This window comes from Gossypium hirsutum, chromosome A07 (assembly GCF_007990345.1).
Source record: "Gossypium hirsutum isolate 1008001.06 chromosome A07, Gossypium_hirsutum_v2.1, whole genome shotgun sequence".
Taxonomy (NCBI): Eukaryota; Viridiplantae; Streptophyta; class Magnoliopsida; order Malvales; family Malvaceae; genus Gossypium; species Gossypium hirsutum.
Genome location: NC_053430.1, coordinates 64,665,058 through 64,737,146, shown reverse-complemented (window position 1 = coordinate 64,737,146; position 72,089 = coordinate 64,665,058). Strand labels below are relative to the sequence as shown.

The 72,089-nt window shown below is 34.9% G+C and overlaps 3 protein-coding genes across 4 annotated transcripts; 1 reads left to right on the top strand and 2 right to left on the bottom strand.

Moving 5' to 3' along the window:
* The first annotated feature begins 22,063 nt into the window (after nucleotides 1–22,063).
* Nucleotides 22,064–23,778, top strand: LOC107952809 (scarecrow-like protein 21). Its single transcript, XM_041116983.1, has one exon. It carries the CDS (start codon nucleotides 22,064–22,066, stop codon nucleotides 23,657–23,659), a length of 1,596 nt encoding a protein of 531 aa, XP_040972917.1. The 3' UTR covers nucleotides 23,660–23,778.
* Nucleotides 23,779–23,860: 82 nt separating this feature from the next.
* On the bottom strand, nucleotides 23,861–26,997 carry LOC107952810 (WRKY transcription factor 1). The gene is made up of 5 exons (XM_016887994.2): nucleotides 26,652–26,997; nucleotides 25,307–25,871; nucleotides 25,052–25,220; nucleotides 24,822–24,980; nucleotides 23,861–24,544 (listed from the first exon to the last, which is right to left on the bottom strand). The coding sequence occupies exons 2-5, from the start codon at nucleotides 25,869–25,871 to the stop codon at nucleotides 24,100–24,102; spliced, it is 1,338 nt and encodes a 445-aa protein (XP_016743483.1). The 5' UTR covers nucleotides 26,652–26,997; the 3' UTR covers nucleotides 23,861–24,099.
* A 2,471-nt stretch (nucleotides 26,998–29,468) lies between these two features.
* On the bottom strand, nucleotides 29,469–33,580 carry LOC107952807 (protein MAIN-LIKE 2-like). 2 transcript variants are annotated; one of them, XM_016887990.2, is made up of 7 exons: nucleotides 33,400–33,580; nucleotides 32,745–32,896; nucleotides 31,809–32,453; nucleotides 31,447–31,614; nucleotides 30,928–31,317; nucleotides 29,944–30,832; nucleotides 29,469–29,797 (listed from the first exon to the last, which is right to left on the bottom strand). In XM_016887990.2, the coding sequence occupies exons 2-6, from the start codon at nucleotides 32,850–32,852 to the stop codon at nucleotides 29,975–29,977; spliced, it is 2,169 nt and encodes a 722-aa protein (XP_016743479.1). In that variant the 5' UTR covers nucleotides 32,853–32,896; nucleotides 33,400–33,580; the 3' UTR covers nucleotides 29,469–29,797; nucleotides 29,944–29,974. The 2 variants fall into 2 exon arrangements, with proteins under 2 accessions (XP_016743479.1, XP_040972916.1); XM_041116982.1 differs by having other exon boundaries at nucleotides 32,745–32,864; nucleotides 33,400–33,564.
* Between the last annotated feature and the right edge of the window lie 38,509 nt (nucleotides 33,581–72,089).

The following is a 72,089-nucleotide window of genomic DNA, read 5'->3' as shown; positions in this document are numbered from 1 at the left end:
AGGTTCAAAACTTACCAAGCTCAACTCCGAATATAAACATAGCGCCTATTAGCCATGAACTCAAGGTACTTACCTTTTCCGCTGTCCAAAATTGACTCGGTAAAGTCGCACCCTTCATGTAAATAATTTATAGAAAATATATATTGAGTTCGCACACATAGTGCTTAATAATCAACCGCGCACACTTAGTGCCATGTACTTTAAACTCACACACTTAGTGCCATGCATTTCAAGTTCGCACACTTACCTTTTCCGCTGTCCAAAATTGACTCGGTAAAGTCGCACCCTTAATGTAAATAATTTATAGAAAATATATATTGGGTTTGCACACATAGTGCTCAATAATCAACCGCGCACACTTAGTGCCATGCACTTTAAACTCACACACTTAGTGCCATGCATTTCAAGTTCGCACACTTACCTTTTCCGCTGTCCAAAATCGACTCGGTAAAGTCGCACCCTTAATGTAAATAATTTATAGAAAATATATATTGGGTTCGCACACATAGTGCTTAATAATCAACCGCGCACACTTAGTGCCATGTACTTTAAACTCGCACACTTAGTGTTGTACAATTTAAACCCGCACACTTAGTGCCAATCTCATGACCGTGAACACTTATTGCCCGCACACTTAGTGTCGAAAACCAGCCACTCAATAGGCTTCACTTCCTTTTTACATTCTACAAATTTCATCTCTACTTACATATTCATTTGTATACATTTCATCTCATTAAACACAATGGTGTAGGTATTACGATCCTTTAATCAATACCAAAGATATGCTTAATGACTTACTTGTGTTGGGTAAGATGGTTCCAACTCGGCTACTCGATGATCTTTTCTTTGCCTTTGCTCGATTCTCCTCCTTTAACTCCTTGAGCTTAATCAATAAATCAACTAGTTTAACCGCCTTGCTAAATATTTACAATCCAATTACACATGCATATGTATGTTAGTATATTCGGCAATCACCCTTACTAATCACCCACTTGATCAATTATAGTGAATCAAAGTTAATATCACAATGTGTACCCTATATGGCCCATTATACATAATCAATTTTAACATCATCTATATATTTACTCATATGGCCGAATATACCTAATCATACATACACCTAACCAAAAAATAATTTCTAAAATCTTTATATCATTTATACACTAGTAAAGCATCCTCTCCCTTTCCATCAATTTAGCACATGCATTACTCATTAACCTACAAAAATTATATTCGGCCTTAGCACACAACTTGCTAGCCGATTCTTCCCCATCTAGCAACCAATGCACATATGTGCTCACTCAAAAATGCTAAAAAAAAAAAGATTCAAGAATCATCAATCCACCATCACATGCATCATTAACAAGCTTCATATTTAGCATGCAATGGCATTAACACAAACTCCACCTAGGCCGAATCTTAACTCATCTTCATGCCTCATCACCACAACATCAAACATCAAAATACCAACCAAGAATGTAACATGCATGGCCGAATATCATCTCCATCATTTAACAAAGTTTGAACCATGGCTAGGTAGATTTCAAACTTACAACTTAAAATATACATGAATCTCAAAGAATAATATCAAACATACCTCAATCTAGTTACATGCATGGCCAAACTTCCTCCTAATTCTCTTCCAAACCAAACATGAAGCAAGAACTCCTTCCTCCTCCCTTAGAATTTTCGGTCAAAAGAGGATGAAAAAGGATGAACAAGTTTTTCTTTTCCTTTCTTTAGCTCACGGCAATGGGGGGGAAACAACCACTCATTTTTTGTTTTTCCTTTCTTTATTACCCATACTCCTTATTTTATTTTTTTCCTACATACCTCACTAGGCCAACATGTTCCCAACATGTTTCCACCCATAGCATGGCCAACCACTAGCTCAAATTTTGGGTAATTTGACATGCAAACCCATCATTTTCACAACATGCATTAATAGACCATTTTAAATTAGCCTATCATATTTTCACCATGTCTCATATCGATCCCTATTTAATAATTTCTCATGCAATTGGCAAAATTGGAGAATGAAACTTCCACATACTCATGTACACACATAATAAGCATAGAATATGGAAATTAATTATTTTTATGACTCGGTTTTGTGGTCCCGAAACCACTTCCCGACTAGGGTCAATTTTGGGCTGTTACAGTCCCCATTCCGCCTTGCCCCACTATATAAAATTATCATTTTACTCATGTATATTTAACTATTACAAAGGTGAAATTGTAATAATATATTATAGAAAAAATCCATGTGTTTTATGTTTAAATATTGTTTTGAAGAATTATGTTTAAATATTTTTTTTAACTTTAAAAAGATTAAAAATATTAAAAAATAGCTAGCAAAAACTAAGCTGAAATGGAGCGAGGCACGCTGCGGATGGATGCATCCAACATCCATGGAGATGGTAGTAGTTTTCATTATTATACATCCATAGTGGAGTAAGGTGGCAGGTGGAGCAGAGTGTGCCAATTGTGGCAGTGGTGGATTTGGCAACATCCACCCTCACCCTCCTACATTGCAATCCCTAAAAGGTTCTGACTCACCGTACTGATCGTTGAATAATCATCTGAAACTCGATAGTCAGATATTTTTTAAAAAAATTTAACAACCAAGTGACTTAAATAAGAACTTCTAAACAGTTCAATAACTTGAATGAAAATTTTTGAATAGTTAAATGGTCATTTTAACCTTTTGAAGGTGAGTGATCAAAAAGTAAACTCAGGGTGTATTTTTAACTCATCAATTTTATTTTCTGAAAAATGTTTTTCTAATTTTCTAGTGTTTGATTCATGCAAATATATTGAGTCAATGTAAACTAGCTTGTTGGTCAACGATAAAAAGTAAGCTTTTTCGGTAAAATGAATTACGCTCCAAATTTTTGTAAGTCATTTTACATATTTCCTCATCTTTTCACTTTCTCACTTCTTTTGCACTATTTGGCTTCCCTTTTTCGACAACATCATATGACTTCTTTCTCATTGATGCTCTCACCAACGACACCATTAATATTGTTTTCTCTCAACCCATAATCTTTCTATTCTCTCACCCTTAATCTTCTTCATTTCCTTGATTTTATTTTCTCTTTTTCAAAGTATTATTTCAATCCTCATTGCCTTCAATTTTCTACAATGATTGTTGATTTAAATAAATAAAAAAATTGGGGTGGGTTTCAAACTATAACACCCCTTGCCCGTATCTGACACTGGGACAGGGTTCGAGGCATTACAGGACTAAAACATGAACATTCACGCAAAATTGGGCCATAAAATTTGGACCAAATCAAATTCATCAAATCACATGCATATTGTCTCTTATAAGGGCCTACGAGGCCCAAAACATATGTCAGAAGTGACTCGGGACTAAACCGAGAACTTTACAAAACTTCGAGAAAACTTAGAAAATTTTCTTATTTTGAAGAGTCACACGCCCGTGTGGGTAGGCCGTGTGGTAACACACGCCCGTGTGGTAACACACGCCCGTGTGGCTACACAAGCCCGTGTGGCTATACACGCCCGTGTGGCTTGGGACACGTCCGTGTCCTCAGCCCGTGTAACTCTCTGACTATGACATCATCAACTAAAATAAGGTCACACGGCCAAATCACATGCCCGTGTGCTTGGGCCGTGTGGCGAATTAAATTCTAAAATTAGGTGCAGACTTCACATGGCCTGGGCACACGCCCATGTCCTAAGGCCATGCCCTTCACACGGCAGAGACACACACCCGTGTCTCTGCCCATGTGTTTACTGCTGGGCATTCTGTTTTGCATTAATTAGGGTGCAGGGGACATACAGTCGGATCACACGCCTATAGGGCAGACTATGTGTCACACACAGCCTAGACACACGCCCTTATGTCTACCCGTGTGGACAACTTTGAAGCTATTTTCCAAGCCATTTGTCACCCTTAAATGCTCATTTCCTCATTCATCTTTGTTGGCATGCAACATAGTATATTTAGTCACTCTCAACACTCATAAACATGATTAATTCATGCCTTTGATATGTCAACATATCACCTATCCAAACCATCATGCTTTTATATGGCATTCCACACAAATTTCATATTCATTCATCATGCTAAACCTACTTTCAATTTACTCAATTATACAATAGATTTGGTCGTACTTATTAGCCATGATTCATTCATTTAGCACATGTTCCATTCATCACACATCCCATCCACAAGCAATCACATCAAGCACAATACATTGCATGCATACATAATTGATTAGGGTTACAACCCAAATAATCAATATGAACCATATCACATGGCCATATACAAAATGAATCAAACATTTCCATAAGCCAACACATTTTGCTAGACCAATATGACATATAACAAAAACACCAAGTCCCTATACATGCCACACTCAAAATGTTGAGACTAATTATACCCAAATGTCCAGTTGATAGTGTGATCGAGTCTCCGACATCCTTCGATCCCTGAGCTAGCTTGGCGATACTATAAGAAAATGGGAAAAGAGAAGGGAGTAAGCATAAAGCTTAGTAAGTTCACATGCAAATAAATAGCAACATAATCATATATATAAATACCAATGACATAACTTAGTTTACTTATGTGTTATCATAAACTCATAGCCATAACTTAAATTTGTAGACATAACTTACACATTTTCAATTTTACCAAAAATTCATCCCATACCGAACTCATACATATGAGTTTTTCGTACATACCTGTACCAGCTCGAATTACATTGTCATATTTCCTCATCATTGACTTACTTGTCGATTAACTCACAAGTTTACCCGTTGAACACTCGGAATACTATTGGATACACGGAAGACTTGCACATAGTGCTTTAAACGTAGCTAATCACAATCACACATTGCTCGCTCTCGAGCAAATCACGGGACTGCTCAACACAAGCTGACAGTCAGGACGTAACTACTCGGGCTGTTCACACAAGCTAACAGGTACCCGCAACACATGTCGGGCTACCCAGCCACCGGTAGAACATACAAGACTAGCACCCAGATTCACATAATCACATATACACATAATCTCATGAGCTCACAAACACATAGTTCCTAGTGACATGTCACATTGTATCCTAAATTATTCCAAAGGTTCAAACGAGATTTTCTCGATATCACATATTCGTCGAACTCGTTCACAATGTCATTCTCATAAACCATAACGTCGCTCATACACTTGTCATAATAATTAATCATAAAGACTCATATATTAATAAAATATTAAAACATGATATATCATTACATTATTTACAAATGATCTTACCTTAGTACAAAATATGGACAATTAATTCAATTTAGTCCAAAATCTTGTTCTTTCCCCGGTCTAGGTCCAAACTCCGTTTTTCTTAATCTATAATAGCAAATTCAGCTCATTTAATCATCACATCATTCAAATCAGTCTAAAAACTATATTTAGTCAAAATTATAATTTTGTCCTTAAACTTTCACATATTTACAAATTAGTCTCTAGGCTCGTAAAATGAAATGTGTTCATTTTCTTTGTTACCCGAGGCTACCTGAACCTATACCATGCTTATATCAGTCCACATTTTCATTTATTTCATATTTTTACTACTCATTTTTACACCCTTTTACAAACAAGTCCTTTTCATGCATTTCTATCAAAAATCACTTAGTAAAAAATGTTAAACACACATCAAACTTTCATATTCTTCCATTAAACATCAAAATACAAACATGTCACACATGGGTCCAATTTCATACATGAACCCTAGCTCAAAATATGGCTAGAAATGGATAGATCATGCTTCAAGGACTTTAAAAATGCAAAGAACATAAAAAACGGGGCTAGGGAGCACTTACAATCAAGCTTGAAAAGTTGAAAACCCTAGCTATGGAACCCTTGAAAATTTCAGCACACAAGGAGGAAGATGGACACCATTTTGACTTGATTTTTCCCTTTTTATTCTTTTATTTACCAAAAAACAAAAATGCCCTTAAGGCCTTTCTTACCAATTTCTCCTATTCATGCCCATTTTTGTCCAAAAATATAAAAATTGGTCAAATTTCTATTTAAGACCTAATGTATAATCCAATGCAATTTCATGCTTGAAGCTTTTAGAACACATATTTTGCAACTTATTCAATTTAGTCCCTATTTTCAAATTGGACACTTTATCAATGAAATTTATTCATAAAATTTTCACACAAGTATGTAATCATATCATAGACCTCCTAATAATCATAAAATAATTATTTCTACTTCAAATTTGTGGTCTCGAAATCACTATTCTGACTAGACCCTAATTTGGGATGCTACACAAACTTATTTTGACTAGTCTGTAATTTGAATTTGAAACTTTTTAATGGTTTTTTGAATTTGGGTTTTTTGTATAGAGAAAATTTTCTAAGAATTTTAATAAATTTTTGTTTTTTATTCTTTTTTAGGCTGGAATTGCAGATACATTATTGTCTTTGATAGTAGAGAGTAAGTGGCATTGAAACATTTGTACAAATTCAATTTAGCTCCCAAAAGAGTAGCCATTGGTTATAACTTTTTAACAGTAATTTTATGTGATTTTGTATTTGAATGATAAGCAAACATGTTGAACAATGGGATTATGTTGTTTTTTAGTTTGGTTCAAGGAATAGAGTGACAAGCAAATAATGGATCTTGAAATTTCTTGAGTTTGAATGTGAGAGATTGTGTAAGCTTAAGTTGTAGTTTTTCTACCCTAATGTTTGATGTGTTCATATATACATGAATATGCAGGGTGCTTGTTAGGGAAAGGAATGTACTGTTGAAAAAAATAGATTTTTTGGAAGCTTTGAGGCATATTCTCGATTAGTAAATGTGAAGATTTGAATAATAAAATTATGGTTTTATATTATATCCCATGATACCTTTACCACAGTATACCATATGCTCAAAATAGTTGAGTGATGAATGAGAAATTGATGCTCAATGTAAGCCACTTGTGAATTATGTAGAGAAAAATGGAAAGCTTAGTCCCACATTGGTTAAATATCAAGTGTGGAATATCTTTATATATGTTAACTATCTTGGTAATTATTGTCCAACTAAACTAATACTCTCCCTCATGCGCAAGGGGAGTGCATATTCAAACTCGCCGGGGCTGGGGGCATACCCACACGATGTGGGCAACACAAAATGTCTTAACTGGTTGGGCCTGATCCAGTGAAAATTTTAGCCCAATATGTGATCTTATTTTTTCCTTAGCAGAGTTTAAATGTTTGGAATTAAAAGGAGTTAATAGCTCCTTTAATTTAAACGTTGATTTGGGTTTAATGACTCCTTAATTCACGGGCATGCTATTGGCTCCATTAGTCAAAATTTTAAAAATTTTCTTCATTTGAATATCATTTAAAACCAAATAATCTGTAGGAAAAAAGACACTGAATTTTCCAAAATTTTGAGAGATCATTTCCCTACATATTTTTCGAACTATTTTCAGTGATAAAATAAGGCAAAGCTACTGTTCGTTGATCATTGCAGTCGTGCTATTGTCGTGCTCATCTTGTTGTTGTATCCTAGGAGGCAGTCGACTAATGTTTCTCCAGCACCAAATGAGTGGCCGAATCTGTCTTAAGGAAACTGTGAAAACATGCCTCAACTACCAGTCCGTTTTTCTGCCTACCTACGAGTATAAATTTCAATCCAGTCTTTATTTTTATTATTTTTTATTATATATATATGCATATTTATATTATTCTCATTTGATCTTGTGATTTAAATAAATATTTTTTATTATTTTTTATTTTAGTAATGTTTGTGCAACAATCTTAAGACATATTTTCTTTAACACTTTCTGATCTATGATGAACAGGACACCGAGGAGAAATTATCTTCTGTTTGTAAACAGAAATCAATTGAACAAATCTGTTTCAAGATTTTATTCCTGTCATTTAACAGGATTTGTTTGATTTTTTTTAAATAAAAATCAATTGAATAATTCTGTTTCAATATTCTTTTCTTGACGTTCAACAGAATTTATTCGATTTCTGTTTTTAATGAGAGTTACCAGAAATTGGTTATTGATTTTCTTTCAGAATTTTAATTCAGTCATTTAACAAAATCAAAGGGTAGTGTAAACTGAAAATTAAATTTTCTGTTTATTAGTATTACTAATCTTGGTACCATTTCTGAAATCTTAACAAAAAATGGAAGCTTCCACCAATTCACCCAATTCGCAATCTAGAGCGTTGGTTCAAACTCAGGCTTCAAATCAAAACTCAATGTTGTCGGTGGTTGTAAGCCACAACGAAAAGCCTAAATATTTTTCTAGTAAGAATTTTAATACATGTCAATAAAAGATGTTGTTCTATTTGACCATGTTGAACTTGGCCAAATTTTTGAAGGATGACCTTTTTACTATTAAAGAGGGTGAGGTAGATGATGTTACTGCCTTTACTGCTATTGAAGTTTGAGAGTATTCTGATTTCCTATACCAAAATTACATCTTGAATGGGTTGTTGGATGCATTGTACGAAGAATAGAATGTCAAGAAGACGACTAAGGAATTATAGACGTCATTGGACCATAAATACAAAACCAAAGATATTAGGGCTAAAAAGTTTTTAGTTGCTAAATTATTAAATTCTATAATGGTTGTTTCTAAACTAGTTGTGAATCAAGTGTAGGAACTTCAACTAATCATTCACAAAATTCTCGCTGAAGGGTTGGTCATAAGTGAATCCTTCTAGGTGGCAGCTATTATTGAAAAGCTACCCCCTACTTGGAATGACTTCAAAAACTACCTAAAGCACAAAAGAAAAGAAATGTCAGTGGAAGACCTAATTGTCAGACTTCGGATTGAAGAAGACAATAAAGGTACTAGCAAAAACTTCAACAAAATAGAAAATTTCAATAGTGCTAAGGCAAACGTTGTAGAAGTCAGGAAGAACTTCAAGAAGGGAAAACAATCTGAGAATAGATCTAAATTGGGGCCAAAAGGTGGCATTTCCAAAAACCAAAAATTTCAAGGGAAATGCTTCAATTGCAACAAGATAGGGCACAAGTCATCTGATTGTAGGCTACCAAAGAAAGTTAGAGAAAATGAGGCCAATGTTGTGGAAGAAATTTCCAAGGAAGTGTCTGATATGGATTTATGTGCTGTGATTTCTGAAGTCAACATGGTTGACTCAAATCCAAGAGAATGGTGGCTTGATACTTGTGCCACACGTCATAGCTGCTATGACAAAGACTCCTTTTCTAGGTTGGTACCTTGTGACAAAAGGGAGAATGTAACACCCCTCACCCGTATCCAACTCCTGGACAAGGTTCGAGGCGTTACCGGACTTAAACATTCACAAACATACAAAACTGGGTTACCAAATTTCACCCAAAATTAAAATACTTTTCAAACACATGCATATTGTCCCTTATACAGGCCTTCGAAGCCTATAACATATATCGGGGTGGTTCGGGACTAAACCAAGAACTTTCGAAAGTCTTTGGGCAACTTAACAATTTTCTAGCTTTGGAGAGTCACACGCCCGTGTGGGTTGGGCCGTGTGGTCACACACATCCGTGTGGCTTAGGACACGCCCGTGTCCTCAACCCATGTAACTCTCTGTTTGTGACGTTAGCAACCGTTTAAGGGCACACGGCCAAGGCACACACCCGTGGCCAAAGGCCGTGTCCTCCACACTATTGAGACACACGGCCATGTCTCTACCCGTGTGGTCAAGAATTAGGCTAATTTCCAAGCCTTTTTGTCATCTTTACATACACACACATACACAATTTCAGTGGCATTCATCATGTACATATGCCATATACTTCTCATTCATAGTGAACAAGCACAATCACATAACCACATCACAAAACACTAATACATATCATGGATAAATAGGCTTACAAGCCAAAATCATTATAAGCCATATCTCATGGCTATAAACAACAAATCAATATAAACCAATACCTGTGGCTAATCACAAAAATAGTCATCATAGAAAAAACTAAGTCCCTATACATGCCATTCATTTGAAAACATTTAACATACACATATCAATACTCCAGGATAATGGCTCAACAGTGTAATGCTGCCTCCGACGATCTCCAACCCCGAGCTGACCTGAAAAAACTAAAAGAAATGGAAAGGAGGGAGTAATCTTTACGCTTAGTAAGCTCGCATGAAAATAATAAGCAATACGATAACATGCTATTTTCATTTTTGTCTATTTATTCAAATTCCAGCTAAGTTATTTTCTCGACTCACAGCCATTAAATTATTTATATCTTGATCTACAGAACTCAAAATTAAGATCTGTTAATTTTCATAGAAACTAGACTCATATCTCTTCTTATCATAAAAGTTTTAGAATTTTTGGTTTAGCCAATAAGTATAGTTTATTATTCAAATTCTCCTATATTTTTCTGTTTGACAGCTTCAACCTTTCTTCACTAAAATTTATTTATCTCCTAATACAAGACTCGGATAATGTTTCTGTCTCTTTTTCCTAAAAGTAGACTCATTAAGGATTTCATTCATTTGAATTTTAACTTATAATTATTTTTTTAAAACTTCTAGTGATTTTCCAAAGTTGAGATAGGGGAGTCTAGAATCACTCCAACTCTATCTCACAAGAATTCAAATATCTCATGATACAAAATTCTTTTTCTTTCACTGTTTCTGTTATGTGAAACTAGGCTCATTAAGATTTAATCTCATATTTTATTAAACTTACAACTCAATTTCCACTATTTTTAGTGGATTTTCAAAGTCAGACCAATGCTGCTATCCAAATCTATTTTGGTACAATATAATGATCACTATCATAAGATCATTTCCAACTATCATGAACTTACCATTTCATGGATCCCTTACTCATTTTTTTCACAATGGAGCTCAATATAAAAGTTATTATTTCTCATGGGCACACTTAGTCATACATTCCAAGTATAGGATAATTCCCTATCGCATGCACTCAATCATCAAATTAGTCTCATGACAATGCACCATGTAAATTTGTCTTAGAAGAGCTCATCATTTATTATTTCATTGATATACATCATATTAATCCCGTTGAGTTTCTAGGAAATTTCAATTGATTATCCATTTACCGTCAATTCATAAGAATGATCATTTCATGTAGGCACTCCCGAGAACCTCACATCTTATGGCGGGATTACCAATCCAGGCTAAATCCCTTATTGCGACAAACACCCTTACTGAGTTCGGATCTGAATTGCCAGTCCAGGCTAAATTCAGGCCCTAATTAGATTACCTTTCTGGGCTAAATCCAATGCATATATATTCTTTGGGAGGCTCGATCATCCAAAGGAACACCCCTCCGGGCTAGATCCTTTTCATAATTGAGATCAACGGATTACCCGTCCGGGCTAAATCCTTTCCGCAACATATGCAGGATCTCAATTCACTTGCAAATCATGGTTTATCCATCAAATTCCCTTTTTAACCTCAACCGATACATTTTTCGACAAATCATTTTCAAAGATGAATTTCATGTAATTTCATGCCATCAATAAATGCACTTATCATGCACCCATAAATCATATAATTAGGCATGTTAGAAGTTTACTTTAAGTTATCCAAAGTTACTTGTCGAAATCTCGTCAAGTAAAACCGTGTAGCAATTCATATAACCCAAGTAATAGTAATTTAACACTCAATTCATGTAACAATAATTTACCATTCAATTTCTTATGACACAACAAGCATTACATTTTTCCATATCATACACACCATCCATCAACTTCTCTTAAACATATTAAATCATACAATTTATTCCATATCAATCGAGAATTACAATTCATGCATGATATTGCATTATTATTAACACAGGAACTTACCTCGATCCAGAAACGGCAATTTACCATTTTAGTCCATAACTTTGTATTTTCCCAATTTAAGCCTGAATTTTGATTTCCTTGAACTATAATATCACATTTAGCGTAATAATTAGTCACATTATTCATACGGGTCCAAAAATCATATTTTTACAAATTTTCATTTGACCCCTAAACTTTTGCATATTTTCACTTTTGCCCCAAGGCTCGGAAATTAAAATTCATCCTATTTTCTTATGTCTTATGACATTCTAATCATTTTTCCCTTTTATGTAAACATCAAATTCTCACTCTAACATGTACTTATGAACATTAGGTATTTTTACCGATTATGTCATTTTACTCGTTTTCACGTAAAATCACTTAGCAAAAGTTGTTTAACACAATTTCAAGCTTCATATTCTACCATTAAACATCAAAATACATGAATATCATTCATGAGTAAATTTTTAAATACAAACCCTAGCTCAAATAAATGGTAGAAATAGCTAGAACATGTTACCGGGACTTCAAAAATGTAAAAAACATTAAAAACGGGGCTCGAGATCACTTACAAATGAGCTTGGAAAGCTTGAAAACCCTAGCCATGGTTTTTTTTCATGAGAAATTCAGCCATGAGGAAGAAGATGAGCAAATTTGGCTTATTTTGGCATTTTTAATTTATTTAATTACTAATTTACTAAAATGCCCTTAGTGAAAAACTTTTAAAAACCTATCATACCATGTCCATTTTTGTCCACAAACTTCAAAATGGTCTAATTACCATTTAAGGACCTTTAATTTAAAAACTCATAACAATTAGACACTTCTAGTATGTAGAACTCAATTTTTGCACTTTTTACAATTTAGTCCTTTTAACCAAATTGAGTGCCCAAACGTCGAAATTTTCACGAAATCATTCTGTGAAATCGTAGACCATAAAATATAATAAAAATTAAATTTTTCTCATCGAATTTGTGGTCCCGAAACCATTGTTTCGACTAGGCCCAAAATCAGGATGTTATAGAGAAGCTCTATATGGCAATGCTGTGACTTCCAAGATCAACGGGAAAGGTACTGTGGTCTTGAAGATAAATTCTAGCAAAAAACTCAAGCTTCAAAATGTGTTTTATGTGTCTGACATATGCAAGAACCTTATTTCTAGGACTCTCCTCAATGTACACAGCTTTAGGATGTTATTTGAATATCAAAAGCTAGTTTTGTCTAAGGAGTGAATGTTTGTGGGAAGGGGATATGTATTAAATGAAATGTGAAAACTTAATGCAATCTCTATAAAAGAAAATATAATGAATAAGAATGTCACTTCTTTTTTTGTTTATATACTTGAGTCATTTAATTTATGGCATGGTAGGCTAGGACATGTTAATTATAATACTTTCCGTATATTAATTAATTTAGAACACAGTCCTTCATTTTACATTAATTATAATCATAAATGTGAAACTTGTGATGAGGCAAAATTAGCAAGGTCTTCATTTCAAACTGTTGAAAGAAATACAAAACCACTTGATCTAATACATAGTGATGTTTGTGACTTAAAAATTGTTCAAACCAGAGGAGGGAATGAATATTTTATTACCTTAATTGATGATAGTACAAAATATTGCTATGTATATTTGTTTAAGAGCAAAGACGAAGCTATAGAGAGATTCATTCTTTATAAACAGGAAGTTGAAACCCAACTTAATAAAAAGATTAAGATGGTAAAAAGTGATCGTGGTGGTGAATATGTTGAACCATTTGATGAATATTGTGCACCACGTGGTATTATTCATGAAGTGACACCACCATACTCTCCGTAATCAAATGGAATAGTAGAGTGGAAAATCAAACTCTAAAGGAAATGATGAACACGTTGCTAGGAAGCTTTGGGTTATCCCAGAACATGTGGGGGGAAAGCTATTCTATCAACTAATTACCTTTTAAATAAAATTCCCCGTAAGAAAAGGGACAATACACCATATGATTTATGGAAAGGTAGAAACCTTCCTATAATCACTTGAAAGTGTGAGGGGTCTTGCGAAGGTAATGGCTCCGTTACCAAAGTAAATGAAAATAAGCCCTAAAACAGTGGATTGTATTTTCATTGGCTATGCACAACATAACAATGCATATTGGTTTCTTTTGTATGAATCAAAGAATCTTGACATTCACAAAAATACTATATTGGAATAAAAAAAATGTCTCATTCTTTGAAAATATCTTCTCTTGTAAAACTAGGGAAGTGGATTCAAGTTCAACGAAATGAACCTTAGAAACTATAGATGAAAATAGTCAAGACATTCAATAAGAGGTTGAAACTGAGATAGAGCCAAGAAGGAGTAAACGAGCAAGGGTGGAAAAATCTTTTGGATCGGATTTTCTAACCTTTATGTTAGAGGCTGAACCTCAAACCTATAATAATGCTATACGGTTATCTAGAAACACTTCATGGAAAGATGCTATTAAAAGTGACATTAACTCCATCATGAAAAATCATACGTAGGAATTAGTGGATCTTCCTCCGGAAATTAAGCCATTAAATTCTAAGTGGATTTTCAAAAATGAAAGCAGATGGAACAATTGATAAGTACAAGGCCAAATTAGTTATAAAAGGTTATAGAAAAAAGGAAGGTCTTGACTACTTTGATACTTTTTCTCCAGTATCTAGGATAACTTCTATAAGGATGATACTTGCAATGTAACACCTCAAACCCGGCCTAGACGTTATGGTTGAATCCGGAAGTGTTACGAAGAAGGATTTCGAAACTAACTTTACTTCGACAAACCTTGTAGGTTACTTGTTAAAAATTATTCGAATTTTACAAAACATGTTCGTTTACTTATTTATTGCAGAAACTGTCATTAATTTGCTCTTTCGCCAAAAAATAATTTGCAACAAAAATCTTAAAACAAATCATTATATTTTGGAAACCCAATTCATATTTTCAGAAAAACCTTTATTTTTATAAATTGTTTTAGTTAATCATCGCAAGATAGAAAACATCCAAAAACTAAAACCAAAGCCAACAGTTAAAAACCATACAGTCCAGAGAGTCCCAAAAATTACAAACTCTCACATAAATCTAGAATTTAAGAATACGAAAAACTCAAAGGCAGTTTAAACTAGTGGTCATCGTTGAGCCTCCGTCGTACTGACCCGCCTATGACCGAAGGTTACCTGAATAGAACAGACAAACAGAGGTGAGTTTTTGTAAACTTAGTGTATAACCGAATAGAGATAGTCATGCAATTTACATAGAATTACATATGCAATCAAATACGAATTCGGACCTAAGTCCTTATTAGAAACAGATATCAAAATCAAATAACAGATCAGACGTACAGTATCCTACCCCCATCCTCTACACACCATCTTCGTCTATCCATCACACCATGTGGGGTTAAAAACACCTACTCATCCCTACACACCATATAATGTCAATGTGACACATAACAAATAATATGTAGTCAAGTTGCTAGAATATAGGCGAAAGGTCGCTGTACAGATCACTTCCTCCACATATATCAATCCCACCCCAATACAGATACAGAATAAAAAGGCAGAAGTATCAGAATAAACATGATTAACATGCTCGCATACAGATAAATACATACTTAAACAGTACAGTCAGACATAAATACATACTTAAACAGTACAGTCAGACATACATATCAGTATCCTACTCAGATCAATTAATCAAAATATCAAATCACATGAAATAGGGTTTGATTAGTCCTTACCGACCCTACGATAGGCCCACAGTCATTCAGAACAACCCGTGAGACCCTAGGGAAAATTTCAAAATTTTGGGCCCATATGCCCATGTAGCTTGCCCGTATGAGCCCACATACCCGTGTGGCTTGCCCGTATGGGCCCACATGCTTGTGTGGCATGCCTGTATTAGCGCACACACCCAATCTGGCTTAGCCCGTGTGGCCCACACGGCCACACTCACCCCGTCACACAGCCGTGTCATGCGCACGACCACACCTTTGTCATTCACACAATCGTGTCTCACAGAAGGCCAGCCACACGGTCGGCCATACGCTCGTATGGCGTTGACAGCCCTCTTTTTCAACTTTCATCGAACCTCGATCTTTCGTGTTTAGTGTACATACCTGGTTTGATTTTGACATGTAAGCAATCTCGAGCCCACCAGAACCTAAAAATTGACATTACACGCTCCCACAATCAGTTTTAATTCTCAATTAAATCGAACCAACAAAACTGACAATGGTGCAATTTAAGTGTTCAACACTTACCCACTTCCCTGAACGATTCCAACTACAATTCCACGAAAGGAGAGCTCCGTTCATCATGATTCACTGCTTCCAAAATCCAAAAATCAAACTACGAAAAGTAACATCAACAAAGATTATCACAACCCATTGCTTCTGAAATGAGCAAGAACTCACCACATTTGTTTACCTAATCACACGAAGAAACCAAAGGTTCTTATCACTGTGATTTGGAACAAAAGATTTGATAGAATAAAGGAAAAGAAAGAAGAAACTTTTGATGAGGAAGGAACACAGAAAAGAAACATCAGAGAGAATTGGGAAGAGAGAGAGAAAACCCTTTTTTTAAAAAAAACCAAAAATAAAACAAAATTAGATATATTTGAACTTCCCACTAACAACTCAACCTCAACTAACTCGGAACCCCACTTCCACTAACCTCTTTCACACAATCAGAACAAAAATATCACCCATGCTCACGCAAGGATTCGAACACAAGACCTCCGATAAGGTAACTCCTTACCACTCGAACTAACAAGCTTATTCTAATATGAGTTTACAAATAATCTTATATAAGTCCGCCTAATAGGGATAAGTCTTGGATCAAAAATAACAAAAATTACAAATGTGGGACTTGAACCCCAGAAATCAAGAACACACCCACATTACTTAACCACTGAAGCAAATACTCATTTGTATCAAATTTCACAGAAACAAAATTAAATTATTCAGGGTGTTACATGCAATTATCGCCTTACGAAATCTAGAAGTACATCAAATGGATGTTAAAACAACTTTCCTAAATGGAGATCTTTATAAAGATATTTACATAGAACAACTTAAGGGTCATGTAGTTCCAGGACAATAAAGGAAAGTTTGTAAATTAGTGAAGTCTCTGTATGGACTTAAGCAAGCACTAAAGCGATGGCATGAGAAATTTGATAATGTCATGATGAAAAATGGCTTTAAGATTAATGAGTGTGATGAATGTGTACCAATATTGGATATATTATCCTATACTTATATGTTGATGACATACTCATTGTTGGAAGTAATAATAAAATGGTAAAACGTACCAAAGACATGTTAAATTCAAGATTCAACATGAAAGATATAAGAGTAGCTGATGTGATTTTGGGCATCCAAATCAAGAGGTCATTGAAGGTCTCATATTAACTCAGTCACACTATGTGGACAAGATTCTTGGGAAATTTAGTAAGGATGATTCTGGTATAGCCAGAACTCCAATAGATACGAACTAACATCTGTCCAAAAACAAATGTGAAAGTGTTAACCAAGTGGAATATGTAAGGGTCATAGGTAGTCTAATGTACCTTATGAGTTGTACTAGACCAAATATTGCTTTCACTGTGAACAGTTTAAGCATATTCACAAGAAATCTAGAGGAAAACCACTGGAAAATGATTGTGAGGGTACTAAGATATCTCAGATATACTCGAGTCTACGGACTACATTATTCTAGAGATCCTGCTATTTTAAAAGGATTCTCCAATGCCAGTTGGATATATGATATTTAAGATACCAAAGATACAAGTGAATATGTTTTCACATTAGAATGAGGGGTTGTGTCATGGAAATCCTTAAGATAGACGATTATAACCAGATCTACAATGGAATCTGAGTTTGTAGCTTTAGACAAATCTAGAAAAGAGGTTGAATGGCTTCGTATCTTCTTGGAGGATATTCTTAAATGGAAAAAGCCTATGCCCACAATATGCATATATTGTGATAACCAAGCAACAATTCATAGAGCACAGAATGTAATGTATAATGGTAAGTCAAGACATATGCATTGTTGACACAATACCGTTAAACAACTGATCTTAAATGGAGTTATCTCTATTGATTTTGTAAAATCAAAAGTTAACATTACAAATTCGCTAACTAAAGGCTTAGATTGAGATCAGGTTGATAAAACATTGAAAGGAATTGGACTAAAGCCCATGAAAATTAAAGGCGCTATATGAAGGAAAAACCAACCTAGTTGACTGGAGATCCCAATATCTAGGTTCAAAAGGACAACCTACTTGCATAGACCTTATGAGATCACTATGGGGGTTCTTATCCCAAGTCTGTTCCTATGATATGAACAGTGATTAAAAATGGGATAGGTTAAGTAATGCTTTTAATAACCATTGTATGTTTCATTGAGCCGAGCAACATAAGTCACTTGTGTGAGAGTGAAGTGGGGCCGCTTCGAGGAGACTATTGGGGCATAGTTCTCTTAAACTCTTACAGAACTAGGAGATGTTCACAACCATATGAACATACCCATGAGAACTAAAACCTTGCCAATGAGGTAGTTGTGTGAGGTATGTCATCGTATACACAAAAGGTAGAATAGTTCAAGGACATCACGTCTACTAATTGGCTAGTAAAGTAAATATACTTTCACAAGGGAAGGTTTAAGGGTTGATGCCTACCTATCTTATACAACTATCGAATGTAGATTCTATCACCACATTGAGTCAATGTTTTTCATTTAAAATTATCAATTTTCATTCATATGGGGGATTGTTGGAAGCTTTGAGGCGTATTCTCGATTAGTAAAGGTGGAGATTTGAATCATAAAATTATGGTTTTATATTCTATCCCTATGAGACCTTTACAACGGTATATCATATGCTTAAAATAGTTGAGTGGTGAATGAGAAATCAATGCTCAAAGTAACCCATTTGTGAATTATGTTGAGAAAAATGGAAAGCTTAGTCCCACATTGGTTAGATATTAAGTGTGGAATATGTTTATATATGTGAACCAACTTAGTGTTATTGAATGACTAAACTAGTGCTCTTCCTCACGCGTAGGGGGTACAAATTCGAACTTGTCAGAGTTGGAAGTGCACCTACACAACATGGGCAACGTGAAATGTTCGAACTGGTTAGGCCTGCTAGGCTTGATGCTACTAATATTTTAGCCCAATGCGTAATCTTATTTTTTGGTCAATAGAGTTTTTCTGTTTAGAATTAAAAGGAGTTAATGGCTCCTTTAATTCAAACGCTGATTTGGGTTTAATGACACCTTAATTCATGGACACGTTATGGCTCCATTAGTAAAAAATTTAAAAAAGTTTTTCATTTGAATATTATTTAAAACCAAATAATCTACAGGAAAAGAGACATACTGAATTTTCCAATATTTTAAGAGATCATTTTCTGCATATTTTTTGAACTGTTTTCTGTGATAGACGAAGGCAACGCTACTGTTCGTTGACCACTACAGTCGTGCTACTGTCGTGCTCATCTTGTTGTTGTATCCTAGGAGACAATCGACCAACGTTTCTCCAACACCAAAGGAGTGGGGGAATCTATTTTAAGGAAACTGTGAAAACAGACCTTAACTACCAGTCTATTTTTCCTGCCTACCTACGAGTGTAATACTTCGACCCAGTCTTTATTTCTGTTCTTTCTGATTATATATAAATATATATATTTATATTGGTGTTTACTTTATTAACGCGTGTGTAACATTTACATATTTATGTTTTGAAAATAATGCAAAATGATAAATATATGAACAATAGTTGTTTGCTTGGAGTGCTATGACTTATGCATAATTTGTGATTTTTTACCAAATTACTGTTGCAAACCTCTATTGAAACAAATCTATTAACTTCACCATCATCATGTAGTTAGATTTAAAAGAGGTCTATTCCAAAGAATTAAAGAAAATGTTTATATAGAAATACAATAATGTGCATTCCCATGCTAAACGTTCCATAAATGAAAAAAAAAATTATTGAGTTGGATGGTTTCATGTTGCATAACACTCATGGGAAGACCATAGACGTTAGATAAGTTTTAAATTTGAATTTCTTTTTCATTTGATACAATGTTATTTTTCTATTTAAAAATGGGACCTTAAGAATATAGTTTTCTCTTTTAAAATCAAAGCACTTAAGAATTTTATGCAAAATCACGAGTTTTTCAACTCATCCAAGCTTTGATTGTTTCATCTTTTAATGGTACAAGTAGAAGTGACGGATGTCATCTGACATCAAAAGATTGAAGGAGAAATGTTACGTGATCAGTTAACATCTACTCTTGCTTTACAATGCCTAAATAATTAAGCTAAACTCAAGCCTCAATTCTGGAAAGTTTTAGCACCCATGGAGCAACTAGAGGCCCTCAAAACTACATCAAAATACTCGATTCCACTTCCTGTTCTGAAATGCCTCCAACGTGACATCATTGCTCAAATGCATCTAACACTCAATGCATCTCCATTTCCATCTCACAAGCAATCCCCATGATACATTGATTCCATATGTAGAATTACTGTGTATTTATATATTATAATATATAATTTTTAGCTGTATTTTTATTAAATTTTGTATTTGATATATGTTTATTTGGTATGAAAAATATTGTAAGGTTATACTATTGTGGTATGCCTTGAATATATAATTATGTTTAATAGTTACTCAATTGATGCATTTGAAAAAGATGTTGTAATTTAAATTTTATTTAAGCATTTAAAATTATTGTTTAATTCAAATACAAATAAAATTATGTAATTAAAATTTAAGTTAAATTTTACTTTATTTTATTATTTTTCTAAAAAAATAAAAAAATTAATCAAATAAGAAAAAATATTTTATTTAAAATTATTTAAACACTAAAAAAATATTAATTTATCAAAAATCATTTCCCAAGAATTATTTTTATCCAATCAAACACACATTTACTAATTTCATGTAATTTACCCTTCAAACAAATGCGCATTTAACAAGGGTAGTATAGTCATTCAGAAGTCTATTAATGGTGTGTATCTTGCAAGACAGCTCAGAATGTTTTTTTTTCTTTTTTCAGACATTAATGGTAATCCTGTAGTTTTGGCATAATCGATGGGCTTTTAATAATCATCAGTTTTTAATTAATATAATGCACATGTGGCTCTTCAGTCTTCACTAAAGAAAAATTAATTAAATCTTTTCCTATCTTATTTCTTTCTTTCTCTTTCAAAACTCAAAGCTCAGCAAGCTAAGGATTCCTTAATAATAAGGTGGGTATGTTAAAACAATTGATTTGATATTGCAAGCCAATTTATTTTCTCAAATTCAGTTAATTTAAGATTTCTTTTTTTCTTCTTGCTTGCCGGAGGTTCTTGGAATTTTGGTTTAGTTTTCTTTTGGTGAGTGAAGTTGTTGTTGGTTTCCTTGTTGGAAGGGGGGAAGTTGTTTTGAGTTTAGTGAAAATGAGTTGGAGTTGGATCAACTATAACTAAGATAGTTTTTAAGTATTTCTAGTTTTGGTTTTACTCTAAGAATCTACACTTTCTGGTGTTTTTTTTTTTTGTCTTAAAAAATGTTTTTATGAAATGTTTAAGAATGTTTTTATATTACTTAAAAGAATAAAGACTAATATTTTCTCGTTGTGTAAAAGTAGAAGCTCCTTCACATCACATAATGTCAAATGAGTAATGATCTAGTGCTTGAATGAATTTATTTATTATGACGTAAAATATATATACGTGGCTAGGAGAGAGAATGCCTAGCTATATAAGTTGAAGTTTTGGTATCAGTTGGGTAAGACCAGAATTGATGTTTTGAAGATTGGAATAAATGTTGTTTAAATAGCTAATTAATGTACTTATTTTGCCTCCTTGTGCGGAATCAAAGATGTCTTTATTTTCCTTCATACGTATTTGGTCATGAGGATGTGGATATTAAGTATTCTTGTTGTTGAAGATTTAGGAATGTATGGTGGAGGGGGTATTGAATAATGATAGTTTTTGTGATATCAGAAGAAAAATGGGCGCTTAGGTTTCGGTGAAATGGACTATTTTGATAGGCATGATGAATCTGGAATTTGTGTTGTATCCTCAATGCTGCCGTTAAATCTTGCTGATCTTATTTCGCTCTTTTGCAGACCATGAAGAGAGAAGAGATAGTTGGGTGTGACATTGGTTTTTACACTTACTTTGCATTCAGCATTTAGCCTCTCAGATAGAATCAAGATTTCTTAATCTAGTACCTATAGCAACATAGAAGTCGAGAACCAAGATACACCAATGCAAGCATCCCAGCAACATAGAAGTTCAGTCATGGCCAGCAGATTGTTTCCTCGAGTAAAGGAAGAAGTCGAGCCTTGCAGCTTCCCTCAATTCCCAGCTATTGATCGCTCTTTCTGCTATACCGACAGCAGCCACGGATCCCATTTCTCAGTCAAGAATTCCCATGAGCCTTATTGCACCTTGGAATCATCTTCTGCATGTGGCAGTTATAGAGTCTACAATTCTTCATCAAATGGAAGCCCAATGTCACAGCAAGAATCACAGTCTAATATGTCTGACCTGCATCACTCTCCGGATAATACCTATAGCTCTCCTATTAGCGGTTCCTGCATAACTGATGATGTAAGTGATCTGAAGGGTAAGCTGAGAGAGCTGGAAACTGTGATGTTGGGGCCTGATTGTGATATTATCAACAGCACCATCTCACCTGAGATGGACAGCTGGAGACTTGTAACGGATGCAGTCTCCAGACGAGATCTAAAACAGGTCCTTGTCTCCTGTGCAAAAGCTGTATCAGATAATGATCTATTGACAGCACAGTGGTTAATGGATGAATTACGACGGATGGTGTCAGTTTCTGGTGAGCCCATCCAGAGGTTGGGAGCATACATGTTGGAAGGGCTTGTGGCACGACTGGCCTCCTCGGGGAGCTCGATCTACAAGGCTTTGAGATGCAAAGAACCGGCAAGTGCTGAACTATTATCTTACATGCATATTCTTTATGAGGTTTGCCCTTACTTCAAGTTTGGTTACATGTCCGCTAATGGAGCTATTGCGGAAGCCATGAAGGATGAAGATAGAGTTCATATTATCGATTTCCAAATAGGTCAGGGGAGTCAGTGGATTACTCTTATTCAAGCATTTGCGGCTAGGCCTGGTGGGCCGCCTCACATCCGCATTACTGGTATCGATGATTCCACATCTGCTTATGCCCGCGGAGGAGGCTTAAACATTGTTGCAAAGAGGCTGTCTAAACTTGCAGCGCTTTTTAAAGTGCCATTTGAGTTCAATGCTGCTGCCATGTCTGGTTGTGAGGTTCAACAAGAGCATCTTCAAGTTCAACCTGGAGAGGCTCTAGCTGTAAATTTTGCTTTCATGCTTCACCACATGCCTGATGAGAGTGTGAGCACCGAGAATCATCGTGACCGACTCTTGAGGCTGGTTAAGAGTCTGTCTCCGAAGGTTGTAACCCTAGTTGAGCAGGAATCAAACACAAACACTGCTCCATTCTTCCCAAGGTTCCGTGAGACGTTGAACTATTATACAGCCATGTTTGAATCCATCGATGTGACTCTCCCACGGGAACACAAAGAGCGAATCAACGTGGAGCAGCATTGCCTGGCAAGGGATGTTGTTAACATAATAGCATGTGAGGGGCCGGAGAGAGTGGAACGACATGAACTCATGGGAAAGTGGAGGTCAAGGTTCAGAATGGCAGGGTTCACTCCTTATCCATTAAGTTCCTTGGTGAATGCCACCATAAAAACACTGCTTGAGAACTACTGTGATAGATATAGGCTTGAAGAGAGAGATGGAGGTTTATATCTTGGTTGGATGAATAGGGATTTGGTCGCTTCTTGTGCATGGAGGTGATTTCTTTTTTTGTAACTCTGGCATTCAGCTATGCTTGGATGTCTTTGTTTTAGCTGCCAACAACTTATTTAAGCGTGCATTTCTCATAAATCATAAGTTAGCCTGCTTCTCTGCGGTCATCTCGTTCCATTGTTTCATTCATTCAGTGACACCTAAAACTTGAATAATAATGGAAGACGAAGGTGAAAAATAACTGAGAAATTTCTCAATAAACATTAGCCTATTTTATATTAGATCTTTCCGTAAGATAAAATTCTACATCTTAATCTTGCATTATTTAAACTGGTTGAATAATTTTACACATGGGGGCTGCTTGCCAATATTGATACTCCGAATCAATCATTGCGAATACGAACACCCCGAGAATATGGACATGGACCATCTTATCACTGTCAGCAATACCATTTTTCCATTTTGCTTTGAATTTGCTACTGATCTGCTCATTCTGTATTCTGAGAACTTGATTTACAATGAGAAGTATAGCCAACCACTTCACTCTCTTCATTGTGATCTAACTTTCCACTCCGTTGCTCATTTGACCCACTTTCAGGACCCAATGTAGGTGCATTAACTGTGCTAACATGAACAGTACCACTTACTTCTAACTTAGTTCTTGACTTGCCATTCGATTGTTCGCTCGGTTTATTCTCGGCTCCAGAACTAGAATTAATGGTCTCCCTTTTTTCTACCTTGGTGCCTGATTCACTGTTATGAGCTGCTGAATCAACATTTACGCCAATTATATTGTAAGTAACTGTCCTAGTTGGAGGCAAATCATGGTCATGTTTTCCCTCATATGTAGTTATAACCAATTTTGCATCATGAGATGCCCTCTCCACATGCTTCTTGACAGGGCATCCGGGATTTGAGCACCTGTAATAACTCCTACATCACAAGTGACCGGAGAGTCAACTTCATGCCAAAAGCCGCAGTATGGTTACATATGTAAAGAATGGAAAATTTTCTGAGATCAAAACACATTTAGGTAATATGCACAAGTACTCTCAGCACTAGAGATAAGGAGGCATCTCTACTTATGATAAGAAAACATCTATAGTTGGTATAACAATATGATTACATTTGTTGCCAAAGAGCAGCAATACTATGTAAATTAGACAAAAGTGTTTGAAATGTGTACAAACAAAAATAAGGTGATTCATACCTTGGATTAGGATTGCCTTTAACTAATTTTTGGCCATATTTGCGCCAACGGTACCCATCATTTACGATGTCAACCTCACTTAGTGTCTTAATAATCATAGGTGATTCACTTGTTGGTTTATGCACTGGAGATGCATCAACAATATCGTTCTCTTTCTTCCTGTTTGCATTCAGTGACTGTTAACCGAAGGTTAAGAGGAACAAACACACAAGAAGAATAAACTAAGGTACCTGCGTTTTGAGATGAGATGACCATCATCATTACCAGCAATATTTTGCATCCCATTTGATTTTGAAGATGCACCTTTCAAATCTTCACTAGCAGCAATAGGTAAAGGCTGAGAACTATCCCCTGGCTCAATCAGGCGAGGTGTTTGGATATGTGCACCCAATGACTTGTCTTCAAATATGAGATCAGTTATAAATCAAGCAACTTTTGCTTCATCAGATTAGACAAGTCATAAATGATTAAGATGATTTTCTTACCTTTGATAACAGTTGGAGATGCATTATCTCGTCTCTCTTCAACGACAGAGACAACAAAGCCAACAGCTACAGGTGGGGTCAGCGGCTTTGCATGATCATGCTGACCAAAATAAACAGTGTCAACCATTTTCCCAGCATGTGAATGTTCCAATTGCTTTTTCACTTGGCAGTTTGGATGTGTACATCTGTAATAACTTCGAACAAATTCATTTCCTTTAACAAGTTTCTGCCCGTATTTACGCCAGTTATACCCATCCTCTGAGGCTTTCTCACGTACAATGGGACTGCTCCCATCAATACCAGGCGATGGAGAAGGAGTCAGCGATTGTTTCTTGGATGTCATAGAGTAAGCATTTCCTTGTTGCTGTGACTGTGAAGCATGGATCACAGAAATAGGAAGTGGATTTTCCTTTGATACAAGTGCAAGGGTTCCTCTCCCTTCAACAGATTGTGATGACTGAATTTTACTATCAGAGATCTGTTGCAATGCATGACTTCCAGCATCTCGGCTCTGTACTTTATCCGTACCAACTTCATCCGTTACACACTCCCCTGAAGAAACCATCTGAAGTAAAGAACCTCTTTATCACTTTAGTCACCATTAAAAAGGGCCTTGTATATATACTAAAACAGTATTGTGCCCATGACTTTATAGATATAGGAGAATAAAAAACCAGCTGGAGAACAGCTAGCCACCTTATTAATCATTAGCATTCAATTGCTTAGACTTTTAGAGAATAACCATATCATATATCGCATCAACTTGTGACTGGGCTTCCTCAGTTAAGAATTTCACAATTAACCAAACCTTTGCAGAAAACTTATGCATTTCAATTTCTCTGTATTTCTTTTTCTTTCTTTCTTCTTCTTCTTTTTTTCCTTTTTTCTTTTTTTTTTTTTTGTGTGTGTAGGTCTTCCTTATGTAGAGCATGACGGGAAATAATTCCGAATGCCAAACTAACAATTCCTAATTAAACTACTAAAGAAACGATGAAATTTATGAGGTTAATTTAATATAATATTAATTCGAAAGTTGCTTTATTTATTCACCTGAAAGAATAATTTAAACTGCCCAACTTGCTTGTATGGTTTGATATGGTTAATTTAATATAAGACTAATTAGAAAGTTCCAATTTAATTGAATGAGTATAGTTTTGCAACTTTGTCGCTCTAATACTACGGAGTTTCTCAGCAACCAAAAGTAGAAACAAATTAAGAGCTAAAATCCCCAGAAATACGGCAGCAAACGAAATTAAATTCATTCCATAACAAATAAATTAGGTGGGAGAGGGAGAGAAAGTTAAAACTGAAGAAAATAAAGAGAAAAAAAAAAGAGGAAAGTTACCTAGCTATGCAAGTGTGGAAGAGAGCATCAAGAAACCCTAAACGTAGATCAGGCGCAAAGAGCGTGATTAGAAGAGTCGATGAGAGGCGTAGATCACGCCAGAGATGGTGGTTGGAGCCGGAAAGTGAAAATCGGGGAAGTAAGTAGAGTCAGAGTGGGGGAAATAGCGATTCAGGTTGTTAAAGTCTAATCCCAATAAAATCATTAAAAAAACAAAGGAAAGAAAGAAAAGGCAAGTTAAGCAGAGGCTGGGGGAAAACTAGAATACACGCACTAACACTCATTCGTCTATATATCTGCCTTCCCCTTTTTTGTCTTGAGACGCTGTTATTGCTTGCTTTTCTTTATTTTAGTCAATGCCGCTTGCTCGAATTAATATGTAAGGATAAATTTTTATTTTATTTTTTTTTATTTTAACATTAATATATTTTTTATATTTATTTATAATCCATATTATCTATCTATAATATATAGACAAATTTTTTAACTAAATAATGTAATATTTTTTGTTTATTATATTATCGAGCTAGTTTTCTTATCCAGCAATGCACACATTCAATTATACATATTAATTAAAATATATTAAAATTATTTTATAACTTTATATAAATTTAAATTTATGATTGATATTATAAATAAATTTAAATCATTTATAATTTTACATATTCTTAATTTAATATTTTATTCAATAAAAAATAATATCTTAAATTAATATAACCCATGTGTACCCCTTAAATAATAATAATAATAACAATTTAAAACATTATTTTTTATCAAATAAAAATATCGAATTATAAAATATATAAAAATTATAGATTTATTTATAATGTCAATCATAAAATAAAAATTATACAATATATTTTAATTAATACATACAACTAAGGTCGTACATCATTTTATAATTTCATATAAATCTAATTAATACAAATTTAAAATTTTTAAACTTTTGTACTCATATTGTATTTTTATGATATTTGACAATTTTATAAGTTTTATGAAAATTTTAAATTTTAAAAGCTTGAACACGTAAAAACCTTGAGACTTAAAAAAAATGGTGAATTGAGACTTTAAAATATTAAATCCTATTAACAATAAACTTAGGAAAAATATTTATATCTGAGATGTTTTAATTTTTTTTAATCTATTAACAATAAACATATGAAAAAAAAATATTGGTTACACTAATATTTAAAATTTTATTACCATTCTTTTACAGATTTTAAAATAATATCGACATTTTTAAAAATTATAAAAAAAATAAGATAAAAGTCTAAAATAAAATGTAAAAATAATATTTACAACAATCAATAGTAGTTTAAAAATGGAAAAACTTTTAAGATAATAAAAATAAACATTAAACCATATCAATAATAGTATTAAAAATTTTAAAACTTTTAAACTAATAGTTTGATTGAATTTTAAAAAATATTTGAAAATTGCTTGAATACTCCTTACTAATTTAAAACATGTCAATTCTAATATTAAAAAGTTTTAAAGCAGTTTATCTATCTATCTATATATATATATAATATAATATAATATAATATAATATAATATAAATAGTTCTTAAATTTTCTATTTTATTTATAAAAGTGTAATAACTTTTTTAAACATATATATTTAATTTAAATTTATAAATTTGAATGTTTAAAAAATAATTCAATTGTTAAGGTATTGAAAATTGTTAAAATTTTCAATTTTAAAATAATTTTCAATATTACAAAACAAATAATTAAATGATTTAAAAAATCCTGAAAAATTGAATTAAATTTAAATATTTAAATTTCGTGTATTATATTAAATTTTAATTATGTATCTTTTAATTTTTCAAATTTAAACAATTTCAATTTTTAATCATGTATTTAAAATTTAACATAAAATATAATATATTTAAATTAATACATACAATCCCTTTCATCGCCGGAGTAAAAAAACATATATATATATATATAACAATAGTTTTTTTTTTTTTCATAAAGGGTAAGGGTAGTAGAGGTTGTCCAGTCAAAGCCACAAATCCTACTCCAATCGATTATATCACAATGGTATCTAAAATGAAATTGCTCGGGAATCATTTTATCCCTGCATCAACCACATGAACATGGCCACAACAATCATGACAAGTTTGAATAAGGCGAACTAGTCTAAGCTCACAATCTCAAAGAAACAGAGGCATCCATTGAAGCTGTCCAAAACGAGTCCATGCCTGAATCTAGGAGACAGTCCATAGAAGGATGGAGCAGAGATTAACAGTAAACCTATAAACTTGTTGCTACAAAAGGATGCAATGGAGAAGAATTATGAATCAACAAGCTTTAGACTTGGGGAAACCCCAAACCAGATCTCATTTCCTCCAACAAGAAGAATGGCACATGTCAAACAAAACTGATTTGAATCCAAACCAATCGCAGGGTTTCTAACTGTGTAGAATAGGAAGTAGATCAGTCAGCAAGAGGAGGTATCCTTCTGCAAATTTTGGTTCTCAAAGAAAACATGTTTAAATAAGAGTATGCAACTCATTTTTGTTCATTAAAGCCCCATTTCAGTGCCAGGAGATCATGGCCTTAAGATGTTGGAAAGTGGTTTAATTAGTTAAACCGCTCCATGAAAATCTGTGAAAATTGCTTAAAGAATTCAAAATCTCAACTCCAAGTTTAACCTCATTGGTTCTAAGAAATTGTACTTACAAAAGGCGTCTAGTATACTTACAATCTAAATCTCAGTATTTTCCATCTACTTCTCTCTCTCTGTTCCACTTGATCAGGATTTCCTTGAAATCCCAAAACATTGACCATGATAAAAAGAGTGCCAACAACATAAAACAATCTACTTCAATTACACATAACTAACACATCCATGCCGATACCAAAGGAAGAAACAGTAAACACCCTATACAATATTCTTAGAAACAAAAATGAACATGCCATGCAATTTGCATTAAGATGGCCAAAAAATAAAACTGTCATCTAAAAAAGAAAGTGAAACTAATTTCTGTTAACCAGAGCTAATTCTACAAGCCACAGAGTGCCCTTAAAACAGGTCAGGCACTTCGAACTATTTGGAGTTACAATATAAATATCTTTTCTTTGTGCAACCAATTGTCCTTGCCACTAATACAAGGCTGAGACCAGTTCATCTTTTGCAGCCTGTAAAAGAAAAAAAATTGAAATCTCGTTTCAAGTGTAGCAGGCAGGAATGCGTGGTGCATGCCTAAAGTTTTTGGTGCATGTATGTGTACGTGTATCTATCAATTTTATAAGCAAACACATTTAGCCAATTGTCAGAGAATTACCTCCAGAAAATACATGACAACGGTTCCACTTTTATGCTACAACACTATTATCACCCTGCTGTGCAAGATCCTCAGTGTTTTCGTGAGACAACTGTGGAGCAACCTCTACTTCCTCTTTTACCATTTGTTGATCACTGTGAACAGCATCAGAGGGTTGTGACTCGCTGACCTTATCGGTTGCACCATGAATTTGTGCTTCATTAACATCAGTGGCCACTAGTGTTTGGGGACCATTGATCCCATTAGTAGCATTACAACCTTGTGAGTCTTCGGGCTTGTTAGTTTCATTATGAATTTCTAAATCGGTATTACCATTGGTTGCATCAGGTAGCTCAAATGACTGTGGAATAACCTCTTCTACTGTTTTGGCAGTTTGCAAATCATTTTCACCAATAGAATTAAGCATATTCGAGTTGTCAGCCTCATTACTTGCATCACAAAAGTGTGAGGCATCAATCCCATCAGTTGCATCATGAAGTTGCATGTCATCAACTTTATGCGGTGTATCCAATAGCAGTGCAGCTTCACCTTCAAGAACTGTAAGTGGCAAATGATCTACCTCATCATTCGTGTGATGCGGATGTAATTGATCCACCTCAACCATGCCACAATACTGAGACTCATCCTCACTAGCTCCGTGACCTTCCATGGGATCATTACTACGCCTCCGTTTCCCAGTACCCTTTCTTCTCACTCTCTCCTTCCCCCTAGTCCTTTTGCCAAGTTCAGTTCCCACAATAGGTGACAAAACAATTGTACCTCCAACTTGGTCTCTCAAGCATTCTTGTGCAATAGACCTAATCCTGGAAATTGATTCAAACTGCTCAGGCAGCAGTCCTTTCAAAGGGAAAGTTTCGGCTAAGTATGAAATTTCCCGTACACCACCAATCTGTTTCATCAAAAAGAAAAAGAAAAGAGATGTACACATGAAATTTTCTGGGGACAGGACATAGACAATAGTTAACTAGTTAAGTATAGCCTTACTGTTCTCTGAAACTCTGAAGAGAGAGAAATAGGTCTCCCTACAACTTTACGAGTAATTCTCAAATACCACACCATGTATTCATTTTCATCTGCATCATCATCACCATCCACAATATGGAGTGCACGATCTGCCCATTCATTAAGTTCTGATTCCATTTTCCCAGACAAGTCCACACCACCATCAACTCCACGGCTTTTTCTTACCCATTGTGGCACATCTTCTGGGATAGGTTGTAGCATGCCATATTGCCTTAGGACACGATTAGGAAGGTGCCTTTCTGCCTTGTCAAAGCATATCAACATCGTTTTAGACCTCCCCAAAACCAAACTATTTCTAATTTCCTCTGGGATTACAGTACTATCCATGTACTTGTAGGGAAGCCACTCTACCTATTTTTTAACAACAAACAGCCATATTACTCTTCCTTTAACTTTTCATCAGAAGCTGACTCTTACACATATGGCAACTAGAAACATAATTTTTATTTTAAAGAACAAAAGGAAATACCAATAACTTACATCACATGGTTCCAGGGAGTCAAGTGCCTTACGGTAGAAAACTACATCACGGTTTGTCGTTGGACCACTCTGCTTTCCCTTCCACCTCAGTACAAAAGGGAAATGATCGTGGATAGGGTCCCTGTTGAGCTTTGGTCGACCAATATTTAGATGATAGTAACTCCAACACTAAAAAAGAAGAATGATTATAAGTAGCAGAATTTTATCTAAATGTTGTCAATAACATTAGAAAAACTTCAGCTAGAAATCCTCCTAACTGCTTCCTTTTGTCAAAAGAAGTTGAAAGACAGCAGGCCCTTCAAAAGCACTTATAGAAGGAAAAGAAAAGGGTAGGAAAATGGGACATCAGAAAAGTGAATAACCTGAAGTAATGTCAAACATCCACAAATAGTGCTTTGGGATCTAACAGAGGCATTCCCAAGTGCCCTATACAAGAATGCTAATGCAGCTGCACCCCATGCATACCTCCCAGCATTCTCAAAATTCTCAAACAATGGAAGGTACATGACAGGGACCTTATTCCCTGTGGTGGTTGAAAAAATAGTGCTTCCCACAAGATACAAAAGGTAAGCACGTGTGTGGTGCTCAATCTCTTCGATCATTGCATTTTCAGGACACTGAGAAAAGAACTCTTTCAACCAACTTAGCTTCACCATCCCACCACTTGCATAAGTAGAATCTGGTGCTTTCCCAAGATACTTTTCACACACCGTTCCACAAGTGGTATACGTTATTCCAATCACGGGCATCCCGTCAATCGCCAATCCCAGCAAGAAGGCAACATCTTGAAGAGTCACAGTCATTTCTCCAACAGTGAAGTGAAATGTATTAGTCTCTCTTCTCCACCTCTCAACTAAAGCTGAAATGAGCGGATTATCTAAACTAATGGCAGGTATCTTCCTCAAGTACCCAAATCCTGCTTTTTCCACCAATTCAATCTGTTTTGGGGTGAGTCTCCATTCTCCCAACTTTGATGTATGCTCATGACATCTAAGTGCACCACGCTCCTGTAATGCATGTATATATTATGTAATAATGCTAGTGTGTTTTAAATAAAAACGCATGCACAAGTCAAATTTACAATCACAATCAAAGAAACCCTTCACATATATAAGGACAAAACTAGTCTAGTGCATCAAGGCGATGAAACTGATAAACAACCAATCAAACAAACTAACAAATGAACCAGTGCATAAACGAATTCTACAAATTTTCACTTATCAAAGAAACACAAATTACATATCTGCAAATAAAGGGGGGGGGGCGGAGAATGAGATTGGTGGGAATGAGAAACAGACCTGGCCATCCCAAACAGCTGAAGATACATGCTTGTCTTGATCATACAGTACTGAACGATCGATGGGTCCAGGATTGGCTGCAGATGGGTCCATTCCAATCTCTTCCATTGATTTTATCTTCTAAAATTTAAACCAAAATAAATCAAAGTGGCCTGAAATGCAGGCCAAAATAGATAGTTTAGTCCCGTAAATTAGCAGGATAGCCTCCATCACTGTTAATATATACTTAAATTTTACATTTTGGAGCCAATTCTTATCAAGCCCTTGAAACAAAGCACAGATAACTTAGATCAATTTCAAACTTTTTTTAACGAATTAATTGCAAAAAAATGATATATATATACACATAAATATAAAAATTTGAAGAATCTCGTATTTGGGTGGTCCATTCAATTTAAAACCCTAGTTTCCGTTTAACTCTCGGAGGACAAATAAAAATGGAAAACTAAACAGAAAACAATATTTGGGTGTGAACATTTTGGTTGTTTAGATAAACGTTCTCTTTATAATTGTAATAATGAAAGGGAAAATCCAGAAATTGGAAATCAGAAAGCGAGCGTGAGGGTGAGGGTGAGGGGGAAAGAAACGACGCCGGAAAGCAAAAAAAATAAAAATTTAGATTTAAAAAAAAAAAAGAAATTAGATTTTACTATACCTGAGTTTTAATCAAAACGACAGGAAAGAAAGAAAGCAGGCACCACCGTGAAGAAAATTTTCAGCGGAATTCAAAGCGAAATTAAAAAGAAAAAAAAAACCGCAACCAAAACGCGTCGTTGCAGGGTTTTCTCCTCTTTGTACCGTGTGTGTGAAAGTCTCCAAAACTGGGATGTGGGTTCGCTTCGCTGCGCTGCGTTTATGAATGGATTCAAAATTTTCTATCCAATAGGCTATAGGCTTAGGGTAAATTACTATCTCACGTTGTTACACGTGGCATGTTTTTGGATGATTTGGGCATCGGCCTAATTTTTCTCTCCTCGAAGAAAATGGGCTTTTTTCATGCATATTTTGTTTCCTTTTCATTTAATTTTATTTATTACTTTTACTGAATTCAATTATTACTTCTTTTAATATAACCTTAACTATTGTCGCAAAATATGATTAACATTCACCCAAAAATATATATACTAAATTTTATTGTTAAAAAGTATCATGAAGATCTTGTATTAGTGTCACGGGTTGCTGATCAAAACCCGTGATAAATGTGCACAAAACTTCATGTGCACAAAACTTCATGTGAAGGTCAATTAATTAAATGAGCTCATTTGACTTAATTCAATTCGTGGAACATATGGAGAAATCTATTTACTTGAAGCATTGGTAGCATAGTAAAACACTCAGTAAAACCAGAGTTACCTTAGTGAATATTTGTCATCATAAGGGATAAGATTGTATAGTATTTTAATCCCTTAGGAACTTTCATCTTATGGATAGGCTTGAATCTGACCCGTAGATGTTGTTTAAACCATACAATTGGATTTGGGTCTTACACGAGCCTATGAAAGTTCTAATACTAGCATGAGGTCGAATTAGGACTAAATTGTAATGCTTACAAATTCCAGGTTGACGTTGCGACTTCAGAGGTTTCCTCGTCGTGACGTGACTCTCTGACTTAAGTTCATCATGACCTCGAGGCTATGTCACCGCAACGTGAGCCCTGAACTTTTTGTCATTACGACATTGGGAGTACGTTGTCACGATGTGACCATTGAATTCCAATAATGTCAAAGTACCTATTCAAATATCCAAAGCAAACAACCTATACAAAATTGATGGCATCGATAGGGCTATTGACACAACTTTAAAATATTGTTACTCTACCCAAAAATAGAGAGAATTTATTTTCAACTATTGAATATATTTTTCAGAATAACAAATTTTGTCAGTTTCTATTTGAGAAGAGATTTTTCATTTTCACACTAAAGAAAAGAAAATTATTTCTAGTTCCGTGTTTTGATTTGAATCGTTCGAGTCAACCCTTGAAACAATTTGTGGTACGAGAATAATGGAGAAGATCATTTAGTTGAAAGTCGGAAACGATAAGGATCCATCTATCCGAAAACACAGGTGTGAATTCGATCTAGGGTTTATTGCTATAAATATCACAAACTGGGTTAGTTTTCAAAATTTTTATTTCCCGTTGTACAAGAAAACCATTTTCGAACTAGATTTTTTCCAACAATATAATTCTCCCTATTATAACCATTTTTCTATTCCTAAAATATCATTTATTTAATTAAAATAAATTTAATTAATTCTTTCAATTAAATTATTTTCTTAACCCAATTCTAATTTTGTTAAAATCATAATGAATTTACCTTACTAGAATCTAAGTAAATAAATTTAATTGTCTTGTTTAGTAAAACTACAATGACTACTTAATTTAATTCTCACTCTGAACTCAACTATTTAATTATAATCAATTAAATAATAAGTCAAAGATATTAAATTGATTTCTAAGTCATCTTTTGTTCCTTGCAAGAAAAATGCATTTACTGCGGATAAAAATACATGCAGTTTATTTCTCCTTTCATTGTTTTCATTCATTCAACATATCGATTATTGTTGCAATTCAAACATGATTGTGTTGAGCTAATGGAAGGACTGATTGGACATGTAAATTAGGGCTCAAATAATTTGTAATTAATTTTTGACTCTTCGTCTAATTACAACATTATTTAGTCATGAAATCAATCCACCAAAAGTACCATGATTGAAATTTCCCTTATTATATACCATTACAAAAGCAACTTATAATTTTGCTTGTATAATAACTTTGTCATTAGTGTGTTACCTTTATAGGATATTCTTAATCAATTTGGGTCAAAATCTATTCAGCCAATATGATCTTATTTTATCTCATGGTAACAATTATATCTTCCACCATGAAAAATATCATTACTAAAAAATAGTAATGAAAATCATTTGTTCCTAATAAAGGACCTGTGGCAACGTTTCTTTTCTATAAACCATGCAATTCCAATGAGAGGATATTATTTACCCTTTATTGAGCTACGAATTCTATTGTGGTAAATGAAGTCATGTCATACTGTCACACCCAAAAAATGATAGATCCAAAAAGGTGAGTAAGATATGTAAGTAAATTGATTTGGCACTATGGTAGCATAATTTGCCACCCTGTTGGCTTGATGGGGAGTCAGAGTATTGACGCATACTAGCGTTAAAATATCCACCTGTTAATGGTATCTAAGGATTTAATTACAAGGTATCTTCAAGAAAAGAAAGATTACACCCAAGAAAGAGTACGCCTAAGGAACAGTACGCCCTAAGTGTTGGCTGAGCACGAAGAGCCTATCAAGTGTTTAAGAAAGATGTAGAAAACTTAATTGTCTTTAAGATCATGCCATACCCGAGTCATTGTCAAAGTATAGTACACTCAGTTTGCTTAAGCATTGTTCAAGTTGGTTCTCGTGATGAGATTAGTTGGGAATTAGTTGAATTGATTTGACCCTTCCCATGACTGATTAAACAGTAACGAAGATCTTCATCGGATTCTTTTTACCTTCCCCCGTATTTTTTGTGGGAAATCAGAATATTTGGGTAAGGTAAGCATCGTCACTTTTCAAAGTCCACAGTAGGAGGACAGGGAGTTTATGTAACACCCTTAACCCATATCCATCACCAGAACAGGGTTATGAAGCATTACCGGAGTTTACAATTCAAATGCATAAAAACTTCAAACATTTCATATCATCGCAATAAACATATTAAAAGCAAGTCAAAACGTACATTATTGTCCCTTAAACGAGCCCTTGAGGCCTAAAATACACATTAGAAACAAGTCAGGACTAAATCGAAAACTCAGGAAATTCTTCAGAAAATAGTAAAAGTTTTCAACACTGTAGGGATCACACGGCTGTGTGACTCATACGATTAAGAGCACGTCCGTGTCTCAGGCCATGTGGGCATTCAAAATAAGGACAAATGGTTGTGTCCCAGCCCATGTCCCTGCCAGTATAACTCACTGACTTGGGTCACACAGTTAAGTAACACGCTAGTGTGCCAGGTTGTGTACCTTTCGAAGTAACCCCACATGCCCGTGTGCCAGGCCGGGTGCTAGGCCATGTAACAACATAACTCGCAACCCTTTGAAAGCTATAGGGGACACACGGCCGTGTTACCTGGCCGTGTGTCACACACGGCTGAGACACACTCCCGTGTCTCTGCCCGTGTGGACAAAAATAGGCCATTTTAAGAGCCATTTTTCTCACCCAATTTGTCATGTACCTACAACCAACTTTGCATATATAACCAAGCCATAATAAGACATCCAAAACAAGCATAAACAACATATATAAATATGGTAAAGTTTCATACAACCAGTATGTCCTTAGGCACCTCAAATGATAACATGTAAATATGTTCAATCATGCACTCTATTTGTCCAAAATACTCAATTAAATTATAGGCACATTAGCATCAATACATGGAATTTGGTTACCTTACCAAAGCATACTAAATGGTACTAAATAATCACACAATTACTAGCCTTAACATGCATATATGTCTTCTATAGAAAAATACCAATTCAGAACAAGTTATAAGACATATATAACATATACATTCAACTATCATTTCCCCTTTCATCATTCAAACATATTAAGCAAATTATCAACCATATTAAGGTTAATGTTTACATGCCAAAACTAAGCATATAACATCATTAAGTGCCAAATCACAAGCCAAACCAAATGGCCATATTCACAACCAAACATATAGGCCAACATTAGCCAAAATACCTATACATGTCGTTATAACCAAAATTAAACATCCGAATGTACCAAAAGAGCCGATGGATAATGTGATATAGCTCCGACAAGCTTCCAACCTAAATGAGCTTCTGACTCACTATAAAACAAAGAAAAATAACATAGAGTAAGCATTTAAGCTTAGTAAGTTCATGTAACATAGAAGTTAATTTACCATTTAATCTTATAATAGGTAAGTATATAGGTAAGTAAAGAAACATATCCCAACACATTTTGGCCAAATGCCTAAACACATATACATCAACCATGTTAGCCATGTAAATAAACATATAAGCCAATAGCCGTAGATGAACATAACCATTTATCAATTTCCATATACATGTATCATCCATTTCATTTTTCCATATATCATATAACCATATTTTTATGTAGTTCACATGTATACCTGTAATAGTTCGTATTGAACTCTTATCGTTCCGTATCAAAATATTTCCCGTTGAACCATTTAGAATGTCGTTGGATACCCGGGATAGCTCACACATAGTGTGTTAGCTCATATAATTGTAATCCATCAATTCATGTACATGTATGCTCACTCGAGCAGTAGATCAGTAGGCTTTTACGAGCTATAAATCGGTATGCTCTCACGAGCTGTAGAGTATTCACAAAACATGTAGGGCCTCAACCAAATCATGTAACCCTAATGACATCTCATTTGTATCCTACGGATTCCTAAGGTTCAAACGGGGCTCGGTAATCGTCACACATTGTTGGATATGCACTCGATATTTATGTATGAAAAATCATACATTTATATATTTCAATTAAAAACACATAAACACAATTTAATTACACGAACTTACCTCGACGAGTATATGTAAATACGGAGGCGGTTAATCTGAGACTTTCTCTTTGCTCTGATCTAACTCTGTACGAGGCTTAACTGGATCTATACGAATAAATTTAACTCAATTTAACATATAATTTATTCAATTTAATCCAAAAAATATTTTGGTAAAATTACCATTTTGCCCTTATACTTTTAATTTCTTTGCAATTTAGACCCTAGGCTCGGAAAATGAAATTCATGCCATTTTACCCCTACCCAAGCCTAGTCGATTATTATAAAAACTTATAGTAGCCCACATATTTAATAAATTCACAAGTTATACCATAATTTATCACATTTTTCAATTTAACCCCAAAAATCTCTTAACAGAAATTATTTTATCTAACAACAACCATCCATTTTCTTTCATCAAACATCAAAACTCATGTATACTCACCAATGGAAAAACCCTAAAAGTTTAAAAATTTCACAAATTAGTCCCTGGGCTAGCTAGATTAAGCTACAACGCTCCCGAAAACATAAAAATTATTAAAAACGAGACAAAAATCACTTACAATCAAGCAAGGAGAAGTTGCCAAAATTAAAAGCTCAACAATGGCTTCCTAAACCTTAGCATTCGGTTGAAGTTGAAGAATAAAAGATGATAGCTTTGCCTTTCGTTTTATTTAATTATAACTTTATTTACTAATTACTAAAATAACCTTAACAATTAATAAAAATTTCCATAATACCAAACCATGTTCATCCACTAACACCATTTATGGTATAATTACCATATAAGGACTCAAAATTTAAATTTCTATAGCTATTTAATACTTTTAGCTACTAAAACTCAACTTTTGCACTTTAGGCAATTTAGTCTTTTTTTTTATCAAATTGAGCATGTAAACGGTAAAATTTCTTAACAAAATTTTTATACGGTATTACTATCATGTTGAAAGAAAGAAAATAATAATAAAATAAATTTTTTGACATCGAATTTGTGGTCTCGAAACCACTATTCCGATTTCACTAAAAACGGGCTATTATAGTTTATATCTAGTATGCGAGAAGACATTCTAGATGACTTTTATGTTTTGATTCTTCTTTCCAACGTACATATTCTTTTCTTCTTCGTTAAGGTAAAGCTAAGACCTCATTTAACCAATGGATGATTTAACCGTCTGATAAGTCTTATATTGTATGTTATGATTGTTATTGAGGAAAGATGTTAAAATGTGTAAGAATAGTAGTGAGTGAGTGAAAGGCCCTACATAGGGGTCACACATAGTTGAAATGTTAGTGAACTACCTGTACATGGGGATTCTAATAGAAATTATATTATCTTGTAAGTAGTTACTGCTACTAGATGGGGAACGAAAATCAAAACAAAAACTCCAAGTTGAAGTAAAGGTAGGTCTCTTGTGAGTCTTTAGACCCGACTTCTACAAACTATATTATGATGATTCCTTATACTGTAACATCCTAATTTTGGGCCTAGTTGGAATAGTGGTTTTGGGACCTCGAATCCGATGTAGTAAATCTTATTTTTATTATATTTTCATGGTCTTCAGTTTCACGGAATGATTTCGTGAAAATTTCATTCGAAAATTCTGATGTTTGGGCACTCAGTTTAGTCAAAAGGACTAAATCATAAAAAGTACAAAAATTGAATTCTACATGTTAGAGGTGTCCAATTGATATGAAATTTTAAATTGGAGGTCCTTAGATGGAAATTATACCATCTGTTAAGTTATTGGACAAAAATGAGTATGGAGAGATAAAATTTCAAAGAAAGGCTAAAAGGGCATTTTGGTCATTTGGTAAATAAAAGAATAAAAAGGGAAAAACAAGTCAAAATTGTGTCCATCTTCTTCCTCCCTTAGCTAAAATTTTCAAGAAACCATAGCTAGGGTTTTTTCAACTTTCAAGCTTGATAGTAAGTGCATCATAGCCTCGTTTTTAATGCTCTTTACGTTTTTGAAGTCGTATTCACCTAATCTTTTCATTTCTACCATTATTTTGAAGTAGGGTTCATGTTTAAAAATTTATCCATGTGTGACATGCATGTATTTTGATGTCTAATGGTAGAAAAATAAAGTTTGATGTGTAATAAACAACTTTTACTAGGTGATTTTTCATGAAAATACCTAGAAGGGACCTATTTGTAAAAGTTGTAAAATGTGTAGTAAAAATCTGATTTGATGAAAAATGTGGGCTGATATGAGCATGTGTGTGGGTTAGCTAGGCTTGGGTAACAAATAAATTGAATGCATTTCATTTTACGAGCCTAGGGACAAAAATATAAATATGTCAAAATTTAGGGGCAAAAATGTAATTTTGGTATAGTATATTTTTGGACTAAATTGAGTAATGTGATAACTAAATAAGCTAAATTTGTTATTATAGATCAAGAAAAACAAAGTTCGGACCTTGATTGGGGGAAAAACAAGGTTATTGACGATTAGATCCATTTATACTATTTTTGTACCGAGGTAAGTTTGTGTGTAAATAATGCAACTTATATTATGTATTTAATATTTTGTTATTGCATGACTTGTACAATTATCATTATGGATTCGTTCGATAAAGATTCGATACAGTGAAATTCTTGTTAAACCTTAGGAATGTTAGGATACAAATGTCATGACATTATGATTATGAGTTTACGTGTAAAACCATATCTGGGATATGGCATCGTTATGAGATTTCGTGTAAGACCATGTCTGGGACATGGCATCATTATGAGATTTCGTGTAAGACCATAGCTAGCCTATTGGCATCGATATGAGATCCCATGTAAGACCAAATCTAGGATATGACATTGGTATGATTCTATGTGTATGTGATTCTCGAGTATCCTTTAGTATTCTAAGTGGTTTAATGGGTGATTTAAAGATTATGTCAAAGATGTGAAAGATTATGATTATGTTATGAAGTGGTACAAATACGTACACAAAACTCATGAGAAATGATCTTAATTTAAGATGCACTATTGGTAAGGATGCAAATGAGTAAGATATGTTTTTGATCACTTGATGATTTTATGCTAATTTACATTGTGTTATGTGTAGGTTATTGTATGTTAAAAGTTGAATATTGTTTACATGCTAACTTACTAAGCTTAAAGCTTACCTCCTCCATTTTCATTTCTTATAGTGTCATCAAGCCAGCTCGGGGATCGAAGACGGTAGGAGAGTCACTCACACTATCAAATTATCATTTTAGGTACTTATTATTACATTATTTTGAGTTATGACATGTATAGGGACTTGGTCTTTTTGTGATATGTGTCACTATTGATTTGGCCAAACGTGTTGGCTTGTAATGGTATTTGATTCATTTTGTAAATGGCCATTTGGTATTGGCTAATATTGGTTAAGTATTTATACATATAGTGATGCCTTTCATGGATAGAGTTATTGTATGGTTTGTGATGATAATTATGAAATGTTGTATGTGATAGAAAATAGCATGTAATTGATGTGTGGATGTCCTGGTTGTGGCTCAATTGGTTGTGTGTATATGTTTGGATTGGTGTTGTTTGATGTTGTGTGGGTTGGCGCAAGTAAGAGCGGCGAAAAGGCTTGGTAAATATCCTTATTTTTTTTGTCCCACGGGTCGACACACGGGCGTGTGTCTAGGCCGTGTGTGACACATGGCTTGCCCTATGGGTGTGTGATTTGGCCATGTGTCCCCTGTATTTTGAATTTTAGCTTTAAATTGGCCATACGGGTAGAGACATGACAGTGTGTCTCAGCCGGGTGAAGGACACGGCCTAGGGACATGGGCATGTGAAGTCTACACCTATTTTAGGAAAAATTATGAAAATTAAATCACCCACATGGCTTAGCACACGGACGTGTATCTTGGCCGTGTGACCCTAATTTGTTGATAAAATCATAAACAGAGAGTTACACGGGTTAGGGACACGGGTGTGTGTGATCACATGGCCTGCCCACACGGGTATGTGACCTTTGTTTTTATGAAAAATTTTCAAAGTGTTTGAAAAGTTTCCAAAGATATCGGTTTAGTCCTGAACCGTTTCCAATTATGTTTTGGGCCTCGTAGGCTCGTCTAAGGGACGATATGAATGTTTTTGAAAAGTTTTAATTTGGAAAAAAGTTTATGTCTTAGTTTTGCATGATTGCTTGTGTATAAGTTCGGTAATGCCTCGTACCCTATTCTGGAATCGAATATAGGTGAGGGATGTTACATTTAGTGGTATCAGAGCTACGGTTTAGTCGATTCTCAGACTAACATAGTGTGTGTACGAGTCTAGCTATATATGTCATAAATGAACTGTGATAGTGTAATGACTCCTGACAATTGAAAATTGTGTTTTTATATAGTAATGGATCCCAACCGAGCTGAGGTTGATGAAGTTAAAAGTAATACGTCGACTCCCACTCAAAGGGCAACATCATTTGATAGTAGACCCCCTTTAGTTAGTCAAGGAGAAAGAGGCAGGAAGCCTTCCTCCATATGATGAACGCATGGTATACGGAGTTCGTTCAAATGAACCTGAACGCTCAATCCCCTCCACCCCCACCTATTCCTTAGCCTATTCCCATAGCACCTCAAGGTATGGACTTTATAAGATTGAATAGGCCCCTAGTTGATAAGATTTGAAAACAAGGAGCCGAAGAGTTCTGAGCTGGTATAGATGATGATTCCGAAAGGGCAGAGTTCTGGCTTGAGAATACCATTAGGGTGTTTGATGAGTTATCATGCACACCTAAGGAAGGTATGAAATGTGTTGTATCACTTTTGAGAGACTCGGCTTATCAGTGGTGGAACACCCTTGTGTCGGTTGTACCAATAGAGAGAGTTAATTGAGAATTTTTCCAAGAAGAGTTTCGTAAGAAGTACATTAGCCAAAGGTTTATCGATTAGAAATGAAAAGAATTTCTTGAGTTAAACCAGGGTTGAATGATGGTAACGGAATATGAGTATGAGTTAGTGAGACTGAGCAAATACATTTGAGAATGTGTTTCGATTGAAGACATCATGTGTAAGAGATTTGAAGATGGGCTGAACGAAGACATCCGATTATTTTTTGGAATTCTGGAACTAAAAGAATTTGTTGCGCTTATAGAGAGAGCTTGTAAGGCCGAGGAGTTGGCTAAAGGGAAAGGAAAAATCGAGTTTGAGTCTCGAGACTCGAAGAAGAGACAGATGGGTAAGTCACTTCGGTCCTCATCTAAGAAATCGTGAGAATTTAATACTCAATCGAATGCTTCAGTTGGGTTTTCAAATAGAAACCATGGGAAACAGTATTCGGGTTATAAGGCTCAGACTACTTCGATAGTGAGTGTGGGTAATGCTCGACCTAGTAAACTTGAATGTCTATATTGTGGTAGACGTCACCCCAGTGAGTGTCAGGTGAATGATCGAACTTGTTTCAAGTGTGGTTCCCAAAATCACTTCATTAGAGATTTCCCCGAGATGGTTGAAAAAGAGAAATTTCAGAGTACAAGATCGGGTAATACTACTCTTACAAGGAGGCCACAGAGAAATCCAGGAAACAGAGCTAGTAACAAGAGTCCACCTACAGACCCAGCTATGAGATCCGAGGGTAGAGCACCTGTGAGGACTTATGCTATTCGCGCTCGCGAAGAAGCTTCTTCTCCTGATGTGATTACAGATACTTTTTATCTCTATGATACTCATGTCGTTTCTTTGATTGATCTGAGATCAACCCATTCCTATGTTTGTATGAAATTGGTATCTAGTATCAATATGCCTATTGAGTCTACAGAATTTGTGCTAAAAGTGTCGAACCCTCTAGGCAAGCATATGTTAGTTGACAAAGTATGTAAGAATTGTCCTATGATGATTAGAAGTCATTGTTTTTCTGCTAATTTTATGCTTTTGCAATTTGATGAATTTGATGTAATTCTTGTATGGGTTGGTTGACCATTCATGATGTGGTAGTAAATTTTAGAAGAAAAATTATTGAATTGAAAAGTGAAAGTGGTGATATTCTTCGGGTTAAATTAGATGAATTGAAGAGATTACCAGTTGTGATCTCTACTATGATAGCTCAGAGGTATATGAGAAAGGGGTGCGAATCTTATCTTGCCTTTGTGTGGAATACCAAAGTGTCTGAGTTAAATATTCAGTCAGTGCCGGTAGTATGTGAGTATTCAGATGTGTTTCTGGAAGAGTTACTCGGATTTCCTCCATTTAGAGAAGTTGAATTTGGTATTGAGTTAGTCCCTAGCACTGCACCTATTTCAATTGCTCTGTATAGAATGACTCCAATAGAATTAAAAGAGTTGAAAGCTCAGTTGGAAGATTTGACGGATAAAGGTTTTGCGAGACCTAGTTTATCTCTGTGGGTGCACTAGTATTATTTGTGAAAAAGAAAGACGACTCTATGAGACTTTGCATTGATTACCGACAACTTAATAAAGTGACCATAAAGAATAAGTATCCTTTTCCAAGAATAGATGATTTTTTTGACCAATTCAAAGGGGCCACATGGTTTTCAAAGATAAACTTGAGGTTTGGTTACTATCAGTTGAGAGTTAAAGACTCGGATGTGCCGAAAACTACATTTCAAACGAGGTATGGTCACTATGAATCTTTGGTTATGCCTTTTGGTTTAACAAATGCTTCCGCTGTGTTTATGGACTTAATGAATCGAATTTCTAGACCATACTTAGATAAGTTTGTGGTTGTGTTTATCGATGATATTTTGATTTATTCTCGAAATGAGTTCGAGTATGCTGAGCATTTAAGAACTGTTCTACAGACTTTGAGAGATAAACAGTTGTACGCTAAGTTCAGTAAAAGTGAGTTTTGGCTTCAAGAAGTTGGATTTTTGGGGCACATTGTTTTAGGTGATGGTATTCGAATTGACCCAAGATTTCAGCAATTGTTGATTGGAAACCACCGAGGAATGTATCCGAGGTTAGAAGCTTTCTAAGCTTAGCTGGTTATTATAGACGATTTGTTAAAGGATTTTCCATGATTACTACTCTGATGACAAAGTTTCTGCAGAAGGATGTCAAGTTCGAATGGTCAGAAAGGTGTCAACAGAGTTTTGAGAAGTTGAAGGCATTGTTGATTGAGGCACCGATTTTAGTACAACATGAATCGGGAAAAGAGTTTGGGATTTATAGCCATGCGTCACTGAATGGGTTAGGATGTGTGTTGATGCAAGAGGGCAAGGTGATAGCCTATGCCTCGAGATAATTGAAGCCACATAAGAATAATTACCCGACGCATGATTTAGATTTGGCCGCTATTGTGTTTGCTTTCAAGATTTGGAGACAACATTTGTACGGTGAGAAATGTCATGTTTTTACCGACCATAAGAGTTTAAAGTATTTGATGACTCAGAAGGTGATGTGAGCACGCCCGGGGCATCCTCGAATGCAAATCATGAATCAATCGAGCTTCCAAAAGGCCCCATGACTCGAGCTCGAACCAAGTAAATTCAAGATGCTTTATCCGCATTGGTGTTGCGCATTTGGGATGACAACAAGGTCTATGACGTTAGAGGAGCTAAGGATAACTCCTTTAAGACTCCATGCACCATTTTGCAATCCGATCTCAGCTCCTCTTCAGCTCCCCATGCGCCATTCAACTCCCATCAGCTCACTTGAGCTCGATTCAGCTCGTTTGAGCTAGAATTCAGCTCGATCTAGCTCATTTCTTTTTCATTCCAATAAATTAAGTTTTAATCTAGTTTATAATTAAGTTTTCTACAGCTCATGCCGAAACCCCTAGCTCAATTTAGCTCATTAAGTGTTTGACTATTTTTGAGCTAGCCGAATTTACTTGATAGTTGACTTATAATTATTATGTTTGAATTTAGTTAATTTCATTAAGTTGTTTAATTATTAATTATGATTTTATGAATAGTTATATTTTATTTAATTGTGTGTTTAATTCATGTAGGTTAGCCGAATATGGAAGGTACATTCATGAAGAGATGCATGAACAGGAAAGTTCAATGAATGAGAAGATTCATGCACGGCCTGGTTCAATGCTTGGGGGAAATTAAGTTCATGTACATGGGAGGTTAATTACATGTATGTGGGTTGAGAAGATACATTCACTTTGGATGGCACACATGCATGAATGAAGAGCATTTAATGAATGTTCATGTACGGCCAGATTCAAGCTCCCTTTTAGTTCAATGCGTGGTCGAATGTATGGGGTGAAATACATGAATTGTTTGCTTCCCAAATGACTTCCCTAGGTGTCTTTTTGGCCAAGAGACACTTCTTGAATGTTTTTGTAACACCCCGAACCCGAGACCGTCGCCGGAGTCGAACACGAGGTGTTAACAGACTTCAAACCACTTATTAAAAATTTCCCAGACAAGCTGACAATCTGCGTACTAGTCACTTTAAAAATCATATCTTGAGTTATGAAACTCGAAATCCAGTTCCGTAAATTTTCCCCGGAACTAGACTCATATATCTATATGGTAGAATTTTTGTAGAATTTTTGGTCAGGCAAATTGGTACAGTTTATTAGTTAAAGTCGTCCCTATTCCTGGGTTCGACTACTCTGACCTTTGTGCATTACGACTTAGATATCTCCCTTTACAGAGCTTCAATACTTATGCCATTTGTTTATAATGAAACTAGACTCAAAAGGAAATCTATACATATGAGGCATGACTTCTAATTGTCTCTGATTAATTTATGGCAAATCTCTAAAGTCGGAACAGGGGATCCAGAAATCGCTCTGGTCCTATTTCACAAGGGTTTAATTATCTCCTAACATAAAGCTCATATGGTCATTTCGTTTCTTCCATATGAAAATAGACTCATCGAGATTCGATTACATAATTTATTCATTATTTAATTCCATTCCTACTATTTTTTTTATTTTTCAATCTCACATCACTGCTGCTGCCAGCATCTGTTACTAAAGCAACTATGCCTATTTCGTGATATCTCCTTGATCTAACTAATAATTCATCACGCATATCACAAATTATGATCATGACTAGCCATGCCAAAGGCTAATCATTGACAAACATCTCCCTATTACACTATTGCCATATCATGAATTTTAACACCAAAATTAATCAACCATTACATATGGCATAAAAATCGATTAGGCCTCAACTATTATTCAACCAAAACCGAATTGGCCCAATATCAGTCATGACCACATTATAAAACCCATTTACTACGTTTTATAACTAAGTATCATAGGACCCAAAGTCCAAATTAACATTTATGCCATTTTCGCATGGCTGAAAGTTTACATACCAAAGTTCAAACACAACATAATAGCCTATTCATGCCGAAATGTTCTCCTAAACCGACTAAGAAGAAAGTACCAAAACTTGCTAGCTGGTGTGATGACTTCGATGACGGCCCGATCACGTAAAAAGAGACGAGTCCAAGAAACCTAAAATAGGTGACAAGGAAACACCGAGTGAGTATATAACTCAGTAAGTCATAAGCAATGCACTACCATCCATTAATAACATTTCACAAGAGGAAACAAAATGGAACGAGGCTAGTTACTCCATCCATACCGAACTATGCCATAGTTCCTTAGACCTATCGGTTCAATCTCATACCAAGTCATGCATTCACATTCCATATACTAATCAATAGGATATTTGAGGCATTTTCATACATCACTTTATTTTCGTTACAATCATACAATTAAACGACCTTTCACCTATTCCACGATAAATCTTATGTACGTGACTTCAATTATAATTGTCACATAGGTTCAAACTTACCAAGCTCAACTCCAAATATAAACATAGCGACTATTAGCCATGAACTCAAGGTACTTACCCGATCCGCTGTCCGTGATCAACTCAATAATGTCGCACACTTAGTGTCCATAGTGATTCAAAAATATATATTAAGTCCGCACACTCAGTGCTATATAATCAACTCGCACACTTAGTGCTATATAATCAAACTTGCACACTTAGTGCTGTACAATTTAAACCCGCACACTTAGTGCCAATCTCATGATCATAAATGTTTATACCCGCACACTTAGTGCCGAAATCAACAACTCAATACATCTCACCTCTTTTCTTTTCATTCAACACTTTCATCACCACATGCATACATGTATATAAATTTATCATTCCATTCGGCATAATTACATAGACATTATGTCTATTTAGATCAATACAAAATATATGCTTGGTGACTTACCTTATGTTGGGGAAACGATTCCAACTCGGCTACTCGATGTTCTTTCCTTTGCCCTTGCTTGCCTCTCCACCTTTAACTTCTTGAGCTATCGATAAATTAACTAGTTTAACTGTCTTGCTAAATATTTATATCAAAATATTAATGATTTCATAGCATAGGAGACACATGGCCAATTCTTATCTTTCTACCCCATGCTTTTGAACTATTTGGTTAACAACCATATACTATCACCCTATTATCGATAATCCAATCAAGGATAGTATCACAATTGTGTACACCCATATAGCCGAATGTGCAAGATTAAATTCAACATCACCTATATACTTAATTAGATGGCCGAATATACCAAATTAAACTCAACATTAAATGTCACAAGAACCCTAATCTAATTTGCAAATTGCTTGGCCAAAGACTCACAAGTGCCTTATCTATAACCTATTCGGCCTTACTACTTAAACTTAGCCTTTCATACACTTATATCTAATGTCATAGAGATGCCAAATCCTTAAGTGTTCCAACATCTAACTTACTCAATTCAACACATCGAACAACATTTATACCGATTTTGCTAGCACACAAGCCTTTGGCCGAATGTCATTAACCTCTAGTCACCTAAATTTTTATTCTTTAAAACTCATCCAACACTACATTCGGCACCTCCAACCTATAATTTAAATATTCTCAAGTTCATTCACAAGTACATTTATATGACACATATAGCATTAACATTTTTCAACATGAATCTATAACATGATTGAATACTCATGCACATACATACATAAAGAGAACTCAAATAACACCCAAAAATCTCCTTTCCAAAGTGCATATATACCCATACATACGGCAACTTCCATTCTTATCTCCCAACAATGAATTCATGAATTTAGCTATGGGTTAACTAGACTATACACTTATCAACTTAATCTCAACATCAATTAGAATAAAATCACAATGCATACCTTTCCTTTGAACTAGCCATGGCCGAATGCCTTGGTTTCTTTTTTTTTTCAATCTTTCCTTTCTCAATTTTGGCAATGAAGGAGATGAAAGATGAGCCTTCCTTCCTCTTTGTTTTCTTTACTTTATTTCACTAATATTATTTTTTTCTCACATAATGCCATTTCTTATTTTAATAACTAATTAAACATATATATTTGCCCATCAACACCCATCTTGGCCGGCCACTATAAAGAAAATTGGGCAATTTGACATGCAAGTCCATCCTTGTGTTGACATGCACTAATAAACCATTTAAAATTAGTCTATCATATTTCACCATGTCTCATATTGATCCCTATTTAATAATTTCTCATGCAATTGGCTAAATTAGGGAATGAAACGTCCACATATGCATGTACACACATAATAAGCATAGAATATAACAATTAATTATTTTTACGACTCGGTTTTGTGGTCCCGAAACCACTTTTCGACTAGGGTCACATTAGGGCTGTCACAGTTTCATTCATCCCATGGCCAAATTTAGACAAGCTATTGAGTTCCCAAGACTTCACATTCATCTAAGATGCTTTGCTTACACATGAAGTTGTCCAATGGAGTTCCCATCAGCTGAATCTAGTCCTAGCAAATTAAAGACTTGTTCTAGATTATTCTAGTGCATTCATAGCTGAATCTATTTAGTCTTTAAGCTATTAGTTTGTCCATTCGGCTACTATTTGTTAGCCTATAAATAGTTTGCACATTTCATTGTAAAGGGACTTTTGCCAAATTTGTTAATGAACATTTGTTCTTGTGAGGTTGCTTCCTCTCATATCTCGTACAAGTTTCGAAAGACTTATCTGGCTTGTACTAGTGGCTTCAATCGTCTTGTTTTGAACTTATCACTAATTTTGGTGTGACGTTCACCTATCCATCAATCCATAATTTTTTTCACCTTAACAATATAGGAATCGGAGTGACACTTCTTAGTGTTGAATCATTCCTGACGTTGAGTTCGTTTTCCATTCCCAACTTTTAACTTTCTTTCTTGTTAACCCAAATCGAACCATCTATCCTTCATCCATCTTTGCTACCCTTAACCGAACCTATTGCTAAACTTACCCTTCTTGAAACCTTCCGCTAACCTATCCATTTTCATTCACTTCTAATTCTTAAACTCGAAGCACGAATGACTTTCTCGAACGACGATTGGGCAACTAAGTGAATTCGACTCATCAACCCAAGCTGGATCGCATCATTTGGTATCAGAACTTGTAAATCGAGAGGCGCCGACGTTCGTATCAAGTTCTTATTAGGTTCGTAGTTGTAAAAAAAAATTCAGTTGTAATTTTCATTCTCGCTATTGTAATAGTGATATTGTGAAGTATTAAAAAAAAGAAAAAAATATACGAAATTAAAAAAAATATACAAAATTAAAAAAAAAGTGTGTGATCAAGATCTGTTCTTTTGGTTTTATATTTTGTTTCGATCTTCAATCTTTCTTTCCATCAATTCCCCCCCCAAAACGCCACACTACACCAAAGACTATTTTTCTTTTAGCCTACCCGTACACCGTGACATTCTAACCTTTGTAACCATCTTGAAACTGACCCCAAGGCACCAAGACAAGTCGAAAGAAACATAATACGAGGTTACGAGAGTAAGCTTGAGTGGTAAAAGGCTAGAGTGTGTGAGAATATTCGAGAGTTGAAAAGCCAAAAATGAGCGAAAACACGAGTGTGAGTGCCATCATTCTTTCTTTCCGAGTGAACTCGTGAGGATTTTGTAGTGAGGACTTTGTGTCTATTTTTGTAATAGCCCAAAATTGGGTCTAGTTGGAACAGAGGTTTCGGGACCACAAAATCTGAGATATAAATAATTATTTTATGATTATTTTGAGGTCTATGATATGATTGCATGATTGTGTGAAAATTTCGTGAAGAAATTATATGCATAAAGTGCTTAATTCGAAGTTAGGGACTAAATTGAATAAGTTGCAAAACTTGCATTCTAGAAGTTTCTAGTATGAAATTGATTTGAAATATTAATTAGGAGGTCTTAAATAGCAATTTGACCAATTTCTAAGTTATGGACAAAAACTGGACATGGATGGAATTTTTGGAAAGTTTAGTAGTAAGGGTATTTTGGTCATTTAGGGGTAAAATGAATTAAAATACAAAATTAAAAGCCAATTTTGCTCATCTTCTTCACCATGGACGTGTATACCAAGGGAGACTCCATGTATAGGGTTTTCAAGCTTCCCAAGGTCAATTGTAAGTCCGTTCTAACCCCGTTTTTCAAGTTCTTTACGTTTTTGGAGTCCCGGTAACTTGATTTAGCTTATGCTAGCAATAATTCAACCTAGGGTTCATATTTGGAAAAATACCCATAGGTAAAATTTGTGTATTCTGGTGTTTTATGATACAATATGAGGTTTTAAGTTATGTTAGACAACTTGTGCTACTCGGTTTTAAGTGAAAACGAGCAAAAGGGCTTAATCGGTAAAAATACCTAATAGTCATAAGTATATGTTAGAGTGAGAATTTGATGTTGCCATAGAAAGGAAAAGTGATCATCATGTCATAAAACATAAGAATAAGGGATGAAGTTTAATTCCCGAGCCTAGGGGCAAAAGTGTAAATATGCAAAAGTTTAGGGGCAAAATTGTAATTTTTCCAAAGTTTGAGTTAAGGACTGTTTTGAATAGTACATTAATTAAACAAGTAAAATATGATGTTTTAGGTCCCGGAAAACGAGATTTGAACCTAGAATGAGAGAAAAATTAAAAATTGGGAAAGTTGGTAAAATGGCCGTTTTAATATCAAGGTAAGTTCATATGTATAATAAGCATTAATTTATGCATGTTTCAATGTAAAATTGATATATTTACTATGATCTCCGAGGGGTTGAAAGTATGTAAGTTGGTATGTAATTTATATTTGAAAGTTAAATTTAGTGAATTAATTTAATTATGTTAAATTAAATGATTATGGTGCCAAGTTTATGAATTGATTTAAAAATATGTCTATGGTACATGAAGTGCATTGAATTATCATACATAAATGTGATTTCTATGATTATGGATATTATGGGAAATTGTAAGTTCATATGATTTTTAATAAGACAATGTGTAATTTAATGTTATTGCGTTGATATTAAATGAGATGTAAGTTTATATGTAAGTAATACATCACTATTACTTGTATTATGATATTTTATAAAAATATTGGAAATATGTTTGTGGATAATTACTTGATTGGTGAAATTGTTGGAAAAGAGAGAGAAATCCCAGTTGAACCTTCGGAAAGATTGGATGATACAGATGGTAAATAGCTAGGTCACATGTATAGTGCTGGGTGCACATCATGTGTACAAGAGAGCTACGGGATATATGTAGCTAGGTCGCATGCGTGGTTCCAAGTGAAGGACACCATGTAGACAAGAGAGCTACGAGATAAACTGGCTAGGTCACATGGGTGGTACTAAGTGTTCACCATGTGTACAAGAGAGCCGAACTATATGATGGGTGGAGCTATGTGCTGAAACCACCAAGTATCGAGGATTGATCCGAAGTGTTCAACGGGAGACTCTCTATGTATTGCTTTGTGAGTTTTGTGATGAATAAGTGCAGGAACTTGGTTATGTGAATGATGTGTTCATTAAGTGACCAGGATGTGGTAAGGTTATAAACAAGTAAGTTATACATGAGGATGATTTTATGGTGATCTTGTGATCATGGGCCTATACTTGTGATGTATGAAATGTGGTGAAAATGATTTGTGATATGTATGTTAAAATGAGGTTAATACAAAGAAAGTGTGAAAGAGTGAATTAGCAATAAAATTGTCTTGGACAGTAGAAGTGACGTGCTTTTGAAAAATCACCAAAAATAGTATAAATTGAACCAGAGACTGAATGAGATATCAAATTAAATCTTAATGAGTCTATTTTCATATAAAATAAATATAGAAATCAAAAGAGTTCTATATTTTGATATATTTATGTTTTTGTGAGACTGATTCAAAATGATTACGTGATCCCCTGTTCTGACTTTGGAAAATCACAAAAATTTGGAGAAAAATAATTAGAGGCTAAAAATTATATTTTTAAAATCCATAATGAGTCTATTTTCAAGATAAATCAACAAGAACATTATCTGAGTTCTGTACTGTGAGATAATTATTTTTTAGTGAAGAGAGGTCAGAACTTTCAGAAAGTGAAACAGGGGAAATTTTAATGAATAAACTGTACTAATTGGCTAAACCAAAAATTATGAAAATTTTATGGTGGAAATATATGTGAGTCTAGTTTCAGGGGAAATTTATGGATATTAATTTGGAGCTCTGTAGCTCAAATTATAAATAATTAAGTGACTATGACTCGTGTGGACAGTTTGATGTGAACATTTATTAGTAAATTGTGAAATCGTACTTACAATAATGCTATATACATTAAGGATGTGGAATGGAGAGGAGGAGGAGGAAAATAAATATATGTGGAATACATGGAAACTATGGTATATTAAATATTGATATAATGAAATAAATGATATGTGTTTATAAGAAAACAAAAAGAGAATGTTATGTATCATGACATGTATATATATATGACTAGTCTCAATGTAATGCATGTTGGGTATGGAATTGAATTGAAATGTTTCAGGAAAACATGTTATTCTGCGCATTTGAATCGTGGTATTTTATAAAGATATGATCTAGCTTTAAATATGAATGCTTGATGATTAAGCTGAAGATATTTGGTAAGATGATAATCTTGGTATAAATGTATAAGTGGTACTATAATAAACAAGGTAAAATGAGTATGAGAGACACATGTATGATGACATACAAATGCTATGTTTGTGGTTTAATTGAGGATGTTTAATCATTAAATGAATACCATGTTATATGCTTTTGATTTTGTATAAGTGTGTAAGAGATCAAGGTTGACCAAAGCTTGGAAAATAGCCTAGGTATATTCCACACAGGCAGAGACACGACCATGTGTCTCAGCCGTGTATGGAACACGACTTTGGGACACGGGCGTGTAGAGCCTTAAAGCATGAAATTTCCAAGATTTTTGTAAGTTCTCGGTTTAGTTCCAAACCCTTTCTAAAGTATGTTTTGGGCTCCATAGACTCAAATAAGGGACTATGTGTAAGAGAATGAACGCTTTGAAATATGAATAAAATTTTATGGCTTGTATTTTAGTTTAATATTTGTATGTTTGTCTGGTAGCGCCTCGTACCTTAGCCCGGCCTCGGATACGGGTAAGGGGTGTTACAATTTTACTTAACAATTTTCCTTTCAGCGATAACATCATGTCTCGCGAAGAATTTGCCGAATCAGAATATCAATATTTGGTGCAAGAAATGCGAAGAATGGTGACAACTAAGTTTGACAAATTGCACGAGAGATTAGATCGTGTGGAGAAAAGAGACCAACAGGCACGAATGTCATCAAGTCAAAAAGTAGATTTGAGAGCATCACAGAGATACACATCCAACGACTACTCAAGAAGAGATTACGATCGAGATTCTTTTTCATCAAGGAATTCAAGACGAAGAGAAGTCGATTTTGATTTTGAATCCTTCTGAGAAGACATGCGAGATGAAAGATACACCTCTTCAAGAGCTCCAAAGAAAATAGCCACGGAGAGATCTTCACAAAGGATTGTTCGTGAATCATATGTAAATGATTTTTCTTCTTTTGAACAAAATGATTTTTCTCCTAAATCTTTTGTAACCTCTTGTAAAAAGAAAGTGAGAAAAGAAGAAGACGAAAAGCAAAAAGAGATCAAAAGAAAAGAGAGGCAAGAAAAGATTATGAGAGAAAATGAGAGGATTTTGAATGAAATCGAGAGAAGAAACAAAGAAAAGAAAATGAGATTGAGATTGAAAAAGAGAACGAAAAGAAATTTGAGAGTGAAAAAGAAATTGAAAAAGAGATTAAAGAGATAGAAATTGAAACAAAAGAAACGAGAGTTTCCAAATAAAAAGATTCGAGTGGAAAAGATGTTAGTGAGCAAGCGAGGATTATTTCCACTAACCCACTTATTAGTTTTTCTTGCGATTTCTCTTCCCAGGTTTTTGAAAATTCGTGTGACCACTTCCAGCTTCAATACCTTCCCAACGAGCGGCGATTTTTGTTCTACAAGAAAGGTAAGAATGAGAAAGACAACCGCCCACTTTTGTCTGAAGGTAAGAGAGGTAAGGACTCTATGATTATTGAGTCATGACCATTTGACTTAAAAACTGCTAATAAAGGTTTTGATGGTTTAATTTCTGAAAGGTCTCAAAATTTTGATTTGGTTAGTTACTGTTCAAATTTTGATGTTAATGACCTTGTCACAAGAAGAACCACGAAAAATTTGTCTTATGACATGTTTAACCTTTCTGTTGAATTGGTTTTGCCTATGCAAATCGTGGAGGTGTGTGATAAAAGTTTTGCACATAAAAATTTTGATGTGTTTGAATTCTTAAACTCTTTGAATATATGTACTAAACCTTTTTGCTTAAACATGCCTATTCAATTGGTTTGTGATGATTTTGAACTTTTGAAAGGAGACATGTACACAAATTCTTTGTTCAACATATGTGTTCAAAGGTTTTCGCATACAATGAATAATCCGTTTGATTTTGTCATTCAAGAGAAATCTTTAAATTTTTGTACGAAGTTTCCATGTCTTGATCTGCCTATTAGATTGAGTTTTGTGAAGTATGAATGTTTGCATGTTCGTCTGCCTAAACCTTCTTTGATCTACTTTTGTGATTTATTTGAGAAATTGAAATTCTTGTTGTATTTTGGGATAAGTGATTAAAATCGAGTGTTTAAGCCTGGAGCTAGCCACTATAAGTTGTTACCAAGAGAAGGTAAGCATCATAATTTCCATGTAGATAAATTTGTTGTACCTTTTCATCCATTGCGAATTTTATCTTCATTTCTAAAAATAAATCTGTGGTTAGTTTACAAAGTCAAAATCAAGCCTTTGATTCCGAAAATTTTGTTTTTAAACCCAGAATTGATTCATGCGATCAACTTGTGAATAGCATCTCAATTTGTCCTTTTAAGTACATTATCCATGGTGACCTTGACATCTTCCATCTTTGTGGTAATTTCATTTTGAAGAGCGCGAGTTACTTATTTGATTTTTCACCGTTTCATGTTTATTCGAGTTCAAAGTATCGGTTACATTACCTTGCTAAGGTGCGAAGGTTTGTTTTGCGCAAACGAGGTAACATCGAACTAACATCATGTAACTTCCAAGTTAATCAAGGTAAGTCAACAATATCTTTGTTTTGTTTGAAATATGAAGAAAACAGTATTGTTGATGATGGCTTTGTGAAATATGGTCATATTGTTCATCCTACTACTGTAAGTCCATTTAATCGAATACGGCAAGGTGAGATTGTTCAAATCAAAAAGCCAAGTGAATATGTCCTTTGTTTTGATCCATTTGGAATGTTGTGGTTGAAACGAGGAATGCATTCTTGTTTGCTAAATTGCATGATTAATCATTCCCTGTTTTTATTTTATTCAATTGATCATATTGATGACATATCAAACTTGTGCAATAATGTGAAGTATCCATGTTATGAACGAATAAAATTCTTGCCATATGACCTTTGGGCTAAATTTTACATGTACCATCCGAATTAAATACTTTCCACTTGTCATTGCCAAAATTGGTAAGTCAATTCGGTAAGATAAGATTCGTCTTTTGCTCAACATTCAGGTTATCTATTGGTTTTTATTGTCTTAACCCTCTGCTACTTATTTATGATGGTGATGTGTTAAGTTATCTATTGATGAATCAATTTCAAGTTTGCTTGATATCCTTTGTCCCATTCGATCGAGGAAAACAAAGCAAGAAAAAATATTGTCCTTTAGACAAACGGTTCGACTTGAGGACAAGTCGCTTTGAAGACGGGGGAATGATGTGATCACGCCCGGGGCATCCTCGAATGCAAATCATGAATCAACCGAGCTTCCAAAAGGCCCCATGACTCGAGCTCGAACCAAGCAAATTCAAGATGCTTTATCCGCATTGGTGTTGCGCATTTGGGATGACAACAAGGTCTATGACGTTGGAGGAGCTAAGGATAACTCCTTGAAGACTCTGTGCACTATTTTGCAATCCGATCTCAGCTCCTCTTCAGATCCCCATGCGCCATTCAGCTCCCATCAGCTCACTTGAGCTCGATTCAGCTCGTTTGAGCTAGAATTCAGCATGATCTAGCTCATTTCTTTTTCATTCCAATAAATTAAGTTTTAATCTAGTTTATAATTAATTTTGCTACAGCTCATGCCGAAACCCCTAGCTCAATTTAGCTCATTAAGTGTTTGACTATTTTTGAGCTAGCCGAATTTACTTGATAGTTGACTTATAATTACTATGTTTGAATTTAGTTAATTTCATTAAGTTGTTTAATTATTAATTATGATTTTATGAATAGTTATATTTTATTTAATTGTGTGTTTAATTCATGTAGGTTAGCCGAATGTGGAAGGTACATTTATGAAGAGATGCATGAACGGGAAAGTTCAATGAATGAGAAGATTCATGCACAGCCTGGTTCAATGCTTGGGGGAAATTAAGTTCATGTACATGGGAGGTTAATTACATGCATGTGGGTTGAGAAGATACATTCACTTTGGATGGCAAACATGCATGAATGAAGAGCATTTAATAAATGTTCATGTACGGCCAGATTCAAGCTCCCTTTTAGATCAATGCATGGCCGAATGTATAGGACGAAATACATGAATTGTTTGCTGCCCAAATGACTTCCCTAGGTGTCTATTCGGCCAAGAGACACTTCTTGAATGTTTCATTCATCCCATGGCCGAATTTAGACAAGCTATTGAGTTCCCAAGACTTCACATTCATCCAATATGCTTTGCTTACACATAAAGCTGTCCAATGGAGTTCCCATAAGTTGAATCTAGTCCTAGCAAATTAAAGACTTGTTCTAGATTATTCTAGTGCATTCATAGCTAAATTTATTTAGTCTTTAAGCTATTAGTTTGTCCATTCGGCTACTATTTGTTAGCCTATAAATAGTTTGCACATTTCATTGTAAAGGGACTTTTGCCAAATTTGTTAATGAACATTTGTTCTTGTGAGGTTTCTTCCTCTCATATCTCGTACAAGTTTCGAAAAGACTTATCTGGCTTGTGCTAGTGGCGTCAATCGTCTTGTTTTAAACTTATCACCAATTTTGGTGTGGCGTTCACCTATCCATCTATCCATAATTTTTTCACCTTAACAATATAGGAATCGGGGTGACACTTCTTAGTGTTGAATCATTCCTGACGTTGAGTTCGTTTTCCATTCCCAATTTTAACTTTCTTTCTTGTTAACCCAAATCGAACCATCTATCCTTCATCCATCTTTGCTACCCTTAACCGAACCTATTGCTAAATTACCCTTCTTGAAACCTTCCGCTAACCCATCCCTTTTCATTCACTTCTAATTCTAAAACTCGAAGCACGAATGACTCTCTCGAATGACGATCGGGCAACTAAGTGAATTCGACTCATCAACCCGAGCCGGATCGCATCAGAAGGACTTGAACTTATGGCAACGAAGATGGCTTGAATTGTTAAAAGATTATGAGTTGGTGATTGACTATCACCTGGGTAAAGTGAATGTAGTCGTAGATGCCTTGAGTAGGAAGACTTTGTTTGCTTTGAGAGCTTTGAAAACAAGATTGACTTTATCCGATGATGGTTCTATTCTAGCCCAATTAAGAGCTAGGCTTATGTTTATTGAGCAAATTTGTGAAGCCTAGAAATGTGACAGTGATTTGCAAGCCAAGAGAGCTCGTTGTGAGTTAGTGATTCAGATTTTCATGCAGAATCTAAAGATTGTTTGATGTTCCGAGATAGAATTTGTGTGCCGAAAAATGATGAAATTATTCAGAAAATTCTCCATGAAGCTCATAATGGTAGTTTATCTGTGCATCCGTTAGTACAAAAATGTATAGTGATTTGAAGAAAATGTATTGGTGGTCGGGCATGAAAAGAGATATCTTCGAGTTTGTTTCGAGATGTTTGATTTACCAACAAGTGAAAGCCGAACACCGAGTGCCTTCGGGTTTACTCCGGCTAGTGATGGTACCCGATTGGAAATAGGATAGGATACGATGGATTTCGTAATAGGTTTGCCTTTGACTCCGAAAAAGAAAGATGCTATATGGGTTGTGGTTGATAGATTGACAAAATCAGCTCACTTTATACCGGTACGTACTAATTATTCACTTGATAAGCTAGCTAAACTATACATTACTAAGATTGTGAGATTGTACGGGGTGTCTGTTTCTATTATTTCGGATAGAAATTCGAGGTTTACTTCGAGGTTTTGAAAAATTTATAAGAAGCCTTGTGCATGAAATTGAATTTTAGTACCGCTTTTCATCCGTATACCGCCGGTCAATTTGAGAGAACGATTCAAGTACTTGAAGATTGTAACATCTCGAATTAGGGCCTAGTCAGAACAATGGTTTCAAGACCACAAATCTGAGATAGAAATAATTATTTTATGAATATTATGAGGTTTATGTTATGAATGCATGCTTGTGTGAAAGTTTCATGAAGAAATTCTATGCATAAAATGTCTAATTACATTTTAGGGATCAAATTGAATAAAGCGCAAAACTTTCATTCTAGAAGCTTTAAGCATGAAATTGCGTTAAATTATGAATTAGAAGGTCCTAATTAGAAATTTGACCAATTTCTAAAATTTTGGACAAAAATGGACAAGCATAGAAAAAAATTGGAAAGAGAAACCCTAAGGGCATTTTGGTCATTAGGTAATTAAAAGAATAAAAAGGGAAAATCAAGCCAAAAATGTGTCCATCTCTTAATTTAATATTTAATATTTAATATTTCTATTTATTTAATAAAATAAAAATAAAATTTCTTCTTGAGTCAACCTTCTCAGTCTTTATTGACTGAAGGCTCTTGATTTTTTCTTCAATGAATAGATATTCATCTAATTATTGATGAATCTCTATTGATGCTCTATTACATTGCTCTTTATGAGATGCTTCATAGTCCTTAAATATTGGAATCCTATATCATTTCATTGTTATTTATGTTTCTCTCTTTCTCTTCCTCATTGGCTGCCGAAAATCATAAAACACCATAGCTAGGGTTTTGTTCAACATTTCCAAGCTCAATAGTAAGTGTTCCCTAGCCCCGTTTTTAATGTTCTTTGCATTTTTTAAGTCTGGGTAACATGATCTACCCACTTCTAGCTATATTTTGAGCTAGGGTTCATGTATGAAAATTGACCCATCCATGACATGCTTGTATTTTGATGATTTATGAAGGAATATGAATGTTTGATGCATGTTGAACATCTTTTATTAGGTGATTTTTAGTGAAAACACCTAAACAAGGGACTTGTTTGTAAAAGTGTAAAAGTGAGTAGTAATAATGTGAAATAAAAGAAAATATGGGCTGATATGAGCATAGAAAAGGTTCGGCCAAGCTTGGGTAATCAAGAATATACATGCATTCATTTTACGAGCCTAAGGACAAAATATGTGAAAGTTTAGAGGTAAAATATGAATTTACAAGAGTATGATTTATGGACCCGTTTGAATATTGTGAATAATAAATAAGTTAAATTTGGCATTATAGATCAAGAAAAACGTGAATCGGGACTTGATCTATGAAAGAATAAAGTATACGACGACTAGGCTCGATTATCATTATTTTGTATCGAGGTAAGTACATGTGCAAATAACGTGGTATTGTAGTATGTTTTAATGTTTTAATATGATGTGATAAATGTTTTCTTGCAATTATGAGTTATATGCCTATTGATTGTTATGAAAGCATTAATGTTATCATGGTCATTAACCACGACGTTACGAGCAAGTACGATGGAGATACTATATGCAAGTGAGGAAAATCCCATTTGAACCTTAGGAATAGTTTAGGATACAAGTGACATGTCACTAGGAACTAAGAAGACTGAACTCGTTGAGTGGTCCGAGTTCGTGAGGTATGTAGTATCCGAGCTCATTAAGAGGTCTGAGTTCATTATGGATTTGAGCATCCGAGCTTGTTAAGTGGTCCGAGTTCATGATGGATGCGATTCATGTAACATTCGAGCTCGTTGAGAGGTCTGAGTTCATTATAGATGTGTTACATGTTATGTGGTAGCTTTGGCTACGTTTGTATATGTGGCACTTATGTGCAAGGTTTCCACGTATCAAATAGTATTCTGAATGTTCAACGGGTAATGTAACGATTGTAATGAAAGTCCCGAAGAGGACATATGAAAGAAGTATGGTTATCGATACTCTACGATGATTACAAGTACGTACGCTAAACCTATGAGTAATGCTTTGATAAAGATCAATTTGAAATGAGTAAGTAGGTATGAGTATATGATGAGTAAGTAAAAAGGTTTGAATGGAGAAAAATCTTTATGTATATTTTACCATGTTTTTACATGTTAATTGTTTATTACTTTTACATATTATTTGTATATGGACTTACTAAGCTTTAATACTTACTCCCCTCTCTTTCTAACCTTTGTAGTTCCGCCAAACTAGCTCGGGGATTGGAAGCTGTCAGAGTATTTGATCACACTATCAAAAGACTATTGGGTATAGTGAAATTATTATTTTGAGTATGGCATGTGTAGGAACTTGGTCATTTTGTGATATGTGTCATGTTGTTTTCCAATTTGTGAAGGCCTATGATGATGATGATTCTTTTGTAATGGCCATGTGATATGGCTCATATTTGATCATTTGGGTTGTAATCTAATTACCCATGCATGCATGTGTTAGTGTCTTGATGGTAGGTTATGTTATTGCTTGGTGAATGCATGATAATGATGTGGTATGTTGTCAATTGATGAATGTATGGTAAAGTGTGGATTAAGTGCTAAAGGTTAAAGGATGACCTAATAACTTAAAATGACTATGGGCATGAATACACAATTTGAAGTTATGGTAACAAGTTTAATAAAGCATGAAATGGGTGTGGAATGCCTCTAAATGGTGTAACAAATGAGGGTGCAATAGGATGACATTATGAAGATCTGAGAATGCCGTGGTGTGGAATGTTTGAGTGTATAAATATGTCATGTTGCATGTTGTAAAGTGTGTTTGAATGTATGAGTGATTGAGGGTGACCAATATCTTGGAAAATAGCATCCAAAAAGGTCCACACGGGTAGACACACGGGCACGTGTCTAGGCCATGTGTTACACACGGCTGAGCAACAAACACGGCCAGCCCCTTGGGCGTGTTGCTCAGCCGTGTGTCCACTGCAACTAAAATTTCTAAGTCAACTTGCATGGTAGTAAACACACTGGTAGAAACACGACCGTATGTCGCAACTGTGTAAAGGACACGGCCTAGTACACTAGCTTGTGCCATGGCCATGTGCCCCTAAATAAGTAATGACATCATAAACAGAATGTCCAGGTTTTTGGACACAGGCGAGGACACGGGCGTGTCTAGGCCATGTGAGGGACACGGGCGAGAACATAGGCGTGTCTAAGCCGTGTGAGGGACACGGGCATGTGCTTGGCCGTGTAAGGGACACGGGCATGTGCTTGGCCGTGTGAAAACCCCTGTAGGTTCGAAATGAAAAATAACTTTTAGAAATCCCACACGAGTAAGGGACACGAGCGCGTCCCAAAGCACACGGGAGTGTGCATTGCCTCCACGCGGGCGTGTGCATTGCCTCCACACGGGCGTGTGAGGCTCAACCCTAGAAATTTTCTTAGAATTCTCTTAAGTTCTTGGATTAGTCCTGGATTGTTTTTAATGTATGTTTTAGACCTCGTAGGTCCATAATAAGGACAATATGATTTTATTTGATTGGTTTTAGTTTGAAATGAAATTTGATGACCCATGTGTTTTGAAAATGCCCTGCCTATGTATGGTAATGCCTCGTACCTTGTCCCGATCTTGGGCACGGGTAAGGGGTGTTACAAAGATATGCTCCGATGTTGTGTTTTAGAATTCGTGGGTAGTTTGGAAAAATATCTACCATTGGTCGAATTTGCTTATAACAATAGTTTTCAGTCAAGTATTAAGATGGCGCCTTATGAGACGCCGAACACTGTTGTAATGGACTAAACTCAAAGAGAATCAAATTCACGAGGTCAATTTCGTTAGAGAACCTACAGAAAAAGTGAGGACAATTCGTGATTGTTTGAAAGTAGCTTTAGATAGACAGAAATCCTACGCGGATTTGAAACGGAAAGAGATTAAGTTTCAGGCCGGTGATAAGGTATTTCTGAAAGTGTCTCCGTGGAAGAAAGTTCTTAGATTTGGCCGAAAGAACAAGTTGAGTCTGTGTTTTATTGGACTGTATGAGATTACCGAAAAGATAGGGCCAGTAGCATATCGATTGGCTATGCCATCTGAACTGGAAAGGATTCACTATGTGTTCCATGTGTCTATGTTGCGCTGATACCAATCAGACCCTTCACATGTGATTTCACCGGCAGAGGTTGAGATTCAACCGAATATGACTTATGGCGAAGAGCCGGTTAAGATTTTGTCTCGGGAAGTCAAACAATTAAGGAATAAAAGTATAGCCCTTGTGAAAGTATTCTGGCAAAGGCATGGGGTTGAAGAGGCTACATGGGTACCTGAGGAAACCATGAGAAAATAATACCCAAACTTTTTTACCGATAAGATTTTTTGGGACGAAAATCCCTAAGAGGGGACAGTTGTAACATCCATATTTTGGGCCTATCCAGAATAGTGGTTTCGGGACCCCGAATCTGACATAGTAAATCTTGCTTTTATTATAGTTTCATGGTTTACAGTTTCACGGAATGATTTCGTGAAAATTTCATTTGAAAATTTTGACGTTTGGGCACTCAATTTAGTCAAAAGGACTAAATCGTAAAAAGTGTAAGAGTTGAGTTCTACATGTTAGAGGTATCCAATTTGATATAAGATTTTAAATTAGAGGTCCTTAGATGGTAATTAGGCCATCTGTTATGTTATTGGACAAATATGAGCATGTAGAGATAAAATTTCAAAGAAAGGCTAAAAGGGCATTTTGGTCATTTGGTAAATAAAAGAATAAAAAGGGAAAAACAAGTCAAAATTGTGTCCATCTTCTTCCTCCCTTAGCCGAAATTTTCAAGACATCATAGCTAGGGTTTCTTCAACTTTCAAACTTGATAGTAAGTGCATCCTAGCCTCGTTTTTAATGCTCATTACATATTTGAAGTCGTATGCCTCGTTTTTAATGCTCTTTACATATTTGAAGTCGTATTCACCTGATCTTTCCATTTCTACCATTATTTTGAAGTAGGGTTCATGTTTAAAAATTTACCCATGTGTGACATGCATGTATTTTGATGTTTAATGGTAGAAAATGAAAGTTTGATGTGTAATAAACAACTTTTACTAGGTGATTTTTCATGAAAATACCTAAAAGGGACATATTTGTAAAAGTTGTAAAATGTGTAGTAAAAATCTGATTTGATGAAAACTATGGGCTAATATGAGCTTGTGTGTCGGTCGGCTAGGCTTAAGTAACAAAGAAATTAAATGCATTTCCTTTTACGAGCCTAGGGACAAAAAATGTAAATATGTCAAAGTTTAGGGGCAAAAATGTAATTTTTTCCATAGTATGATTTTTGGACTGAATTGAGTAATGTGATAATTATAAGCTAAATTTGTTATTATAGATTAAGATCAACGAAGTTCGTACCTTGATCGGACGAAAAACAAGGTTATTGACGATTATATCCATTTCTACTATTTTTGTACCGAGGTAAGTTTGTGTGTAAATAATGCAACTTATATTATGTATTTAATATTATGTTATTGCATGACTTGTACAATTATCATTACGAATTCATTCGGCAAAGATTCGATACGGTGAAATTCTCGGTTGAACCTTAGGAATAGTTAGGATACAAATGTCATGACATTAGGGTTATAAGTTTATGTGTAAGACCATATCTAGGATATGGCATCGTTATGAGATTTCGTGTAAGACCATGTCTGGGACATGGCATCGTTATGAGTTTTCGTGTAAGACCAAAGCTGGGCTATTGGCATCGATATGAGATCCCATATAAGACCATATCTGTGATATGGCATTGGTATGATTCTATGTGTATGTGATTCCTGAGTATCCTTTAGTATTCCAAGTGGTTCAATGGGTAATTTAAAGATTATGTCAAAGATGTGAAAGGTTATGATTATGTTATGAAGTGGTACAGGTACGTACGCAAAACTCATGAGAAATGATCTCGGTTTAAGATGCACTATTGGTAAGGATGCAAATGAGTAAGATATGTTTGTGATCACTTCATGATTTTGTGCTAATTTACCTTATGTTATGTGTAGGTTATTGTATGTTTAAAGTTGATTATTATTTACATGTTAACTTACTAAGCTTAAAGCTTGCCCCCTCCTTTTTCATTTCTTATAGCATCATCAAGCCAGCTCGGGGATTGAAGACAGTCGTAGAGCCACTCACACTATCAAATTATCGTTTTGGGTATTTATTATTACATTATTTTGACTTATGGCATTCATAAGGACTTGGTCTTTTTGTGATATGTGTCACTATTGATTTGGCCAAATTTGTTGGCTTGTAATAGTATTTGATTCATTTTGTAAATGGCCATTTGGTATTGGTTAATATTGGTTAAGTATTTAAACATATATTGATACCTTTCATAGATGGCTTTATTGCATGGTTTGTGATGATAATTATGAAATGTTGTGTGTGATAGAAAATAGCATGTAATTGATATGTGGATTTCTTGGTTGTGGCTGAATTGGTTGTGTGTATATGCTTGGATTGGTGTTGTTTTACGTTGTGTGGGTTGGTGCATGTAGGGGTGGCAAAAAGGCTTGGTAAATAGCCTTTTTTTTTGTCCATACGGGTAGACACACGGGCTTGTGTCTAGGCTGTGTGTGACACATGACTTGCCCTATGAGTGTGTGATCCCACCATGTGTCCCCTATATTTTGAATTTTAGCTTCAAATTGGCCACACGGGTAGAGACACAACAGTGTGTCTCAACCGTGTAAAGGACACAACCCAGGGACATGAGCGTGTGCCCAAGGCGTGTGAAGTCTGCACCTATTTTAGGAAAAATTATGAAATTAAATCGCCCACACGGCCTAGCACACAGGTGTGTGCCTTGGTCGTGTGACCGTAATTTGTTGATGACGTCATAAACAAGGAGTTACACAGGTTAGGGACACGGGCGTGTGTGACCACACGGCCTGCCTACATGGGTGTGTCCCAAGCCACACAGGCTTGTGACCCCTGTTTTTATAAAAATTTTCTAAGTGTTTGGAAAGTTTTGAAAGATCTCGGTTTAGTCCTGAACTGCTCCCAATGTATGTTTTGGGCCTCGTAGGCTTGTCTAAGGGACGATACGAATGTTATTCAAAAGTTTTAATTTGGATAGAAATTTATGACTAGATTTTGCATAATTACTTGTGTATAAGTCCGGTAATGCCTCGTACCCTATTTCGACGTCGAATATGGGTAAGGGGTGTTACATTTAATGGTATCAAAACTACAGTTTAGTCGATTCTCGGACTAACGTAGTGTGTGTACGAGTCTAGTTATACATGCCATAAATAAACTGTGATAGTGTAATGACTTTTGACAATTGAAAATTGTGTTTTCAAACATATCAGGCATAAGCATTTCGTCCCTCAATCGAGCCTTCGAGGCCCTAAAAATTGCTTTGAGGCAATTCGGGACTAATTTGAAACAAAAAAAATTGTAAGAAAAAGTTGCAAAATTTATAAAATAGGGGTTACACGGTCATGTGGCCGAGACATGTAGCTTTCGAACAAGGGACATACGGTCATGTCCTCACGCGTGCAACTCATTGAGTTGCCACACACGCCTGTGTGTAGGTCGTGTGCTAGGTGTGTAACTCTCTGAGTTGCCACACACGCCCGTATGCTAGGTCATGTAACTCACTGACTTGAAACATTATGAAATTCTCATATAACTGATAGCACTAGAAAGAGCATAGGTTTTCCCCCTTACTTATTGGTTAAATTGTTCCCATTTAGTTATCTTTAGCATACATTTTAGCATTTTCAATTTAGTAAATTGAATTTTATAACTCAGTGAGTCCTAGCTTATTTTATCCTTAATTTTGCTATCTTATTGCATTAATGTCGCTGCATGAGTTAATCCCAAATTGCGTCCAAAATTGTTGCCACACCTGACAGCTGTCTGGATAAGAACCAAAACTACATGAGCTGTCCAGTCTGGTATAACCAACTTGTACATACAAGGACAGAATAATTTTGAGGAAAAGGACACATGTATTGTTGGAGGAGGACATAAAATGTGGATGTGAAAAGAAAAATAAGGCTTTTTTCTCCATCATCATCTTCTTCATCCTACCTTAAAGCTTGTGGCCATGGCAGCTTAAGCCTCTCATGGGTGAGCCAACGTGAAAACCAGATGCAAACTAGCTCTTGATGAGGAGACCTAAGTGTGCAACAAGAGGGAATAGAGAGATACAGTCGAGTTGTCTAGGGATAGTATTTTTCATTCGATTCTTTCTTATTTCTTTCTAAATGCTGGTGATTTCTCTCTAATTTCTGATTGTATAGAAGTACTGATGAATTCTTGGTAAAATATTATCTTATTTAATCTTTCTTTTATTATTTAATCTTGGGGATTGAATGTTTTTCAGCACGAAAGTGTTATTGCAGTCACTAACACTAGAAAGTGCAATGACAGTTTGAGCCAACAAGCATTTCAACGAAAGTTGAGTGAGGATTAGGGGAATTTAGTCCACTTGTTCTTAATAGTGTCGTATTGCTATCATCAGAAGGTGAGGTTAATATGCATGCTTAAGTCTCAAATTAAATAGAGGAGTAATGCTAGGTAAGATATACATTGAATTGTATTGTCTCGACAATCACCTATACTTTTGCACCTTGTGAGCACTTAGTATTCTATTGAAAATTCATGTTAGGGAACCCAGTTTATTACTATCATATTTTATTTTATTGTTTTCAAGTTATTGCATCGACAATTACTCTTACAATTTATCTCGTTTCTATCTAGTTATTACACTGACATTAATAGACAAAAGACTACCATCCCTGTGGGATTGATATCCAACGGGCTCTGTAACAGCCCGATTTAGGGCCAAAATAGAACAGTGGTTTTGAAACCACGAATTTGAGGTTGAAAAAAAATTAAAAAAATTATTTTGATTTAGTTTTAGTGTTTATATTATGATTGCATAATTTTGTGAAAATTTCGTTGCGAAATTTTATCGATTGGGTGTTTAATTTGACGTTTAGGACTAAATTGAAATAGGTGAAAAATGTGTGTGTTCTAGTTCATAAAGTACTTGATTGAAATGGGGGTTTTAAGTAGAGGTCCTTAAATGGAATTAGACCATTACAGTTTATATGGACAAAAATTTGGACATGGGGGGAATTTTTAGAAAGTTTAGTAGTAAGGGCATTTTGGTCATTTGTATATTAAATGAAATAAAATGGGAAAAATAACACAAAAATGTGTTCATCTTCATTTAAGCTTGGCCGAAACTTACATGTTCTCCATAGCTAGGGTTTTTCCAAGCTTTCAAGCTCAATAGTAAGTGCATTCAAGCCCCGTTTTTAATGTTCTTTACATTTTTGAAATCCTCGTAGCTCGGTCTACCTATTTCTACCATTATTTCAAGTTAGGGTTTATGTTTAAAAATTTACCCATGAATGATATGCATGTATTTTGATGTTTGATGGTAGAATATGAATGTTGAAGTTAGGAGAACGATCTTTTCTAAGCAATTTTTAGCAAAAACGAGCAAAACGACATAATCGGTAAAAATACCTATTGTTCATAACTATGTGTTAGAGTGAGAATTTGATGTTGGAAGAGGAATATGTTCAGCATGTCATAAAAAATAAGAATAAGGGCTGAAATTAAATTTCCGAGCCTAAGGGAAAAATCGTAATTTTGTAAAAGTTAGGGGCAAAAATGTAATTTTTCCATAATATGATTTTTGGATTGAAATAAAGAGTATGAGTGTTAAATGAGCTAAATGTGTTGTTATAGATCAAGAAAGGCGTGGAATCGACCTCGAACGGAGGAAAGAAAAGATTTTGGACTAAATTGCAAAATTATCATATTTTGCACCAAGGTAAGTTTGTATGTAAATAATACATTAACTTTATTTACATTTTTATATTTCAGCCTATTATATATATATTTTAGCTGATTTTGAAGCATAAATCGACTATTGAAAGAATGGAAATAAGTACTAAAGAGAGAAATCCCGGTTGAACATTCGGAAAAATTGAATAATATAGATGGAATGTAGCTAGGTCACATGTATGGTGCTGAGTGCACATCATGTGTACAAGAGAGCTACGAGATACTATGTAGTAGCTAGGTAACATGTGTGATACGGGATGTATCCCATGTAGACAAGAGAGCTACGGGAGAGATAGATGTAGCTAGGTCACATGTGTGATCCCAAGTGAAGCACACCATGTAGACAAGAGAGCTACGAGATAAATTGGCTAGGTCACATGGGTGGTACTAAGTGTTGACCATGTGTACAAGAGAGCCGAATTATATGAAATATGATGGATGGAGCTGTGTGCTGAAACCACCAAGTATCGAGAATTGATCCGAAGTGTTCAACGGGATGATTTTACGGTGAAATTGTAATCATGGACCTATACTTGTGATGTATGAAATGTGGTGAAAATGAATTGTGATATGTATGCTAAATGAGGTTAATACAAAGAAAGTGTGAAAGAGTGAGTTTACAAAAATACTGTTTTGGACAGTCGCAGTGACGAGAATTTGGAAAATCACCAAAAATAGTAGGAATTGAATTAGAGGCTGAATGAGATATTAAATTAAAGCTTAATGAGTCTATTCTCATGTAAGAGAAACAGAGCAAGTAAAGAGACTCTATGTTTTGAGATATTTATATTTGTGTGTGACTTGTTCAGAATGACTATGTGATCCCCTGTTCTGAATTTGATAAATCATTAAAAATTGTAAAAAAATAATTAAGAAATATAATTTATATTCCTAGATTCCTTATTGAGTCTAGTTTTAAATGAAACAAATTTTATGGCTATTTGACTTTTTTACTAGGAGAAAATCAATTCGTAGTGAACAAAGGTCAGATCCATTGAGCTGTATAACAGGGGAAACTTTAAATAATAAACTGTACTAATTGGCTGGACCAAAAATTCTAGAAAAATTTTAGTAAGAAGTAATATGAGTCTAGTTTCAGGAAAATTTTATGGATTTTAATTTTGAGTTTTTTAACTCGAGTTATGATTTATTTAGTGAACATGATGCAGGAGAGACAACTTGATCAAAGTGGAGTAAATAGTGAAATTAAAAGTAGATACACTTGAGTTATTGTGTTAACATATTAGATTCTTTAATTATTATTTATATACTTACTTACTAAGCTATAAGCTTACTTTCGTTTCTCTCTTTTGTCTTATAGTGTCGTCCAGCTTGCACAGGATTAAGGATCGTTGAAGATCTATCCACACTATCAATACTTTTGGGTATTTGAACTAAACATTTTGAATTATGGCATGCATAGTAGGCTTCGTTATTTTGTTACGTGTCATAATTGCCTAGGTTTAAAATATTGGTTGCAGTATTTGACCAATTATTTTGTACAAAGCCATTGAAGTTGGCTAATATTGTTCAAGACATATGTTAATAATGATAAATTATCTAATTGGATAACATAATTCTATCTCGGTTTTGTTTAATGGTATGTGTTATGTTCTGGTAATACCTCGTACCCTGTTTCAATGTTGAACACGGGTAAGGGGCGTTACAAACTCACATCTGTCTACTATACTTGCATCAACAGTGCATGCTTGCACATTATTGCTGTGACATTAAACAACCAATCAAGTTTTTGGCGCCATTGCCGGGATGGTGTTTGTTTGATTTTTTTTTTTGTGTTTGTGCACTCTATTTTCCTTTTATAATATTTAGTATTCACTAACTGGTTTTTCTTTGTTGCTATTTCTTTAACTTAATTGTAAATGTTTTATGACCTAAAGAAATTTAGATTCTATTGTCGATTTTGATCCAAAAATTGAAATGACTATTCAGAATAAACTTCGAGAACAAAGAAATATGCCTCACCATGAAACAATGCAGCCATACCCCTGATGCAACAACAAAATGTTAATAACCCATTGTTGCCACAAGATGCTTGCATATAAAATAGGACTATACGAGATTTTGTAGTACCTATTGTGGATGATTTACAACCAGGAGTTGTTATGCTGGAAATCTAAGATGGGAATTTTGAACTTAAGCCAGTAATGTTTCAAATGCTAAATTCTAATGGACAATATGCTGGACTGCCACAAGAAGATGCGAGAGAAAATCTTAAATTCTTTTTATTTATCTATGCTTCCTTTAGTCAACAAGGCGTTCCTGATGATGCCTTGAAGATGCAATTATTTCCTTATTCTTTACAAGGAAGAATTCATACTTGGTTTTTTGGACTACCTACCGGATCAATTGCTTCTTAGGATGCAGTAGCAACACAGATTGTTTTGCGATTTAACCCACCGACAATGAATGCTCATCTTCGAAATGATATTACTGTTTATCATCAGCTGGATGATAAAAATTTTCACACCACATGGGAACATTATAAATCTTTACTTCAACGT

Coding starts and splice junctions, on each gene's coding strand:
- LOC107952807 (XM_016887990.2), bottom strand. CDS start 32,852: ATGGAAGAGATTGGAATGGACCCATCTGCAGCCAATCCTGGACCCATC. Junction 32,454..32,744: donor CAGCTGTTTGGGATGGCCAG/GTCTGTTTCTCA, acceptor CATGCATTACAG/GAGCGTGGTGCACTTAGATG. Junction 30,833..30,927: donor CTTCAGAGTTTCAGAGAACA/GTAAGGCTATAC, acceptor TTGATGAAACAG/ATTGGTGGTGTACGGGAAAT.
- LOC107952809 (XM_041116983.1), top strand. CDS start 22,064: ATGCAAGCATCCCAGCAACATAGAAGTTCAGTCATGGCCAGCAGATTG.
- LOC107952810 (XM_016887994.2), bottom strand. CDS start 25,871: ATGGTTTCTTCAGGGGAGTGTGTAACGGATGAAGTTGGTACGGATAAA. Junction 25,221..25,306: donor ATCTCCAACTGTTATCAAAG/GTAAGAAAATCA, acceptor TCATATTTGAAG/ACAAGTCATTGGGTGCACAT. Junction 24,981..25,051: donor CATCTCATCTCAAAACGCAG/GTACCTTAGTTT, acceptor GAATGCAAACAG/GAAGAAAGAGAACGATATTG.